At 46.6% G+C, this 60,948-nt stretch overlaps 1 protein-coding gene across 1 annotated transcript; it reads right to left on the reverse strand.

Annotated features, from left to right (window-relative positions):
* Nucleotides 1–46,314: 46,314 nt before the first annotated feature.
* On the reverse strand, nt 46,315–60,660 carry MRO (maestro). Its single transcript, XM_059408068.1, has 7 exons — nt 60,339–60,660; nt 54,012–54,114; nt 52,246–52,392; nt 51,003–51,185; nt 48,136–48,291; nt 46,720–46,827; nt 46,315–46,368 (listed from the first exon to the last, which is right to left on the reverse strand). Exons 2-7 carry the CDS (start codon nt 54,108–54,110, stop codon nt 46,315–46,317), a joined length of 747 nt encoding a protein of 248 aa, XP_059264051.1. The 5' UTR covers nt 54,111–54,114; nt 60,339–60,660.
* Nucleotides 60,661–60,948: the final 288 nt, after the last annotated feature.

The raw sequence follows: 60,948 nt of genomic DNA on the forward strand, positions 1-60,948 counted from the left end.
ACTCTTACATTGGCCTTGAGGCCCAGTTTGAGGTGCTGGTAGGTAGTGGGAAGTGGGGTTTGAGAAGCCCCAAGAGCAAACAGCAACAAAGGAAAGAAAAACTAAGAAAGGAGCGCCTTGAGGTTGACCCTTGAGCATTCCAGCTTTGAGCCGCCCAGGCCCCTTGGACACGGATTTTTTATAGTGCGATACTGTCAATGTAGTTTCTCTTCAGCAATTTTCTTCTAACATTTTCTTTTCTCCAGCTGACTTAAATATTTTAAGACTGTAGCATATAATATGCATAACATACAAAATATGTATTAATCAACTTTATGTTCTGGGTGAGGCTTCTGGCCAACAGTAGGCTCTTAGCAGTTAAGTTTTGGGCAGTCAGTAGTTCAGTATGCAGATTTTCTGCTTTGTGGGAGATCGGTGCCTCCAAGCCCCATGCTCAGGGGTCAACCGTACGTCCATTCACGTATTGTCTGATCCTGTCTCCTATGAAGACGTTTTTCTACTCATAACACTTGTGACACTAATTGTGAGTTTTCCACGCCAGACAGTTCTCCGGTTCTCTGTACTCTGACATTGGACGTGGTGTCCCACCCCTCCAGATAGCTTCTGCCCAGCTTGGGGGCTGATCCGTCCAGTAAGGAAAGTCGGATGGGGCACTGGCTTATTTTCCTTCAGAGGCAAATCGTGAGACAAAAAAAAAATCAAGGGCAAGTCATTCGGGAGTGGGAGGAATGAGCTCAGAAGCTAGAGCGAAGGGGGTATGATGGAGAAGGGAAGGAAGCCGGTCACGGTGCAAGTCACCACTGTGGGAAGGAGGAAGCGTGTGAATGACAAGCCTGTGGCCGAGAGCAAACCTCCTCTTCAACAATTGTTTCCCCTTCCGTCTCCCAGAACTGCTAACACGTGGTTTACATCTTCTCCGCAGTAATTCATGGGCTTGATACTAAGAGTTTTAAATATGACTGAGAAATGCCTTTGCAGAAACAAGGACACCGGGAGCCACGCTGAGTTGGTTCAGGGCGTTGCCATGGTATCAAACATGGTCGTGCGGGTTCCAACAGCCATGACGGCCGGGTCATCACCGTCTCGAATTGGGTCCCTCAAATCAGTCTCTGAGATGGGGGCTTCTCCGCAAGTGATTGTTGGAAGGAAAGCGCTAAGAGGAGGGAGAGGACAGGAAGCAAGGCTGGGGGAAGAACGCTCAGCCAGCTCGAGGTCCCGGTAGAGACCAGCTTCAGCCTGACACCACACAGAGCTCTGGAGAATGAATGGCACCAGGGAGTTGATCCCACGTTGAGGAAAAGAGGCATTTGTGCCCCCATGTCAGCTAGTGACTGGGGACTGTTGGGGTGGAGTGGAGGAAAGAGCCCATTCAGCCAAGGCCAGTTCTCCTAGGAGCCAATTGGCAGCCAAAACCCACAGCAGCTGGGCAATGGGTCCCCTCAGCGCACCTGCTGAACGGGATCTGGGCAGGGCACCACCTGCATTGCAGGACAGTGTGCTGGGCACTGTGGGGGCAAAGAGGTGGAAATGAGAGACCACCAGAGTTGGCCCCCCAGGGAGCCCTCCAGGGCCAGTTCCAGCCCTTTTGTTACTAATTTCCCACTGTTAACAGTCCCCAAAGTCACTTCTCCACCACTGCCCCCCACCACAGAGTCCTCCGCCAAGTAACTGTCCGGAGGGGGGTTCCCAAGACCATCCCCCAGTTTCAATAATTCACTAGAAGGACTCACAGGACGCAGAAAAGCTGTCGCACTCACTCTTATGGTTTATTACAGTGAAAGGATAAAACAGAACAAATCAGCAAAGGGTCAAGGGGGGGCAGCCAAACTCCTGGAGAAACCAAGCACAAGATTTCAGGGGGCCCTCTCCCAAGAAAGTGGCATGGGGACATGCTAATTCTCCCAGCAACAACATGTGACAACCAGTGAGTCTCATCCCAGGCTCGGCACCCAGGATTTTTATTAAGGATCAGTTCAGCTGGGTAGGACCATGGGACTAATGTGAGCTCCTGTGTGCCCAGCACCTCGGCCCAGGTCCAAGTGGGAAAACATGGCCTTGGCCTCAGCTGTATAATAGAGAATCCAAAGGCTCCGGAATCGCTCCCAGGAGCCAGCCAAGGGCCAGTCCTTCTGAAGATAGGCCTGAATGTACAGGGTTTGAGAAACGAGGACCTGGGAAGTGAACCCTCTTCTACAGGGTCTGTTTGTGACACATTGGATGTATTTGTGCCTCCTGCCATTGTAAAGTCACCTGAGAGTCTGTTTTATGTGAACTTTACAGCAAGGCTGAAGCAACAGAGCTTTGTATCCTGGAGATCTTAAGAATATGCAGCATTATTAAAATAATAATAAAAACATGCCTGCTGAGGCCGGTGTCAGGCAATCTAACACCTGAGATCCTTTTTCTTAGTAAATCATGGTCTGCTCGTAAGAGCCAAGCCTGCTGACAGATCAGCAAGCTAGCTAACCACTCATTCTGTCAGTGTGGCGATTACCACTGGGGGAATTACACTGCAAGCATGACAGACTGCTGTAGGAAGCAGGCATTACCAGCTCCCCTGGAGCCGTACTGGAATGCCGAGCTGAGGACACCACGGTTCTGCCGCTGAGAGAGGTCCCTGGCCACATGAAGCAAGAGGCAAGACAAGAAACTGAGGATGTCAAGAGTCAGGCTGAGCCACACCCAGCTTCGAGTCCCCACATATGGGCTCCTACTAGGTAGAATTAGAGGAGATGATGGTTTCTTTTATGCTCCAACCCGATGAGACCAAGGTGTCTGGATATTTGGTCAAATACTATTCTAGATTTTTCTATGAGAGTGTTTTCAGATGAGATTAACATTTCCAAGGTGCCTGGGAGGCTCAGTCAGTTAAGCATCTCTGGCTCAGGTCATGATCTCAGGGTCCTAGGATTGAGCCCCGTGTCAGGCTCTGTGCTCAGTGGGGAGTCTGCTTCTCCCTCTCCCTCTGCCCCACTCCCTGCTCATGTGCTCTCTCTCTCTCTCTCTCTCTCATGAGCTCTCCCTCTAACAAAAAATTAAATCTTAAAAAAAAAAAAAGATGCAGAGATGCCTGTCTGTCTTCACTGTTGCTTGAACTGAGGGCAAGCCAACTTGGGAACTGTGCGGTGACCAGGGTAATCAAGTATTCCTAACCACAGAGGAAGAAGAAGAAGAAAGCAGGAGACAGAAGCTGCCCAAGCACAGGGCAGTTCCCCCCATCCCAGTCCCTTGTAGGGACCTGACGGTACCCCCTGCACCCGGTTCTCATTGGATCCCCCACGGCTTCCCCGAATCTTTTCTGAGTGGACTCTGTTACTGGCCACTGAAAAGAGCTTTGGCTCGCCTGCCTTGTTCTGCCCTGGCCTGGCCCGCAGGAGCCGTGCACGAAACCCCCGTACCTGACCCGTGTGTAGGGCAGCCTTGTCCCCTCAGTATCCATTCACACCAGCATAACATCACAGTGATTTCCTTCAAGCAGTGCTTAGACAAAAAGGAGGGCACTGAGTAGTTTTGTCATGTGAAGGGCTTCGGGAAGGATGTAGATAAAGCCCACATTTAGGCCAGAGTTGGGTGAAAAGAAACTCGAGAGAGCAATGAATGCCCGATGGGAGGGGAGGTCTCCTCTGCTGCCCCAACCTGGGCAGGGCTGATCAAGGTCAATCAAGACCAGGAGAGGTCCCTCTGGCTTAGCACAACACACAGGGTCTGACATTCCTACTGGGAATTGGCATTCAGAGAGACCAAGGACACCAAGATGTTGGTGTAATTAAACTTCCATCAAAATCTGTGAGCAGGAGAGTTTATCCAGCCAACAAATGTGCCCTGACCACAGGAAGAAGAGCCACAGCTGTTTTTTACCAAATGGATCTCATTAAATTAATTATATTACCCCGGACAGCTCATTCAACACCCTCAAACGAGTTTTAATAAAATCAAAAGTGTTGTAGCAGAAAGAGACCATCTAATGAATCTAATTCTTCACCCTGGAGATAAGGTTGTAGGTTCAGAGAGACTAAGTGACAAGGACAGGTCACATAGCAAGCTGGTGGCTCCTGGCTCATAAGGTACTGCTCTTCCTTCTACAGCATGATGCCTGTCTTGGGACCTGAGGCATTCATTATAGTTAGCTATCCAAAAGCTGGTTCCCAAAGCTGGGACCCAGTTCTGGTCAGTGAGAGATGAGGGATGTTTCCTGGGAAGCTTCTCAATACTTGGGTTCAAAGGGCATCTTGAGAAGAAAACCCTTAACCCTCTGCTTCCTACTTTTGAATTTGGATGCAATGCTGGAACTATGGCAGCCATCTTGAACTCATGAGGCAACAAACCAAAGGACAAAAAGTCAAACAGATTGTGGAGGTGAAAACACGGGATCAATCGAGCTCAAGTCTGTGATGATGTCATGTCAGTAAGCTGCAGAACCAGCCCTAGAACTGCCTACATTCAGACTTTTTTTTTTTTTTTTTTTTTTAATACGGGGGTAGAATAGACAGAGGGAGAGGGGGATGCAGATTCCCCACTGAGGAGCGAGCCCAACTTTGGGCTCGATGCCAGGACCCAAGATCATGATCTGAGCCAAAGGCAGACATTTAACCAACTGAGTCACCCAGGCAGCACTACGTTCCGACTTTTTTAGTTAAAAAACAGTAAATATCCTTGTGATTGAGCCAGTTAGTCTTCAGTTAAATTTTCTTTCACTCGTGGTAGTAGGCATCCCAGGGAATACAAGGATTATTTGAAGGTTGCTGATTCCTCCAGGATGCTGTTCTGCCTCGTTCCCATAACAGTGCGGTTTGGGTTCCCGCCACTTGGTAGATCCTTGGTGAAGTGTTATTGTCCCGTTCTCTAAAACCTGCAGTTGGCAAACTTCTTTACACACCTGTGACCACAACGGCTGACCCCAAGGGCATATTTCTACATAGCTTTATGCCTTTTATTGCAAAGAACCTGGCTTTTCCTAGAACATATGAGCAGCAAAAGTTCCAAACCTCGAGTGCTTGGGTAGCTTAATCAGTTAAACACCCCACTCTTGGTTTCAGCTCGGGTCATAATCTCAGGGTTGTGGGATTCAGCCCTGCATTGGGCTCCCGGCTCAACAGGGAGTCTGCTTGTCTCCCTCTCTCTGCCCTGCCTCCCTTCCTTGCCCCCACCTCGCAGTCTCATGCTTTCCCCCTCTAAAATAAATAAATAAATCTTTTCCCAAAAAGCGAGTTGTCCTGTTTAAGAAAAAAAAGAGTTCCAAACCACGGTGAGTGTTTGAGCTCTTTGGTAGACTCAACAAATAGCCAAGTGTTGGCTCTCACCCCAACCTGTCCCGGCGCGGGGAAACCCTCTTGCATTATTTATTGTGTCCTTAATCTACAGTTCTCCAGGCATCCCATGTCTGCTGCCTATTCTTTGAGATCTTTGCTAGATACTTAGCTACATTCCCCCTTTTGAAGTCCTTCTCCCTGGCTTTCCTGTCTGCTCCCATCTCCCACCTTTTGCATTTGCTGAGGATTACGACAGAGACATGGCCATCTGCAAGCCCCATTCCCTCGTGATTTCAGGTCGTATTTCCCGCAGCTCCGGAGAGGGAAGAGCCCAGGAGGCTGGGTTCCCGGTCCAGCCCACAGAGCACCGCCCTCTCCATTCTGTACTCCTGACTGGAGCCCCGCCCCTCTAGAACAGGCGTGGCTTAGAGCTCGGCACTGAACTACATAAAGAACATCCCTTTCTCCGCTCTTATTTCACGGAGGTCTCTGATCCCTCCTTCCCTTCCCATCCAAATGAACTTGCCCTACCCTTTTGAAATTCTGGTTGGTGGACCGTCCCAGCCTGCGCTGTCCAATCTAGTAGCCATGATCACACGTGGCTGCTGAGCCTTTGAGAGGTGACTGGTTGAAGTGGAGATCGGTTGTGTTAAATACACACCAGATTCAAAGACTTGGGACCCCCAAATCGAAAAAAGAATGGAAAATACCCTTATATTTTTTAATTGACTGCCTATTTTTATATTTAATATAATTGCATATTAAAATTGTAAGGTTTGATATCTTGTATTAAATAAAATATATTAGGGCTAACTCTACTTGTCTCTTTTACTTTTTAAATGTGGCTGACTAATACAAACTTTTTAAGATACGTGGGTGTCCTGCATTCTATTACTTTTTTTTTTTCTTCCCCACATTCTGTTGGATAACACAGTTCTAGAATGCTATGGGCTGATGCTGGCCTTCATCCTTTTATAATAGTATTTCACTTCAGGGTTTCCTGGGTGACTCAGTCAGTTAAAGCATCTGCCTTCAGCTCAGATCATGATCCCAGGGTCCGGGGATCAAGCCCGGTGTCAGACTCCTTGCTCAGCGGGAAGCCTGCTTCTCCCTCTGCTGTGCTTGTGCTTGTGCGCTCTCCCTTTCTCTCTCTGACAAATAAATAAATAAAATCTTTTTTTTTTTTAAGGTAGTATTTTGCTTCAGCGAGGGTCACTGAAGGAGTGACCCTCACAGAATTCCAGGCCCCATGCAGCCTTTGTGGGCAGATCACTTTCAGATCAAATCAGAGATGGTTTTCAAACCCACTTAAACGGCCCTAAATGAAAAAAGTCGTGTTTCTTTTTTTTTTTTTTTAAGATTTTATTTATTTACTTGACAGAGAGAGATCACAAGTAGGCAGAGAGGCAGTCAGAGAGAGAGGAGGAAGCAGGCTCCCTGAGATCATGACCTGAGCCAAAGGCAGCGGCTTAACCCACTGAGCCACCCAGGCGCCCCTAAAAGTCATGTTTCTTAAAGAGATACAGTAGTGTCTCTCAAGTTCTGAAGTCAAGAAGCAAAGCGGAGCTCAGGAAGGACTCAGCAGAAGCCCCTGGGGAGCCAGGAGTCACAGTTCCTCTGTTCACCTCCTTTTGCAAAGAGTTTCATGATCTCATCTCTTGGCTCAGCCGCTTTCATTTCACTTGAAGCCCTGCACCTGAATGTCCTTCTGCTTCATCGGAGTTTAGCCAAATCGATCACTGGAGTCACCGGAGCGGAGTGGAGGATCAGGATGGCCCGCTTTCCCGATTATAGGTAATATAGTTATCTCTAGCGGGGCCAGACACTGCATTTTACATCTGGGTCTCCTGGCTCCGAGCTGCGATTTATGTATTAGACTTGACAATGAGACGAGTCTGCCTTGTGCATACAGAAGACATTTCGGCCCGAATCCGAAAGTGGAGATGTTATGCCAAGGCTGGCCACTGCTTTAATAAAGGGCAAGCCCCCCTTCCTCTCCAGGAGCTGAGCTTCTGGCTTGCAGAATCAGGCCGAAGGGGATGGAACACTCTTGTGATCACTCATCATCACAAAGATCCCCATATGAGGAGGATCGTATGAGCAAAACCTCATCCCTTAAAACCTAACGGGACCTGGTGGGATGAAAAAAAGGAGAGAGGCAGGTGCCCCCCAGGTGGAACGAACAAAGCTCCACCCGATAAAAGCCTACCCGCCCTCCCACTCAAGTCCTTCCCAGAGCCCAGACGTCTGTCCCCCACTGCGTCTCACTAGCACCTGCAACCATGTTACCTGGAAGGAACAACACCTTGCCCTAGCCAGAGAGCCTTCACCAGCTTACCTAGCCTGAGAGCACAGCCCGAAGAAAGGCGGGGAGAGCTTCCTGAGGCCGGCTGGGATGCGCTGTAACAGTGTAAGCCGGCCACAGCATGTAACCCAGAACTATGCCGCCCGAAAGACACCTCTTTGCGTGGAAGGCGCTTAGGAAGCAGCAAACATAGGAGAGCGCTCTCTACCTTTCTTCCTTTCTGCCTAAAGGCAGGGTATAACTTTCCCTTTGACTGCAGACAAACTCTTCTCGGTCCACCAGAAGAATCTGCAAACTACTCCATGTGTTTCCTCCCACACAGTCACCCTTCCCACGGTTCACCGCCGTTGGGAGCCCGAGACCCCTCGCCCTCGTCCTGTCGTCTCTTTAGGAAGCAGTGCTCCTTGTTGAAGCTGTAACACTTCGAGTTACTCCTTATTTGAGGTCTCTCCTTCATGATGTCACCCCTGTATTAATAAACGGTGCCCTCTTGGTAAGCTGTCTTTTCGTTTGCGTCCCCACTGAAATCCTAAATGGGTCGAGGTAACATTTTGCCTCCCCTATGAGAACCTCTTTTCCAAGAAAGAGAGATGGAAACCAGGGGGACAGGATCCTGGACCGCTCGGGGAAGGAAAGCATGAAGGGGAGGGGGAGAAGGGCCCACTGGGGAAAGTGTTCTTTCTTCTGGACAGAGAATCTGAAATCCCTCATCGGCAGAGGGAGGGTCAGGTGGATCCTCGCAGGAAGCAGACCCTGTGGGTGGGTAAAGGTGGGGAAGGAGGCGCGTTCTGACGGGAAACCCCAGGCGCTGCGGGGCCCCAGAGCTTGACATACCCTTTTCGGCACCAGGAGCCTTTAGTAGCTCGGATGTTGCCTCCCTGGGTTGGCCTGGTTACAATCTGAAGTCTCACAGTGGATATTTCCTTGGTAGCAAAGCCTGAGTGAATTTCTCCCTCAAAAAATTATGTCACCTCATTTCCCAGGCCCGGTGGCCTCCGAGCTAAGCTGGCCCTGTGCCACAAGCAAAAGGATGGCATTCCTTTGTCCCTAGTCTAGCCTGGTAATGCAGAACTTCTAGCCTTCATCAAATTCTCCACCAATAGGTCCTGTGGTCACCAAGAGGAACACCTGTGTTAGCACCAAAGAAGCCATCTTGGTTCCTGACGCCTACCATGTCCTCCCCCATCAGCTCAGGCTCTGCAAGGCCTGACTGCGGTGGAGGCCTGAGACCTAATGGCCAAGTGACAGCTGCAGGGGCTGTAGTAACTGCAGGAAAGTTATGGGGAAACCTGTACAAAGCCTATTCCGGGGACTGCCAGAGGCACTCATAAATTCTCCAAGTACAGCCATCCTGTCTTTGCTGCCTCTTCCTGTGACAAGGCTCCCTTCCCTTTGACTGAGGGAAGGAGAGGGGCTTGGTCCCCTGAGGCAAACCGACTGCTAGCAGGGCCCTCCCCATCAGCCTCCCCCTCTTCTGGGGCTCAAGCCAGAGTCTCAGCTGTGCAAGGTTACCCCTTGGCTCCTCTTTTCCAGAAAGAAATCCTATTGACTTAAAAGAGGGAGCGGGGGGGGGGGGGAAACCCTGCTAGGGTCATAGGATTAGGCTCTGTGAAGCCGCTATTAAAGTTTTATGGAGCCCAGCCTGGCTGTGAGGGTAGTTAGCCTGCAGCCCACCAGCTGCTCAGCCGCCTGCTCCAGCCTCCCCCCTCCAACCTCCCCCTCCAGCCTCCCCCTCCAGCCTCCCCCTCTGCTTCTGAAAGGCAAAGCAGGATTCTGGCCTCTGTGCCCAGAGCAGTTCCTAGCGGACAACTCTCACTTGTTAACACCTCTGGCGGCTTGCCGGGAAAGCCTCCAGATCGCTTTGTGCAATGTCTGTTTTCCTTTCTCTTTTCACACTCCTCTATGGGGGCCGCGGGCCAAAATTCATCACCTCGGTGTCTCCCCATCACTTACGCCCCCACCTGCTTCAGCCCAGCCCGGGGGAGACATTTTGTTTGCACAAACCAGCAGGATGACAGAATGGCCATTAATATTCATGGCCTGGGATCCCAGGAACTGGGTTTTTTCACAGCAGGGAGGATTTCTTGAGTAGGCTGGGCTGACAGATCCGAATTGGGCTCGGAATGCTCTACCTCAAGTGCAGACTCAGCCCTATCTTCTGTCAAATGGGTCTCAGAGCCGCCGGAAAATCCTGGCTAGTGCTCTGATGTGGCCGCGTCGCCCAAGAGGGCCAGACCTTCCACTGTCTGTAGTAACAAGTCAGCGGCAAGAGAAGGAATCAGAGAGGACTATCACAGAGGTAGAACTCACGTATGCTAAAGGGATTTTCGTTTAAGGGGATTTGTTTAGGAGGAACTAGCCCTGGAATAACCCTGTGAGACCGTTGCACCTGTGGGGCCCCTGATTTGCAATGGAATGTGTCATTCTTGGACCAAAGGCCAGGGTGATGGTAACAGAGGAAAGTCTTCCAGAGACCGCCCACTGCTCCGGCATCTCACCCTCTCCAAGGCCACCACTCACGCCATTACGGCCACTGTGGCGGGATCAGCCCCTGACCTCCCCTGGAGAGCGCCGTACTTCTTTTTAACTGGGATTGTGTGACTTGTAGCACTGTAGAGATTTAACGGAAACCCAACAAGGATGAATTAAAAACCATCAGACTGGGACTTGGTGACAAGCCCTTGCTTTTTGGAGGCCTTGATTGTAATGGCTATCCTTCCAGTTCAGGGACGCTGTGAGAAATAATGAGTGTGAGTAAGGGTTGTCGTGTGAGGCGATTATATAGCAGAAAGTTCTTTAAAAATTGTATATAGATCGACCTCTGTATACCTCTTAAGATGAAGGCTAATATATTCAGTTTGGGGGCTAAGATATTGGGCAAAGGAAGATTATGTTCTTCTTCTTCTTCTTTTTAATTTTATTTATTTATTTTACAGGCAGAGGTCACAATTAGGCAGGGAGGCAGGCAGAGAGAGAGAGGAAGGGAAGCAGGCTCCCCGCTGAGCAGAGAGCCCCATGTGGGGCTCAATCCCAGGACCCGGGATCATGACCCGAGCTGAAGGCAGAGACCTTAACCCACTGAGCCACCCAGGTGCCCCAGACTGTGTTCTTCTAAGTGAAAATCATCAGCAGGTGCCCACAGACCGGGAGTTGCTGCAGACCAAGCATCTGCCAACAGGAGGCAGAAGCCAAGGGACTGGCTGTCACTCTCCATGTCATGACATGCAACGGCTGGGGAGGAAATACTTTTCCTCTCCCCACTTAGGCTCTGTGTCTGGGGTCTGTGAATTAAATTGACAAAAGGCAGATTAACGAGAGGACAAGATTTATTTGTATACACGTGGGAGCTGACAGAAGAAGTAGCTGACTCTTCAAATCTTGAAGCTAGAAGGTTATGCACCAAATTTAGTAGGAGAGAAGGTGGGGGAAGAAAAGGCTTTTAGGAGAAAATAAATGGGTTTTAGGAGAACACTCGAGAGATAATGTTCATGATAGCATCTTTCTAAACAATTATGAGTGAACTTTCTGTTTCTGTCAGGGCCTTAAAACCACCCTGAAGAAGGGACTGGAGTAGATTTTATTCACATTCTCCCTTCTGGGAGTAGGTCTGGCCTGAAGAAGGAATTTATCACAGCCTTATTTCCCAGATTTTATTGCTTTTAGAGTCAGATAAGGGAAGCTCTGAGAAGGTTTCTTTCTGCATCTTTTGATTCTCAATTGCCTTCAGCTCAAAATAATCTTTATGCCCAAGTGGTATATTTTGTGAGAGACATATTCTTATCTCTTTCAAAACTGAGAGGGGGAAGTCTTCAGCAAACCACTGTGGGATGAGGAACCCCCCCCCCCCGCCACCCCAAGCAGTCACTCTAGACTTCCACTGGGAACACCTTGCCCCCACAGAGCACTCACCTGCCCAGAGCATCCTTGACCTTCTAGCAACACTGGCCCCCACCCCCCACCCCAGCTCCCTCTGTCGGAAGAAGAGAGGGCAAAGTGGAAGACACAACGACCACTGTTAAGGGAAACACAGGCTTCTACCTTTGCTGCTGTTTTGTTCCTAGCCAGCCGGGGCTGGGGTAGTGGGGGGGGGGGGGGTGATGATCTATGAAGAAAAGTTGATATCTCAGAAACCTAAGTGGTTGCTGGAAAACAGCCTCAAAATGAGTGTTAAAGGGAAAAGGTGGGGGTGGTGTGAAGGGCAAGACCAGTTCTCAGGCCTGAGCCCCCGAGATGGCCTTGGCCGTGGTGGGAGGGATGTGAGAGCCGGAATAGGAACCCTGGCTGAGACTGAGCGGGGCGCTGGTCCCTGTTCGTGGAATCTGAGCTGCGGGGACAAGGGAAGCAAGGGCTGGTTGAGATGCGCGATCAGATGGAGGGCCAGGCTGAAACCCGAGGGGCTGGTCAGGATAGAGGAAGGAGAGTGGAATCGCTTCCAGGTGAGATGGACTGCAGGGAAGTGGGAATGTGGGGAAGAAGCCTCGGGGCACATGCACGCGTAGTAGCAGGCGGACTACAGGCCAGGAGACAGGAGCTCTGGGTGGTTCCCCGCCTGCCTGCAGCATGGGGAATGGGGACCCTGTCTGTCCACATGGCCCAATAAAGATGGTCCCAGGAGATGACGGGTCCAGAAGGGCAACATACTATGCGGTCTGGTACACACGGAGGGTTGTTTAATGGAAAGCATTACTTTAAAAGGGGGAATTCAGGTGGACACACACCTGGATGGAAGCTCCCTGCAACTTCAAGAGGTTTCTTCGGAGCAAGTCTCTAAGACAACAGGAGCCCCAGATGAGAACGGACATGGTTAATGCAACAACATGCCCCATAAAATGCCCACAGGGCACAGGGCTCGGCACAGTGAGCCAGTGCCCACTGGGGATGCAACATGAACAGAACCGACCCGCTCCTGCCCGGAAGGACCTCGCAGCACGGCGAGGGGAGTGGGAAACGCACCCACCATGGCTATTCCTATGCGTCGAGCATCGCCCGTCTGACTCAGGCGAACGGCCGAGCCAGCTCTTCATTTGGGAACTCGGATGCTTTCCATCTGCCATGTTTGGTGAGCTGTGCACCCCAAATTAGGTCAAATGCTTGGTGATGGAATTACCAGGAAGTACCGGGAGTATTGACTGTGGGTGTGGGGAGAAATTAAGGGGTACACAGCAGGCAGGGGAGGGAGAATTGAGGAGAAAGCAGCCAGCAGCTGCAGCAAAGGAGAGGATAATGAGATCTGACTGGACTGAGCGAAGGCAGAGCGTCCTGTCTGCGTCTGCTGAGCACCTGCTCCAGGCTGGAGGGGGCAGTGAGCAGTCCCATGGGCCACGCGTGGGCCAGACTTGCTTCTGAGCCAAGCTGGCTTTGTCGCTTCCTTTCCCACCTGCCCAAATGCTTCTACTCAGCAGAATTTGGAATTTGCCAGCCTTTAGTTCGGATCTGTAGGATATGATTTCAGGGACTTCAAAATAGGGCCCCCAGAACCCCTCATCCACTCGTAAGGTTGGGAAGGAAGCTCCGCTGTTAGAGACCCCTTCTCCCTTGGGGAGGGGGCTTTGAGATGCTTATCACCTGTCCAAAGACCAATGGGGTGCCCTTGGAAACCAAGGGATTTGGTACCCTATCAGTGGTTTGCCTCTCACTGTCAGTGAGTTTGTCTTAAAGAGCTGGAGAGAGCCTGCCTGGGTCTTATCAGAAGGGCACTGGGGAGGGAGAGAAGATGCCCCCAAGAGAACAAGGAGGGGAGCTGACCCTGAGATGAAAGGAGCAGGGAGAGGGAGGGAGACAGAAAGGGATGATGGGAAGAGGAGAGAAAAGAGAAAAGCGGAGGGCGCCCCTCCCCCCACAGAGGAAAGGGGAGGGCGGGAGGGGCGCCAGAGAGACTCCTGCCCAACAGTGACATCATGTGTTTCCATTTACCTCATCTGGCGCAAGCTGCAAAGGGGCTTGTTTTCCTGTGAATTAGAACGTCACTCAATTTGGGTTTTGTGTGTTTACCCCCACGAGCTATTCGTCCTAATGACTGTCTTTAATGGCACACTCCCTGCCGGCTCCACGCTTCGCGACCTGCCCTTCTGGAGGCCAAGGACGGAGATCTATCCGGACACACGCACAGCACATCCACCAAGCGGGAAAACCGACTTATAAAAAACTGTGGAATGATGTGGGGGGGAGCCCTGCGTGCTGTTGGCCCTGGGCGCCTGCAGGAGAAGTCGGCACCGCTCCTCTGACTCCCAGCACGCTGGTCTCTGCTCTTCCCTGCTCTGGGAGGCCAGAAATGTCCGTTCCGCCTCCTAGACCCTGACTTGCAAACCCAGCACCTGGAGCCAAACCTCCCTCACAATCAGGGAAGAAATTAAATGAGCAGGAACTGATTGAGTTTCGGAGAGAGCAATGCCGGGTTTATAGAGGTGGTGCCCTGCTGCAGCCGGTCCCATCTGATCCTTGGGCCTCGTTGTTCCAACGGACGCGGACAGTAGGAAATGAGGCCATCTGGGGGCGGAGAGGTAATTGGCAATTGGGCCAGTGTTCGTCTGAAAGTTTTCCTGTCCCTGTGAGCTTAGGTCATCCTTCTGTGCCCCTGTTTCTTGACCTGCAAAACCAGGACAATTAAAAATTCCTTCAGGGGCCTTTGGGTGGCTTTGCTGGTTAAGCGTCTGCCTTGAGCTCAGGTCATGATTCTGGGATCCTGGCTTGGAGCCCCAAGAGTTCCCTGCTCAGCTGGGAGTCTGCTTTTCCCTCTCTCTCTGCTCCTGCCCTCCCCTCTCCCTGCTCCTGCTCTTGCTTTCTCGGGAGCTCTCTCTCTCTCTCAAATACATACATACATACATACCTTAATTATTCCTTCAATGAAAAAACATGGGGTGAGGATCTGCTATATCCCAAGGACTGGGGCAAGGGCTGTGATAACATAAGAATGACAATCCTTGAACAACCAAAAGCACACGTCCTCTTTCCCTGTGAGAAGACTTCAGAGCTTGCAGAGAGAGCATCCATGTATGATCTCAGCCCAGACAGGGAGAAAGGCAGGAACATTCCAGATGGGAACACCAAGGAAGCAGAGCTTCCCTGCTCTGGCCATGACCCCACAGCGGGTCTGTGACTGGACTGGGGTATGGAGTCGGGTCCGAGCTTTAGGGGTAGCCTATGTTGGGGGTGTGGGGGGGTAAGTTCCATAGACTGGATGTTTGAGTCCCCCAACATTCATACGTTGATGGTGATGGTGTTAAGAGGTAGGACCTTTGTGAGGTGATTAGGTCCTGAAGATGGGTGCTCGGGTGTGGGATCAGTGCTCTTATAAGAGAGATTCCAGAGAGCTCTTGCACCTTCTGCCATGTGAGGACACAGTGTGAAGACAGCAGTCTATGAGGAATCGTGGTCCCCAGACACTGAATCTGCTGGCTCCTTCATCTTGGACTTCCCGGCCTCCAGAACTGTGAGACATAAATGTTTGTTGTTTATAAGCCACCTTGACTATGATTTCTAGAGCAGCCTGGATGGTCTAAAACAGAAATTGGTCCAGGGAGCCTGGGTGGCTCAGTTGGTTAAGCAACTGTCTTTGGCTCAGGTCACGATCCTGGAGTCCTGGGATCAAGTCCCACATTAGGCTCCCTGCTCAGCAGGGAGTTTGCTTCTCCCCCTGATCTCTCTCCTCTCATGCTCTCTCTCTCTCATTCTCTCTCTGAAATAAATAAATAAAATCTTTAAAAAAAGAAAAGATAAAACAGAAATTGGTCCATGAAGTGGGGGGCTGCCATAATCAATGTCTAAAAATGTGGAAGCAGATTTAGAACTGGGTACTGGGTAGAAGTTGGAAGGGTTTGGGGGTTCCTGCTAGGACGAGCCTACATTGCCATAAAGGGTCTGTCAAAGCCTATGCGGATGCAGGGGGGCCCAGAAGCAACGAGGAGAGCTGAAGAGAACGCCTTTTCACCTGACGTGCTTCTGCTTTGCCTCTCTTCCTCCTCAGACTGGCTTTTTTCTGCTTTCTCAGCTGGTTGAAGCCTCAGGAGGCACCAGTTGCTAGTGGGATCCAAAGCAATGAGGAGAATGCAGAGCCCTTGGATAAAGGGGTACTGGTGAACGGCCCTGTGGAGTCAAAGCCCTCCTGTGGGGGAGAGCGCCCCATTACCTCAGGAAATTCCTGGTAACTAGCTGTGAATAGCCCTTCTTTTGTGACAGACAAAGCCAGGCTGAGCTGTAATGCTTGGAGTAAATTCGTTCATTCATTCATTCATTCATTCATTCATTCAACAACTGTTTGCTGAGCACTTGCTCTGGGTCAAGCACCATGGAGATAGAGTGATGAAGAAAGCAGACAAAGCTCTCATCTGCAAAAAGCGTGTGGTCTAGTGCAGTAGACTCCGACTTTCCCACCTCATGTACACCTAGGAAATGAGAACATACATGTTGCATAGCAGGGTGAACGATGAGGTTTCTCTGGCTAGAGGGGACCACCCCAGATTCTCTAGCTGACCTGGGACCACTGCCCCACCCCTGTGCTGTGAGGATTCGTGTTGCAGTAACCCACTTGCAGTAGCACACTGGCTGGGACACTCCAGGTGGAGGACCACAGGCTGATCTACAGCCAATGGGGCAGTGGGGCTTCATGGAGGACCACGAGTGTCACCTCAGAAGAGTACGACGCTGCCATTTCTTGACACTCCTCCAATGCAGAGGCAGGATCTGCATCCTTCCCCTTGAATCAGAGCAGGCTTGTGACCGCTCTGACCAGAGTGGAAGTTATGCTGTGTGACTTCCAAATCTGGGTCACAAAAGGCCAAGTTGTTTCCATCTTGCTCAATGGAGCCTGTGCTCTTGAAGAACCGAGACTCCACGTGAGAAACTCCACCTCCCAAGATGGCGTCCCAGGAGACCTTATGCACGTGCTCAGGTCAGCAACCCCTACGGAGCTGTCCTTCAGTCATGCCCCTGATGTGTGAGCCAAGAAGCCTTCCCGGGACTCCAGAGTCCAGCTGTTTGAGTATTCCCAGACCGCACGGAGCAGAGACAACCCTATCCTCTGTGCGCCATCTGTATTCTTGACGTACAGAATCAGTGACATAATGACCTGCTGGTGGTTTTACACCGCTAGTTGTCAGGCCGTGGTTCTGCAGCAATGGAGTAACCAGAACCAAGTCAGGGAGGGGGCTGAGGCTGCTAGGCTGGCCCCAAGTGGTGAGGAAGACTCTCCAATGCATGCTGGGAGAACATGGCTGCACCTCTGGTCATTCTAGCAGCAGGAGAGACTGTGGGAGACTTAGATGCTCTGGTCCTCCGAAAGGCGATGCTGGCGGGGGAGGAAGGACGGCTAATAGAACCCTCAGACTTCCTGGCAGTGACCAAATGAGTGCTTCTTGAGGAGGTCAGCCTTGTGGTGGTGGTCTACAGTCCACTCCTCTGACCTTTCATGAATTTGACTAACACCCAACCCTCAGTATTAAGTCCCCTTGTCAGATAACAGCCAGAGTGGCCTCTGACACCTGCAGATGAATCTGCCTAGGACAGAGTCCACACACCTGCTTTGAGTCCCAGGGCTGACTGGATGCCTCTCCATTTCAGAGGCTGGACCTCAGCCTTTTCATTAATTCTCTGAGCTGCCCAGAATCCTTCAGTAGATTCCCTTTGCTTTGCCAAAATTGATTTTCCTTGTTTGCAGTCAAAGAACCCCAAATGATACAAACTTTAAGTTGCAAAATGAATGGCTATCTTATATTTATTCCACTTTTGAAGAACTCACTTTTCGGATGAACAGGATAGATGAAAAAAGATTTCCATAGCACTGGAAGATACAATTATGATTTTTTTTTTTTTAGTCTTTAGGAGCATCTTGTTTGTATAGAAAAGAATATTCAGGAGCTAGTTTGAGATTGAAGGTTAATGTTCAGATCATTCAAAGGTCTAGTTTTCCCTACGTTTTAAAGTTCAATTTAGAGAAAAATTCTATTTATAAATTTCACAAATGTTCACAATAATTTTTAGGGAGACTTCTTTAACTTAATTAAATTCCTTTAAATATTTTAACTGTGTTGATAAATCCAATGCACTCAATTTCCTTTTTGAACTAATTCAATTGTCTGGCAAACCAAACAGCTTTTGCAAGCACTTAAACAATCCTTACAAATCTAATAAGTGAAGTTTATAAAAATGATGGGTAAGCTCCTCTCAGTGTTGCAGTGCTGTTTATAGGCCAAAAATCTCTTGGCACTTTTTAGCTTAAAACCTAAATGAATTAATTGCCCAGTACCCTCATAAGACAAAATCTCCAAGTACTTTCCGATAACTCTCATGCCTTAACCACAGCCTCTCAGCCACACTCAGCCATGACTGCAGCCCACCAGCTCCTCTCAGGAGAGGCTGACAAACCCCCACACCCCACCTCTCTTGCTTCTTGTCCTTGTCTCGGACCCAGAGCAAAGCTCTCCTGGGAGCCACTCTGCATTCCCACACGCACATGGAGAGGAAACCCAGTGGGGAAAAAACACCAGTGCTTCTTTTTTTTTTAGATTTTATTTATTTGGGAGATGGAGAGAATGCGCAGGTGGAGGGCAGAGCAGAGGGGAGAGGGAGAAGCGGACTCCCTGCTGAGCAGGGATTCCCAACGTGAGGCTCGATCCCTGGACTTGGGATCCCGACCTGAGCCAAAGGCAGACACTTAACAACTGAGCGCCCCACCAGGGCTTCTTTCGATGCACTTCTCTACCATTCCTTGGGCAGATCCACGGCGCATTCCAGAATGTTCCTCAGAGGTGCTAGCAGGATGGGGCCTCAGTTACCCACAGGAATGACCAATTCACTGTTGCCCCCAGTTCTATTGTTTTACTTCTATTCCCTGGGATTCCTTGTCAAAATAAACCACCTGTCCCCTAGCCATCATTGTAGCTCTGCTTTCTGGGGGGGGATGCTGGCTAGGACAGATACTGGCTCTACACATTATTCCCAGATTTCACACAATAGTCATACCGTGGGTTTGGTTGGCTTCCTAATCTCTGTTCTCAATTGTGCGTTCTCCTCAAGTTTTAAGGACCCACTAGAGCTGGCATAACGAAGTCCCACAAACTGAGTGGAAATTTATCCTCCCCCATTTCTGGAGGCTAGAAGTCTAGAGTTAAGGTGTTGGCCAGGCTGTCATTCCTCTGAGACTCTGGGTAGAATCTTTCCTGGCCTCTTCCTAACTTCTGGTGGCAGTTAGCAATGCTTGGAGGTCTTTGGCTTATACCTGCCTTCTTCCGTCTTTGCCTTCCCCCTTCACATGGTCTCCCTGTGTCTTCTCATCATCTTCCTTCTGTATGTGTCTGTGTCCAAATTTCCCCTTTTTATAAGCTTACAACTCATATTGGATTAGGGCGCACTAGAATGACCTCATCTTTACCTGGATAAATCTGCAAAGACCCTGATTCCAGATAAGAATATATTCTGAGGTACTAGAAATTTGACCTTGAATTGATCTTTTTTTGGAGGATACAGTTTAATCTATAACATCCACTAAGGGAGCAATGAAGTAATTCTAATCAATGAGAGGATTTCCAAGCAAACTCTGAGGTTTTCTTAAAGCTGGCCATTTTGCAAGTTGGCCAGAGACTGTGGGAAGATACAAGAACAGGGACTGTCATTCTCCAGGACAAGGAGAAACAGAGCCATCTTCTATAATCATGGTGCCAATGTGAGTCTAAGTCCAAGTCCATGCGTTCTGAATAGGATTGTGAAACACATCGTATGCCACAAATTCTTTCACTCAGCTTTGGCTAGAAAATGTGGGAGGCAGCAGAATCTCTAATACCCAGTTAGTTGTTGCTAAAGAAGAATTTTGGAAAAAATGCCGATTGTTGATACAGGTGCTCTGAAAAAAACAAGTCTTGAGGTAACCATTAAATCTTATTAGGTAGAAGAAATAATAGTGAATATTTACACACCTGTGAACAAATAATGTAAGCTAATTCTACCCACTCTTTTTTTTTTTTTTTTTTTTAGATCTTATTTATTTATTTGACAGAGAGAAAGATCACAAACATGCAGGGAGGCAGGCAGAGAGAGGAGGAAGCAGGCTGTCCGCTGAGCAGAGAGCCCAATGTGGGGCTCGATCCCAGGACGCTGGGATCATGACCTGAGCCGAAGGCAGAGGCTTTAACCCACTGAGCCACCCAGGCGCCCCTAATTCTACCCACTTTCTGCATCTTGTCATCAGAGTTAAAATCCTGTCTAGTTTGCTAAAAAGCGCTTAATGTTTTACTCTTATATCTCAAGGATTTTGACTCACACTCTTAAGACTAACATGTGACTACATTTGGGAGAATGTTTATGATAGAAAATGGTGTTTGTTCACTTGGAGTTATAAGCGACATTTGTCACAGGAAGTTGGTATTTCCCAACAATCTTGGTGACAGATTCACTATGACATTATTTGTCTGGCTCAAACTAACTCAAAAAGATTGAACCAGTTTTCTTAACATTAGGAATATAACTAAAGGGATAATTTTTCTTACAACATGCATTTATTTCTGAAGTGGTTCTAACAGATTAATGTTAGTCATAGTCTGACAGGGTGATCTTACTAAGTTGCTTGAGTTCAAGTTGCACATGACCTCATTCTTCAGTTGAACAACTCTGTACCTAAGTCACAGCAACTTGATGGGATTTGACTGTTCACCTGATTCTATTATGAAATCTTTCATAGTCTCCCTATAATCCATGAATCCATTTGAACCTATCAAAATGACATTTGGCTGGATTCTGCAGATCTCTCTGACTGGGTATCTAGCTTACTAGTCATAACCTCTAAGGTCATACAAATGACATGGGAGAGGTTGATTTCTTTCTTTCTTTTTTTAAAGATTTTTAAAAGATTTATTTACTTATTTTAGAGAGAGAGAGAGAGAAAGAGAGAGAGAGAGAGAGTGGAAGGGCAGAGGAAGAGGGAGGAAGGACAGATGGAGGGGAGGAGAGTAGACTCCCCCCTGAGTGCAGAGCCTGATGCGGGGGTTCTATCCTTTAGCCCTGAGATCATGACCTGAGCAGAAATCAAGATTTGGACACTTAACCAAGCCACCCAGGCACCCCGAGGTTGACTTCTTGAAGAAATATTATCAGATGAGCATCTACTTGAATCACAGATGAGCTGAAAAATAAATAATGAACCAAGAGTTTGGATCCTTACAGGGAATAGTTAAAACCTCTTAAAGAAAATCAGTGCAGTGTTGCAAACATTGTGTAGTTGGGTTTTATTTATATTAAAAGGAAAGCATATATTAAATTATATCGGAATAAATTATATTAAAAGCTTCAGAGGGCTCCCTGCCTCTAGAGCACTTTGAACCAAAAGACCCTCTCTCTGGTCTCTGGAAGTAATGAAGCAAAAAACCACACATTAGCTTCTGGCTGAGCAAGGCAAATATTGCTAACATCAACCTGAATTACCTGGGCTGCTCCCCCGATCCCTGCCCCAGGCCGGCTGACCAGCAGAGAAGTCTCCCAGCCTGTGTCTCATTTTTCAACAGTAAAATACCTCTTACTTACTGACAGGAATCTAAACTCTTTGAAAGATCAAGCAGGGGCAAAGTGGCCACTTCCAAGACACAGACAGTTGTGCCACCCAGAAATACATGCCCATGGCTGGATGGAGGGGTGACAACTAAGCAGGTGTCAGTCAAGATGCCTAAACCACCTTGATTTCTTTGGAAACAGCCTCTGAACAAACAAATAGATACAGTGAAGAAAGCACGGGGAGGTTGAGGGCAGCTGATGCCTCCCTCGAAGGTTTTGCTTCCCCTGATAGAGTCATTTCCCTCACCTTCCTCCAGCCTGCCTTCAGCGCATTGGAGCCCAGGGCCCCCCACTGCGAGGGCTGTCTGGAGGTAGTCTGGACTATGAGGCTCCTGGGACTTCAGGCTTGGAGTGGGAACCACATCTTTCAATTTGACAGAGACCACCTGGCAATTTGGTTGATTCTGGAGGCTTCTCAAAGAGTACTTGAGGTTCATCCTCCACCCACCTCCAACCCACCAGAGGCTCTCCTGGCCATTCAAGTCAGATAGCACTCAATTTACCTCCCAGGAGGCAAACCCAGCTCTCAGGCTACCTGAGTGCCCTTACTCCCAAGCCTCCTGCTCCTGGGGGCAGTTCTGGACCCAACAGAACTATCCCCGCCCCTTCCATCACATCCTCATTCTGCCCCCACCTTCCATCACATCCTCATTCTGTAAGGTGCAACTTAGAATTTTTCCTGGTCTTTCCAATCTACTACTGTTGACAGCTGGCAACGGGCTCAAGGCTGACTCATTATCCACTTTCAAGACTGACTCAAGTACTCGTGAGAAACTGTGGGAATTACAAGTCGTCATGCCTTTATAGGAGTCTACTCTTGCTGCTTCTCTTCTGCTTTTCTAGGTTACTACACGCACATTCCTGTGGCTCTCAAGTGTCCGATGTGGGTACAAGAAGGTGACAGTTCACTCCTTGGTTTCAATTCTGCCCAGCAAATGTGATCCCTTGAAGACTCATTCTGCTTGAAAGTCATCTCAAGGTTTTGAAATAGAATAATGGGTGTTCATCCCCTTCAACTTGGGAAACATCTCCAAAGTCATATCCTTGCAAGTTACAACCGAGCCATACCCAGGCATGGAGACAATATGGAGGAGGCCACACCCATCGTTTCTGAACTGTCTGGATCCCTTCCTGCGAACCATGCTTAGTGAATGGGAAGATTATCACAACAGCAACACCACTGACCACTGAGCCACACTAGGACAACCACCAGGAGAGCATGAGCACTAAGGAAGCCACATAGCAGCAGAGATGTGATAAGCCACTTGACAACACTTTCACAACCTCCGCTAATAAAGACAGCTATGTCTTTATTAGAAATGATCATGATTATAGTCAATATTTATTGCCTGTTGACCATGTCTAATATAGTTCCATGGCTTTCTCTGGGTTTAGCAACTTTAAACACTATCTATTGACTTATATATAAAATTTTGAGGGGTACCTGAGTGGCTCAGTGGGTTGAGTGTCTGCCTTTGGCTCAGGTCATGATCTTGGGGTCCTGGGATCAAGCCCTGCATGGAGCTCCCTGCTCAGTAGAAAGTCTGCTTCTCCCTTTCCCTCTGCCCCTCCCTACCTTCCCTGCTCACGTGTATGTGCATGCTCTCTCTCTCTCAAATAAAGACATAAAATCTTTAAAAATAAAATTTAAGACCTCATACCACATCTCTTTCTGCTTCCACCCGTGAAGAACCTGCCCCCAATGAAATTATGATTTTGAATTAAGTCCATATTTAGAATTTATCACTGACAGTGTTTATCACTGAACTAAGTGGTATTCTACAATTACATTTCTTTTCTTATATTTTGTTTTTCTTGGAGTTAATAACTGTCTCTTTTTTAAAATGCAGTCATTTTCTTAAACGTGTGGGTAATTTTTCCTACAAACTCCAACCATTCTGTGTAACAGCTCTCATTCAAAATGTCTATACCTCCAAACCATTTTATCAGATAACGTGTTGGGTCCATTTTCTCCTTGGGGTCCCTCCTGGAGCTCCACATCCTCCTGCTCCACTCTGCACCAACATTCCTGACTCCTCAGCCCGCTGCCTGGCTCTCATCCTCACACATCACCCTTCTCCTCTCTCTGGAGCTGGATCCCCAGACCCGGCGGGGGTGTGGGATTTATCAGACTGGGAATTTGAAACAACTCTGATGAATGTACGAAGGGCTTTAAGGATGAAGTGGACAGCATTTACAAACAGGTGGACAATATGAGCAGAGAGAAGGAAATCCTAGGAAAGAACCCGAAAAGAAATACTAGAGATAAAAAGTATTGTAGTAGAAAAAAGAATGCCTTGGATGGGCTTGTTAGTAGACTGGACCCAACCTGGGAAAGAATTTCTGAGCTTGAGGATATCTCAACAGAAACCTCCAAAAGTAAAAAGCATAGAGAGCAAAGACTGAGAAAAAAAAAAAAAAAAAGAAAGGAAGGAAGGAAGGAGAGAAGGAAGAAAGAAATAAAAAAGGAAAGGAAAGGAAATAAAATAAAATAAGATCCCAGGACTGTGGGACACCTACAGAAGGTGCACTGTTTCACAGCCACCGCAACTAAAGGGGAAAGGGAAGTTCCCAAATGGAGACAGAAATACTAGATGAACAGCACTAACGACATTTTGCAGGAGGTTAATTTTTTAAAAACAATCTGCACAGGGAACCTTGGTGGCTCAGCTGGTTAAGTATCTGCCTTCGGTTCAGGTCATGATCCTAGGGTTCGTTGGGCTCCTTGCTCAGCAGGAAGCCTGCTTCTCCCTCTCCTTCTGTCCTATCCCCTGCTCATGCGCGTGCTCTCTCTCTCTCTCTCTCTCTCTCTCAATCTTGCTCTCTCTGTATCTCAAATAAATAAATAAAATCTTTTTTAAAAAATAAAATAAAAACAATCTGCATGTCCCAAAATGTCTTTCTTGCATTTCATACTCCATCAATAGTGCCTGGGACCAGAACTCCAGATGGGAAACAATTTCCTTCCACAATTTTGAGGAGAAAGTTCTCGAGAATCCTGCAGCTTCGAGCTGTAGGAAAGTCTCAGGCTCGTCTGTGTGGTGACGCTCTGTAGCCGGATTGTTGTTGCTGGATTTTTGTTCTCCTCTCCCTGGTAGTTGATAGGATATTCTTTTATCTCTGCTGTTAGAATATTTCACAGTGGCATGCCTGCATAAGTATTTCCCGCCCATTTATCATCTAGGCTCTTGCTGAACACTTTGGATCTGACACTTACTCACTTCCCTTCTGGTCAATACTGTTGCATTTTTGGCTAAGTCCCTTCCTCCTGTTCTCTTGGATCTTTCTAGAGTGGCTATTAGATGTCAGCCTCCTGGAATGGTCTTTTATTTTCTCTTGACTTCCTCATTGTTCTTTTTGTTGCTGTACTTTCTAGGACACTTTCCAACTTCATCATCTCATCATTTGACATATTTTTAGTTTTATTTCCAAGATTTTTTTCTTAACTGATGCTTCCCATAATGTTGGATTTTGTGCTATTCTGTAGGCAGACTTTTCCTTAGGCTCTCTCTCTTCTTTCTGGCACCTCGCCCTCTGCTGTGTCTTGGTAACTTGTCTCATGACAACGCCATTTTCCCATTGTGCTCCAGAGGAACTGGGTGCCTGGCTACTGGTTACATGCACCATACCTCTGACGGGACAAAGTTCCAGCGTCTCTTCTCACACCTCCTACACCCCATTATCCCACATTTTAGGCTGTTCCGCATTCAAGAGAATTAGAGCCAGAACCCGACTGAGCCAACATTCCTGATCACTGCACTGAGAGCAAAAAGATCAGTCAATCAACCAATCAATATTAAAAAAAAATAATAACAAATACAACTTTTCAAGATGCACATTTTTCCCCCTGTGTGTCTTGTAAAAATTCAGTGTTCCTGGAGCACCTGGCTGGCTCAGCTGGAAGAGCACGCTACACTTGATCTCGGGGTCACCAGTTCAAGCCCCATGTTGAGTGTAGTGATTACTTAAATAAATAAAAGTTAAAAAATTCAATTTTCCTAGTCGTAGAGTAGATTGTTCAAGTATTTATTGAACATCAGGCCCTAATTTGGGTACCCAAGACACAACACTGAAAAAAAGTGACAAAGTCTCTGTCCTGCTTTCTAAAGAGGGGAGATAGACAATCATCAGGGTAATATGCAGAAGATGGCCAATATCAGACACAAATAAAGAAGACAGTGCAGCTCAGAAGTGCTGGCAGATGGAGATGGGTGATGGAAGGTGCTGTTTTATTTTAAGAAGCCTGTCTTCCTAATCAGGTCATCTTGAGAAAGAGAAGACACAGCTCTGTGGGCAGGTAGGGCACAACATTCCAGGCCAAGGGGACAGCAAGTACAAAAGCCCAAGGTGACAGTGTGCTAAGCATTCAAGGACATGCGGTGTGTCTATAAGCCCTGTGATGTGCTCCAGTGTCTGGAAAGCCAGGCCAAATCATTTGTTACCGGAAGGGACCAGGTTCTAGTTGTAATAGTCATGGACACTTTCAGCCTCTAAAAGATGGTGCAAGATATTTCTTTGTGACTCCCATTAACTCACCTCACAGTCCAAAGGGATAGTCTTAGACAGAGGAAGGGGGAAGATGGAGAAAAAGGGGAGTGGGGGACTGCTAGGGTAGTGCCTTGCCATGGTCTTTATGAAGACTAGATTATAAAGAATTGGAGGAACCACTGTGAAAGCAAGGCTGTGAGACATTTGGTGATGAGTGGCACCTGTTCTCACCTATCCCCAACAATCAAGGTGAGAGCTCCACCCCTCAGCCAAGGGCCCTCACTCAGACCCCCACTAGCCGTTCTCAATTAAAGTAGAGCCTGAATAGGGACACCTGGGTGGCTCAGTTGGCTAAGCATCCAACTCTTGGTTTTGGCTCAGGTGATGACCTCAGGGTCCTGGGATTGAGCCCTATGGGCTCTGTACTCAGCAAGCAACCTGCTTGAGATGTTCTCCCCTTCCCTCTGCCCATCCCCCCACTCATGCTCACACTCTAAATAAAAATAGGACCTACATCTCTAGAAAGAGCAAATCTCACTTCTCTGTAATGGAGTTCTAACCAAACCCCTGACCTCTTGGGCCCTGTATGGCCCTGCCTGCTTCAGCTTCAACTTCCTTAGATTTACCTGTTACCTATAAAACCACTTACATTGCCCTTCCAGCTTTGTAAGTTTTCTGAAATCCTGGAATTTCCTCCCAGAACTGTGGTAGCAACCAGACCTCTTGTGCCAATGAGGATGCTTTTTGTTGCAAATAACTGAAAATGCAATGCACATTCCCTTAAACTCTAGGAGAATTTATAAGCTTCTATAACAAGAACACCCCAAGGTAGAAGGATTTCAGGCATGGTTTGATCAGGAGTAGGCTCTAGTTATCTGTTATTCTCTTAGCCATGTTCCTCTTGATGTGTCAGTTTCTTTCTTTCTTTTTTTTTAAGATTTTATTTATTTATTTGAGAGAGAGATCACAAGTAGGAAGAGAGGCAGGCAGAGGAGGCGGGGGGGTGGTGGGGGGAGAAGGCTGCCCACTGAGCAGAGAGTTTGATGAAGGGCTTGATCCCAGGACCCTGAGATCATGACCTGAGCCGCAGGACAAGGCTTAACCCACTGAGCCACCCAGGCGCCCCTGATATGTCAGTTTCATTGCAGACTGGCTTCTTTCATGAAAACAAGAGGGCAGCCACCATTTTAGGCATCATATCTGTATACCACATTTTGGAAAGCAAAAAAGATCATTGAAGTCCAGACTCTCCACGGACGACCTGAGAAGCATTCTGATTAGAGCGACGTAGCCAGTCAAAACCAATTCCTCTGGCCAGTGGGAAAGAAGGTTCAGAAGAGCTTAGCCCAGAGGATCCTCAGTGGAAATTGAGACTATTGGGAAGAGTGAAGCAGGACCTAGAAGCCAGAGAGACAGCCAGAAAGTTTCCAATGGAGCTCACTCCTTGGCTCCCTGATCTCCATTTATGTCCTTCTTCTCATAAGCCACACTTTCTGATAAGCTCAGGTCATATACTGTATGCTCAGCTCCTCCCCAAAAGAATGAGTCAGTTGCTTCATCCACCTCCAAATGCAGGATCTCTGAGAGATAAGCAATCCTCTGAGAGACCTTGGTGGAGCAGGTCAATGACCAAAGGCTAAAGAATAAGCCATCTACCCAGGCATGGCCAAAACCCAGTGGTGAATGAGAACAGGATAACTGCCATCCACACTCCCTTGAGGAAAAGGGAGAAAGAACATGGGGACCGCCGGAACAGAAGTAGCAGGGGCTCCCTGCATGGGTATCAGCCCAGTCTGGCTGCCCTCACTTCTGCTCCTGATCTAGAATTGGGCCTGGAGTGGACCTGGATGTTCTGTTCATCCCCCTGGACCTAGGTTTAAAGAAAGCCCACTTTTCCAAACAAATGTAACACTGTGTGTCAACTATAGTTCAATACAAACAAATAAATGATAAAAACTAAGGCTGCCCACTTTTGTAAGTCAAACCTGCAAACTGGGGGGGCACCTGCGTGGCTCAGTGGGTTGGGGCCTCTGCCTTCGGCTTGGGTCATGATCTCAGGGTCCTGGGATCGAGTCCCGCATCAGGCTCTCTGCTCAGCGGGAGCCTGCTTCCTCCTCTCTCTCTCTGCCTGCCTCTCTGCCTACTTGTGATCTGTCTCTGTCAAATAAATAAATAAAATATTAAAAAAACAAACAAACCTGCAAACTGGGGTGACCAGACTAGGAAATTAAAATTCTTCCCTCCTGCTTGCTCCCGAGCTTACATTTTCACAATAAAGGAGACTTTACCCTTTGTCCAGTGGAAGACCGTTAACAGGGGTTGCCTATATGAAGTTCACGGAATCAGCATAAATAAGTCTCTATTTTAGAAAGAGGAGTAAAAAATCAGGCACTTGGGTATCTTGAAAACAGGATAAGCTTCTCATTAAAAGAGAAATGTGAAACACATCATTTGGATCTGAAAGTACTTTGTTATTTCGTGTAATAAGTCCCTTCTGAATCAACATCATTAGCCATCAGGGAAACACAAATCAAAACCACAATGTGATTCACATTCCCCACATTCCCCCATTAGAATGACAAAAATTAACAAAATAGGAAACAACAAATGTTGACAAAGATGTGGAGAAAGGGGAACCCTCTTACACTGTTATACTGTTGATGGGAATGCAAGCTGGTGCCACCACTCTGGAAAATAGTATAGAGGTTCCTCAAGATGTTAAGAATAGAGCTACCCTAGGACCCAGCAACCGCACTACTAGGTATTTACTCCAAAGAAACAGATCTAGTGAAAAGAAGGGGTACATGCACCCCAATGTTCATAGCAGCAATGTCCACCATAGCCAAACTGTGGAAGGAGTCCAGATGTCCTTCAGCAGAGGAATGGATAAAGAAGATGTGGTCCATAGAAACAATGGAATATTACTCAGCCATCAGAAAAGATGAATACCCACCATTTGTATCGACATGGATGGAACTGGAGGGGATTATGCTAAGTGAAGTAAGTCAAATAGAGAAAGACAATTATCATATGATTTCACTCATATGTGGAACATAAGGAATAGCAGGGAGGACATTAGAAGAAAGAAGGGAAAACTGAAGGGGGGAAATCAAAGCAGAGATGAACCATGAGCTACTATGGACTATGGGAAGCAAACTGAGGCTTTCAGAGGGGAGGGGAGTAGAGGGATGGGTGAGCCCATTAAGGAGGGCACGTATTGCATGGAGCACTGGGCGTTATATGCAAACAATGAATCATGGAACACTACATCAAAAACTAATGATGCACTGTATGGTGACTAATGTAACATACATGCACACACACACACACATATATATATACATAAATACACACATGCACACATGCATACACACACACACACACACACACACATAAATCCCTTCTGGAAAAAGGAGTTTGAAGATAGAGAATATTTACCGCCTAGGGAGCCAGAAGAAAAAACAATTTGCTTGCAAATCAGATTGACACAAGGTCTCAAGAAAGACAATTGAATTATGCTCTGTTCAAATGACACACATTTCTTTTCTTGTTTTCCTGCAATTCAAAACAAAAAGAAAAGAACTCTGGCTAGCGAACTGTTTTATTCCAGGATCATTGTTTACCCATCTGAAACAGAAGTCTAACATTTGCATCAATGTCAGTATTTGTAAAACACAATTTAAATAATTACAGAGGGGTGCGTGGGTGGCTCAGTGGGTTAAGCCACTGCCTTTGGCTCAGGTCATGATCTCAGGGTCCTGAGATTGAATCCCACATCGGGCTCTCTGCTCAGCAGGGAGTCTGCTTCCTCCTCTCTCTCTCTCTCTGCCTGCCTTTCTGCCTACTTGTGATCTCTCTCTGTCAAATAAATAAATAAAATCCTTTTAAAATAAATAAATAATTATAGGGGATCAAAATATGGCTCATGCAAGGTATAGGTAGTGCTAATAGTATTCTATAGCTGCATAACAATATGCCAAAACTTAAAAACTTAGAACATCACCCATTTATTACCTCCCCATTTCTGGGGGTCACGTGTCCAGACACAGCTTAGTGGGATCCTCTGCTTGGGATCACAAGGCTGAGATCAATGCATTAACCGGGCTGCATTCTCATAGAGGTTCAACTGGGGAAGAATTTGTTTCCATGCTCATTCTACTGTTGAGCTATATGACTGAAGACCCAGATTTTTGCTTGCTGTCCACTGAAGGTCACCCTTACCGTGTAGAGGCCTTCTGCAATTCTTTGCCTCTGCAATATGACCACACACTTCATCAAGCCAGCAATGAGAGCTCCTCTAACACCTTTGCCACAATCCATTGGCTAAAAGCAAATCACAAGTCCTGTCCACACTCAAGGAAAGCACATATTAGCTTGAAAGACTATGGAGCATTAGGAGTTAGGAAAACCAGATGTGAAGCCTAGCCATTCCACTTTCTAGCTCTGTGTTCTTGGACAAGTAGCTGAATCTCTCCTGACCTCAGTTTACTATGTAACAATTAATACATGAATTAGGATGTTCTCAACTATAGGCAAGTGAAAACTAATTAAAAGTGATACACAATGATTTATTTTCTTACAAGAAGTCTGGAGGGGGCGCCTGGGTGGCTCAGTGGGTTAAGCCTCTGCCTTCGGCTCAGGTCATGGTCCCAGGTCCTGGGATCGAGCCCTGCATCGGGCTCTCTGCTCAGCAGGGAGCCTGCTTGCTCCTCTCTCTCTGCCTGCTTCTCTGCCTACTTGTGATCTCTGTCTGTCAAATAAATAAATAAATCTTAAAAACAAAAAAAAAGAACTCTGGAGATGAGGCAATTACATGCTTAGTCTTACCTTTCAACATCTTCAAACATTTTTTTTCCTGTTGAGATTTTTTTTTTAATTATTTTTTAAGCAGGCTCCCTGCCCAGCATGGAGCAAGCACGAGGCTTAAACACAGCCCTGAGATCAAGACCTGAGCTGAAATCAAGAGTCTGATGCTTAACCAGCTGAGCCACCAGGTGCCCTGGTGTTGAGATTTCAAATTTTTTTTTTTTTTTAAGATTTTATTTATTTATTTGAAGGACAGACATCACAAGTAGGCAGAGAGGCAGGCAGAGAGAGAGAGAGAGAGAGGGAAGCAGGCTTCCCGCGGAGCAGGGATCCCGACGCGGGGCTCGATCCCAGGACACTGAGATCATGACCCGAGCCGAAGGCAGCAGCCCAAACCACTGAGCCACCCAGGCGCCCCGAGATTTCAAATTTTTTTAATTGAACTCTTTCTTAGAGCAGTTTTAAGTTTACAAAGAACTGAAGTTCTCACATACTGCCTTCTCTCCCCTTCAGACTGTCCCATTATTAACCTCTTACATTACTGTGGCACTTTGGTTAAAGCCGATGAACAAATATTGACAAATTAGTAACTGAAATCCATAATTTACATTAGATCCATTCTTTGTTTTGTACCATTCTCTGGGTTTTGACAAATGTGTAATGACATGAATCCATGTCATTACACGTTACATTACACATTACACCAGCCATTACAGTCTTGTACAGAATCCCTCCATGACCCTGAAAATCCTCCCTGCTCCCCCTAGTGCTCCCTCCCATCCTCCCCTCAAGTTTCTGATCCATCGTTTTGCCTTTTCCAGAACCTCATATATTTGGAATCATGCAGGATGTGGCTTTTCAGACTGCCTGCTTTAACTTAGTAATATGCATTTAGGATTCCTTTGTCTGCCTTTCTGTGGCTTGATAGCTTGTTTCTTTTTATTGCTGAATAATATTCTATTGTCTGAAGGCAACACTGTTTATTCACCTATTAAAGGACATCTTGGTTCTTTCCAATTTTTGGCAATCATGAGTAAAACTTCTATAAACATTTCTGTGCATGTTTTTGTGGGGACATAAGTTTTCAACTTATTTGGATAAATACCAAAGAGGGTGATTGATGGGTCATATGATAAGACTATGTTTAGTTTTGTAAGAAACTGACACTGTCTTCCAAAGTGGTTGAACCATTTTGCACTTTGATCATCAATGAATGAAAGTTCTTTTTTTTTTGATATTTTATTTATTTATTTGATAGAGAGAATGAACACAGGCAGATAGAGTGGCAGGCAGAGGCAGAGGGAGAAGCAGGCTCCCTGCTGAGCAAGGAGCCCAATGTGGGGCTCGATCCCAGGAGGCTGGGATCATGACCTGAGCCGAAGGCAGCTGCCTAACGGACTGAGCCACCCAGGCATCCCAATGAATGAAAGTTCTTATTGCCCTACAGCCTCATTGGCATTTGGTGTTTTCGGTGTTTGGGATTTTAATCTTTCTCATAGGTGTGTAGTGGTGTCTCACTGTTTTAATTTATAGTTCTCTAATAAATACCAGGTAGTGGTTGGAGTCTGGGATGTCTGAAACTATGGTCATGGAGAGTGGAGTTATTGGTGAGTACAAGGACAAGGGAACAGCAGTGGAAGCTAGTGGCTGTGGTAGGGTTGGGGAAGAGTACTGCAAGAAAGGAGGCTTGAGAACTGGGAGATCAGGTCAGAAAAGGAATTCTCTACACAAATAATTATATTGCAGAATCTTGGGCTAAGGTTTGGAAGGAATCACATCGTGAATGAAAAGAAAACATTGGGAGTAGTAAGTAAGAAGAGTGCCAAGGGGTTGGAGAATAAAAGAAAAGCACCTTATTCTCAAATAGTCCAGGCAGGCTTAAAAACAAAGAGAATGGGATAGAATTAGAAGTCTAAAAACCATACAGCAACGGTCAACTGATTTTCAATGAGGATACCAAACCATTCTATGGGGGAAAGGACAGTCTTTTCAGCAGATGGTGCTGTGAGAACTGGATACCACACGCAAAAGAATAAGGTTGGACCCTTGTCTCACACCATATAGAAAAATTAACTTGAAATGGATCAAAAGCACAAATATTGAATCATCACATTATATCTCAAATTAACATAATTTACATGTCAATGATACCTCAATTTTAAAAACCCACAAGGATGACACTTCTGTTTTGTTTAATTAATTTATACTTTAAAGAGAGAGGGAGAGAGAGCACACACAAGTGCAAGGGTTGGGGGCAGGGGGAGGGAAGCAGAGGGAGTAGAAGAGAGAGAATCTTAAGCAGGCACCACACCCAACATGGGACTGGATCTCACAACACTGAGATCATGACCCAAGCTGAAATTAAGAGTCGGATGCTTAACTGACTGAGCCACCCAGGTGCTCCTGGATAATGCTTTTAAAAAATGGATCAAAGGCCTGACTATAATTATTAAAACTATAAAACTGTTAGAAGAAAACATAAGGGCTAATTTTTCATTACCTTGAATTTAGCAATGGTTTCTTAGATGGGACACCAAATAGCAGCAACAAAAGAAAAAAATAAATTGGGTATCACCAAAATTTTAAAAACTTTAATGCAGCTTTCAATGAAGTGAAAAGACAACACGCAGAACAGGAGAAAATTTGTATAAGTCATACATCTAATAAGGTTCTACTATCTAGAATATATAAATAACTCTTAAACTTCAACAGCAAAAACACAACCAACCCTATAATTTAAAAATGGGCAAAGGACTTAACCAGACAGTTTTCTAAAGACGATAAACAAATAAAACCAGCAGATGAAATAACGCTCTCCATCAGTCATCATTAAGGAAGTGTAATCAAAGCCACAAAAGCATGCCCCTTCACCCCCCACTAGGACAGATATAGTAATAATGTTACTGATTAACAATAACACAAAAAGGACAAACGTTAATGAAGATGTGGAGAAATTGGGACTCTCATGCATTGTTGGTAAGAATGTAAAATGGTGAGCCACTATGGAAAACAGTTGGGCAGTTCCTCAGAAAGTTAAACAGAGAGTTACTGGTTAACTCAGCAACGGCACTCCTAGGCGTATACCCAAAAGATTGAAAGCAGGGACTCAGCTACTTGTACACCAATGTTCGTCACATTATTCATAATGGTCCAAAGATGGAAACAACATTCATCAAGAGAATGAATGGGTAAGCCAACTATGGTACGCCCATGCAATGGAATACTATCCAGCCCTAAAAAGGAATGAAGACCTCCTACATGAATGTCAAGAGTTTAGCTAAACTACGTCATGGTATTGTGGCCTTGGCATACATTTTGTTTGGTCGGGCATCCTTTGGGGACCTCAAACCCACACTAGCCCCTCCGTGCAAGCCCATGACCTGATAGAAGCCCACAGAGTTTTGAGTTTCTTGAGAACATGAAAGCTCCCAATAGGATTTCTGCAACAGCCATTGGGATCAGCAGTCACTCCTGCCTCCCAGTGCCTGTTTGACTTTTATAGCTCTTAGATGAGATCCCCGTGGGGCTACCAAAACCATGCTTTGGAGGGTTCAACTGAGCAATCCAGCCCCAGCTCAGGAACCCCAAAGCACTCCACCTATAGACCCTCATAGAGGTCTGCGGCTCAGTTTGTGCCCTTCTCTGCACTCTGCCTTGACCTCCTCGTGTGGCCCCTGGAGGTGTGCTTTGTCCTTCCTCCAGGACCTGAGAGTCACCAATGGCTCCAGTTCAATTCCTCATATGGTCTGTCGAATCAGGGCTCCCCATGGGTACCCTGGGCTCCACTTAACAGAGGTTAACTTCACAAAGTCATAACAATGCTATGTTGATGAACCTCAAAAATACTATGCTGAGCAGAAACCAGACACAAGAGACCATATGTGTGTGTATACATATGGCACGATTCTATTTATATAAAATGTCCAGAATAGGTGATTCCATAGAGACAAAATGTAGATTAGTGGTTGCCCAGGGCTGAGAGGGAAGGGAAGTGAGAGCGGCTTAAAAGGGTAGAAAGCTCTCCATCACTGGGAAGAACGTTCTGGAGCTAGATTCTGGTGATCCTATAACGTGGAGCATGTAGTGAATGCACTGGATTGTACACTTTGAAATTATCTCAGTGGTGAGTTCCACATTATATGAATATAACCACCAAAAAACCAACAAACAACAGGGAAGGGGCTCTGCAGAGGGAGGGAGGAGCCAGCCCCAGAACAGGAAGAGGTGGTTTCTGTGGGACAGCCCAGATCTGGGGGTAGTGGGTGGGGTTGAGGCACAGGGCAGGGGTACCTCATAGGTCCAGAGGTTCACCCGTGGCTTTCACATAACAAGGCAGAGTGACCCACAGACAGTTACTAGCCAAGCACGTCAAAGGGCTTCAAAAAAATTCTTGAAAGTCTGGAGACATGAAAGACGTTTTCTGCTAGCCGCTCTGAAGAGTGATACCTTCCCCCGCCCCTGCCTGCAGGGGGACAACAAAACCCTTTAAATGGCCTGGAAATCCTAAACTAAGCTTTGCCCTGACCAAAGAATTGCTCCTACAGGGTCAAAGACAGGACGTTGTCGCCCTCCTCTGGTCACCGAGCAGCTTTGGTTTACTCCCTCTAAGGGGAGAGGAACAGCCAGCTAGAGCGGGCTGGGCAGTCTTGCCTTGCTGGGTGTGCAGAGCTGGGTCCTGAGATGTCTGGGAGCTGAACTACCAGGGGTTATGAAGTTAGCACCCTCCTGGTCGTCCTCGCTCGGCTTCACACACACACCGGCGTTCCTGGGCCCTCCATCCGCCCAGGAAGCAGGCTCCTGGGTCTCAGCCTGCACACTTCTCCCATATGACCCCACAGACAGCCACGTTCCTCTACTCACTGCTTGAAAGACAAGTTCATGCCCTTTTCCATGTGTATTGCTAACCTCTACAGAGAACCTGGAAAGATATAATGCTCCCAGTTTATGGTACCTGGCTTCCCCCTTTATAAGCTGGGTGGGTGGAACCCCAGCTTTTGGTTCTGAGGAAGGAACTCTCCAACACCCTGTCACCCTCTCCTATAATCCTCCCAGGGCCAGATGGACTCTTCACCAAGAAGGTCCCTCTCCCCCAGGCCGGTGATAAAGATCGGACTGGGCAAAATGTGTCCCTTTGACTCAGGTGGTCTAATTTCCTCCATGGAGATCTAACGGGGTGTGCTGTCCAGTTCACCAGAATGTCCATCCTCCCTCTGCATTCGAGACGGCCTGGACTTCATGTAGCTAAAGAGATGCGGGCTCGGGGTGCCTGCAGAGATCTTCACTATCTTGCCCACCCAAAGATAGTTCCCTTACCAGCTGACCACTTCACCTCGATGAGTCCATCAGAATGATGTTCCGACTCACAACTAAGAGAAATGCAAAATAAAACTGCTCGGAGATGTCATTTTTCACTACGAGACTGGAGCAGATCCAACGTCTGATAATTCCTCATGTCAGCGAGCAAGTGGATAAACACGGGCACTTCCCTTTCCGTTGCACATGAAGGTGCCCATTGGTACAGCCTCTATAAAGAGTAAGTCGGCGCTATCTGTCAAAATTTTAAATACGTGTTCCAGCAATTCAGGTTCTGAGTATTTATTCTACAGTGCACTTGTACATGGATCCAAAGACAAGGCTGTGTATTGCAACACAGTTTGTAGTAACAGAAGAAGAGGGAAATCCTTGACTTTCATCGTTAGGAGACGGTCAAATAAATCACACCACAACCACCCACAGAACATCATGAATTTCTTTTGGTAACGAGGCTCTTTACTATGTTCTCATGGGAAAATGTCTTCCAGGTTTATTGTTGGGTGAAAAAGGTAGTGGGTCATACAGTGTAATGTTTCCATTTGAACAGGAAGTATATAGATTTATGAAGATATATATTTATATGTGTTTATAGATGCACAGAATATGCCTGGAAGGAAACTCAATAAACTGATGATATGATTTTTATGGGAAAGAGAATGAGGGGATAAGGAAGAGAAAGTCACATTTTACTCAATATTTCCTTTTCTAAATTGTAGTGAAATGCATATAATATAAAATTTACCATTTTAACCATTTTTAAGCCTATGCTTCAGTGGCGTTAAGCGCATTCACATTGCTGAGCAATATCACCACCATCCATCTCCAGGACTTTTCCATCTTCCCAAACTGAAGTTCTCTCCCCATTAAACACTGGCTCTCCATCCCCGCCCCCCAGACCCAGCTGACCCTTATGAAACTGACTACTCTAGGTCCCTCATGTAAGTGCAGTGATACAGTTATTTGTGGTTTTGTTTCTGGTTTATTTCACTTTGTATAATGTCTTCATCAATACATTTTTCTATCTTTAAAAGCACCAGAAGAGCTTTTTAAGAAACACTGATGCCCCGGTCTTCCCCCTAGGAAGCCTGACTTCAAGGTCACCTGGTTTTTCAGATGCTCCAGGGGATTCTAATGTTTGGCCCGACTGCGCATGCTCCCAGATCAGACTCACCTGAGATGCTCCCAGACACCCCAGGTCCCACCTCTGACTGACTTATTCAGAATTTTCAGGAATATGCCGTTTTAACCAACACTCTGAGTGACTCCCAGCAGACATCCTGGAGCTGAGAAGCCTCTGGGAAGCATTCTCCCACATCACACTCCGCCTGGGGAGTGTGGGAACTCAGCATGCTGCCTGGACCCGCATCAGGGATTGACGTGCATGGGGGCTGTCCCGCCTGGGTACTGTGGAAACAGAATGGGGAAAATAGACTATTTATGGAGAGAAAGCTGAGAGAAGTTCCTACTTTTTTTTTATAGTGAGAATGATCATTTTCACAGTTCCTGTGATAGACTCGATTCTGAAATGATCCGATTTGGGGAGGGAGGTTTTAGGAGCAGACATTCTGTTTCTTGTATCCTCCTCAGAGTGGGATCGAAGCAGCCCTGGTGTCAACCTCCAGCTGCCTGAGGGCAGAGAGAGGAGTGGGAATAAATACACTGTCCAGAACACCAACCCATACAATCTCTCCCCATTCCTGTGTCCCTCCCCAGGGACAGTTGCTGCTCCAGGGGAAGCTGAGGGAAGGCGCCAGGGAGTGGTGGTCTCATCCGCCCACGTCCTCACTCCCCCACTCACCACCTCCCATGCACCGCCCACCCTCCCCCACACTGGCCAGTTAGTAGCTATTTAACTTTCTAGTCCCAGCTGAGCTCTCTGAGGCAGGGTGACCCTGATTGTCCCAGGTTAACCCTGAAGGTCCTCTGACCCAGGAAACCCCTTTATCCCAGGCAGACTGGGGTGATCAGTCACTCTGGGGGACACCACTAAGGTGGCGAACTTGTGACGGGTAAGAGAATAGTGGGTGCAGGACGAGAGGGGGTCCTGTATTAACACCTCCCCTGAGTCCAGATCTGCGAAATGAGCCCCAGTGACTCGTCCAAAGTCACAGAGCTGTTGTCAGGGGCAGTGATGTCCCAGCCTGGCTCTTCACCACCCAGCGGCCAAAATGACTTAGTTGGTATTTCCCAGAGGCAGAGGGACAAATTGAGTTTGGCTTCCCAGCCCTGGCTCCTAGTCAAGGAGGACCACCATGAGCCTCGACTACAACCATCTTCTCCAGCTTCGGGAACTGGTGCCCCTACCAATGGCTTACTTCCCTCTGTCCCTCCCTCCCCCCTTGCCGACCGCACAGGTTATGATACAGAGACTGCTGCATTAACCCAAACACACTCAACCCCCATCAGAGCAACCTTGCTCTTAGAGAGCGCAGGTGACTGTCCCCAAAATCTGCTTGGGGGGAATCCCTGGCTCAAAACCATCTCCTGGCCTGCCTGACTTTGAAAGTGTCTATTAGGGCAGTTCCGTCCGGGAGAAAGGGAAGGTGAGCCACATACACAAACCCCAGAGATGACTTTCAACCTCCGAGCAGCCATACGGAGAGACGGTAAAAAGAAACAAATGAAATTAATTTTGAAAAGTATCTTGTATTTAACTCAAGATAGCTAAAATATTGTCATTGAAGGTGTGATCAGTAGAAAACATTATTGAGATGAGATAGTTTACATTCTTTTTTTCATACGAGGTGTTTGAAATCCAGTGTGTCTTCCACGTGCAGCACATCTTGATTCAGATGAATCACGTTTATTTACTTATTTTTAAGATTTTATTTATGTGAGAGAGAGAGAGAGAGAAAGAGAGCCAAGGACAGTGATCCTGGCTGACCTCACTTGCCCTCTTTGCAGATTCTGGGCCCTGATGATACCAGCCACACTTCTGGATAGTTTTAGAAAGGGCAGGGCAGCAGGAGGGACCCAGCGAGCCTCCAGTGAAAGGGCCGCATTCAGAAGAACAAGGGAGTGTGCCTGGTGGGGCCCTAGGGGAGGCTGTGTTCGTCCTGCGGAGGGAGGAGTTAAGCTTTGAGGCCAGAAATAACTTCCCTCACCTCACAGCACGTACCCAGCAGGAAAATCCCACAGTCGCCAACCCCTGCCTTAACAGTAAGCTGCACGTGACTCCTTGCCCACTGTGTTTTTCTACAAGATACCACACCTCGCTAAGCTGCACGTATTCCCTCAGCGCAGCCGGGGAAGGGCCAGAAGGAGAGTGGGTGTGTGAGCCGGAAATGAGGCAAGGGGGCTGTCCGTTGGTGTTTTTTTTTGTTTGGTTGGTTGGTTGTTTTCTGCCCAGCCATGAAAAAAAATGTTTTCCTGACTGTTGCTCTCATTAGTTGAGAGAGATCACCATTAATGATCTCTTACTAAAGAACTCTGAGGGGGAAGGACATCCGGAAGCTGAGCTCTCTGCCTTCAGCTGCCTCCCACAGGCTACACCGAAGGCTCCAGCTCTAGGAACACTTAGAAGCAGAGAGGGTGAGATCTGGATGCCCCTGAGAGAGAACATAAACCATCCTCCCCCTCAGACTCCTCCCCATTCTAGTCAGAAGAGAAGGGCTTTCCTTGAAGCCAGGTGGGGACCCTCCTGAGCCAACACTGGGGAAACCGAAAGATACCAGGCTTTTGATTTCTTAGGCTGACTTCATTTATTGACATACATGTTTAAATCAGATTTAAGAAAAAGTCATGTGAAATCCAAAATGCTAGGCCAGCCTTTCCTTTTCTTGGGAAAGGTAAGAGCAAGGAGGTCAACCAAGAGTTATGTTGAAGTGTAAACACAGATCTAGGTAGGTCAAAGGGCCTTTAAGTTTAAACAGACTTGGGGGCACCTGGGTGGCTCAGTGGGTTTTGGCTCAGGTCATGATCTCAGGGTCCTGGGATCAAGCTCTGCATCGGGCTCTCTGCTCAGCGGGGAGCCTGCTTAGCCCTGTCTCTCAGCCTACTTGTAATGTCTCTCATTCTGTCAAATAAATAAATAAATAAATAAAATCTTTAAAAAAAAAAAAAAGAAGAAAAAGATTAAACAGACTTAACTGTGCATATTCTAGTATCTTCATGATAAAATCCTTTCTTTGTTTACTGAGAGTTAATGAGAAGCAACACTTACAAATAAGAGAGGTTAACCATCTAAACAAGTAACCCCTGTTTAATACAGGACATTGGGGTTGCTCTCTTAAGTCATACAATATTTGTTTATGAAATTGAATCTGCTCACTAAAGTCAGAAAATAAGCTCATTTGCTTTGAGTTCATTTAATCCAGGACTCTGCACATTGTCTAGATTTTCTTACTGGTCAGGAAAATCGCAGATCCCTGGGTTTAGTCTCCTCAGGCTTGTAAAGGGTTAGTAAATAAACTGTCACTCTGAGAGTTTTAAATCCAAACAGATCAAGATTTTCATTTTTCCCTAACAGAGTCCTAAGTATCTTGAATCGAATTTGACCCCAATATTAGAATAGTCCAAAGAAAGAGTTGCCAAGGTTTCCACAATTTTTGAATGTTAGTCATTATTTCTTATCCATAAAGTTTGGGTGTAACAAAATTATATAAAATAGATACATGTTAAACTTGTAAACGATCCTAATTCACATTGTGACAGGGGTACTTATTATCTGGAGAAGCACCCTGATATATAGAACAATGTATTATACTCAGTTTTACTGTTTTTATATTTTTAAGATTTTTAATATTGCATATTACTTTTAAATCAGGGTCTCTGTTAGTGCTGTCTTTCCTTCTTCCCACAAATTCCCTTGTATTAAAGGCTCCATTGATCAGTGGCTACCGTGCCCACAAGCACAGCTCACCATGGGCTAACACCGTACCATTTCCACCCACTGTCTCATTTTACCATCACGGGACCTTGGGTGGTAGCTTCTTCCTCCCATTTCACAGATGAAAACCCTGAGGTGCTGAGTGGTTACGTGACTTGATGAAGGTACCTGGCGTGTCAGGTTTCCTGACACCAGCTCATGGGTCCTTCCAGCACACGTGATGTCACCTTTGGGACTGAGCTGCTTTCTTTCTCCAAGGAGACCATGCCTGCTGATGTAGTCAGTCCATGCAAGCATGTCGAAAGGCCCTGAATTTCCTATCGCATTTTCGCCCGGGCAGAGGCACGTGCCTCTAGCCGCATGGCTTAGGAAATGACATTTTAACTCTCTGATCTACGTTTCTGAAAAACATTTTCTTCTTGCAGGGAGACATGTGGGCCATTACCTGGTTAACATTTGCAAAGTGCTGCTGGAAATTCATTAGCTTGAAAGGAACATGATTACAGTAATCACACTCAGAAACAGAAGGTGGAGTGTTAATTATTAACAAGAGATCGCCCAAAAGATACAACACAGAATTATTAACGGAGCCACCGGGGCCATTCAGACAGAATGAAAAGAACCTATTGAAGCTGGCTCTGGAGCATAAAAAGCCACTGCTCTTGCTCTGAACACACCCAGACAAGAGCCCAGTGGGAGAAAATGACTAGCTCTTCTCGTTCAGTTACGATTCTCATTCTTATGGAAATATATTGGGCCATTCTAAAGCCAACTGCGAGGTGCTAGTTTCATGCTCAGGCAAGACACCAGTATTAGCAACTCCACAAATTCAATATTCTTTATTGAGCCCCCCTGGTGGGCAAGGCTCAATGCTACAGTCCTCAGCACAGGGGGAGGAGAAAGAGGCAGAGCTGACTCTAGGACTATAATCTCTCATTGGGGAGGATCAAGATGACATTCCGATCCCACACTGAAAGCCAGGATGGGCCTCGCTGGAGACGTGGGCAGCATCGAGAAAAGAAGGAACGGGGACTGGAGAGCTGGTTGGAGGTCAGGAGCAAAATTAACCAACATGTCCTGAGCATCTTCTATGTGTCAAGCACTATGCAAAGTGTTTGATGTTGTACAATTGAATCTTTGTAGCATGCCACCACTATGGGTAGGATTATTATGTCCATTTCACTGATCAGCAAACTGAGGCTTGGAAGGCTGCCTTACCCAAGTTTATACCAGTAAATGGCAAAGCCGGAATCACAATGAGGAGGGCCTGATCAGGACCCATCTTCCCGTCTTCCTAAGGGCTCCGCTCTACCTCTGAAAAAGAAGGACACTCGGAATGGTCTATGCACCCAGTGAATGGTGGATAGAAACAAACAAATGGAGGGTGAAGCATTCCAGGTAGGAGGAATTTAGGAAGAGCCTAGGGAAATCATAAGTTGGTGTCCGTTATGAAGAATCTTCCATGTCAGGCTTGGAAGTCTGCTTAACTCGATAATTTAAAGGGGCCTTTGCAATATCAAACTCTCTCTCTTCAGTAAACTGGGATGCACTGAGTTTCTCTAGAACCCGAGGTTTTTCTAAGAGTGTTTAGCACATAAATAAAAACAGGAACAAAAGACTTATTCTCCTATGGTCATACCAAAAGAATGTAAAGTCAGTAACATAAATACACTGACAATCAACCATAAGTCACTTTATTTGTCATCAGTAGGCTAAAACGACAATGTCACAAAAGGACAAAGGCAAACACATACTACTGAGAGTGAGCGAAAACCATCCCAGGCTCTCCGAAGCATGCCGCCTTACACACCAATAAGCAGCACGCCCCTGACACACCAATACAGAGTCCATTTTTATTTTAAAGAGAATTTTTGCATGTGTTCTATGATTGCAAAAGTAATACATGCTTATTGCTGAAAACCTGGAAAATGCAGAAAAGCACAAATACATATTTGCCTTATTTCTAGCACTATCTGCTAGCTGTCCACACAGCTACTATTTCTCTCCTTGTAAAACACACTCGTGCTTTTTATAACTCAACATTACGGACCAGAATTCCACTGGGTTCTGTTCACAGTGAGTTCCAGTACTGATTACTTGTTCGATTTTCTACTTCCTTCTTTGTCTTTCTCTCCTTTCTCCTTCCCTTTAAGAAAGGTCCATCATGTGGGCAACGGGAAAGTAGGGACCATGTTTTATGTGGATCTGTACCCTGAGCTCATAGCATGGTAGCACCTGAATATTCCTGTTTCTTTCTTTAATTCACTCAACTGTTGCATATCTAGTGTTTAAAAGTAAAAAAAAAAAAAAAAAAAAAAAAGTCAAAGCCTTACCTTTAGATTAGCAAATTAACAGGCATCTTACATGGAAAGGGTTACTTAAGTACACAAGCATAAAAGTCACCTGCAGATGGGTTATAAGGAGAGAAATGATGGTCCTCATTTCACAAAATGGGCTTCTCCCAAGGGGGAGTAGCTTCAGATGACTTTCGGACTTTTTCCTCCCCAATCCACATGTATTTACTAAGCATTTACTGAGTACCTTTGAGGTCACGTGACAGAGCTACACAGGGTAGGATCCCTCCTTCAGCAGCTTCTCTTGAACCAGGGGAAAAAAAGACATGGAGGTAAAAAAAACTTTCAAAGAGATCAAACATGTCAAGCAGCATAAAACTGCTAGAATGTTCTGGGAATTCAGAAATGCGAGCTCTTTCCTGATTGAGGGGATCAGGCAATGATCAGTCTTTTTTTTTTTTTTTTAAAGATTTTTCTATTTATTAATTTGACAGAGATCACAAGTAGGCAGAGAAGCAGGCAGAGAGAGAGGGAGAAGCAGGCTCCCCACTGAGCAGAGAGCCCGATGCGGGGCTCGATCCCAGGACCCGAGGATCATGACCTGAGCTGAAGGCAGAGGCTTTAACCCACTGAGCCACCCAGGCGCCCCTGATCAGTCTTAAAGTACAGAGAAGATATACACCTGAGATGTGTGTGGGGGTGTGCCTGGAGTATGCATGGCTGGGGGGAGGGAATTCAAAGCAAAAGGAGGAGAGACTGAACAAAGGCAAAGGAGCATAAGAGACCAAGAAGGGTTTAAAGAGAGAGGAGCCAAACTTGGCTAAAGCAAAAAGAGTAACAGAAGAAAAAGCTGGAAAGGAAGAGTGTGAGCCCCTGGCTAAGATCCCAGAGTAGCAAACTACTTTGGACGCTGTTCCCGCTACAATTTGCAACTATTTAGTCACTGAGCAAATGTTTCTGGATCAGCTGCTGCGCGCTGGGCGCTGTGATGCACAGGGTGAGCTAGAAAAAGGAGAACAAGGCATCCAAAGGTCCAAGAACGTCCAAAAAAGGCATCCCTTGCTCTCACCGCAGAATTCCATCATAATACAACTTTCTAGAAATATAGTTTAAACTCAAAGAGGACTTATTAAGAGCAAAACAAAACTGGCCAAATGATAAAATTAGTGATTAGGAACCTCTTTTGGTTACTTATTGCCGAGTGACAAACTATCCCAGAAGTTAGCAATTTAAAACAGCAATCACTTGATTCCCTTGCTTACAATTTTGCAATTTGGGATGGGCTTCATGGAGACAGCTGGTGTTAGCTGGGTCACGTGGATAGCCGGCGTCTGGCTGGAACCGCCAACGTGCGTCATGCGCCTGGACCTCAGACTTCACTGTGGATTGGGTTCCTCAGCTCTCCACGTGGCATCCCACGCAGTTAGCCTGGTCTTTCCTCCAAAACGGTGATCTCAGACATTCTTCTTCGTTCCTGGTAATCTGGCTTCTTACATGGCGGCTGGCTTCACCTGGAGCACAAAAAAGGAAGCTGCCAGGGCTCTTACAGAGTAGCCTGAAATTGGCATACTGGTATTTTCAGCACATTCTCATGGTTAAAGTGAGCCACAAAGCCAGCCCAGATGCAACGGGAAGGGTCTACAGAGGGCACGAGTGTTAGGAGACATGATTCATTGGGGGCCACCCAAGTGAACAGTCCACCACAGATCTTAAAGCCAATTCAATAGCATCTTCCGCAATTTTATTCAGCTCAGGGGCATTAAGTACATGGATGTTTCTGCTCTAGTGCATATAACCTGCCTGCCCCATTCCACCTCCAGCTTTGTCCGAATGCTGGCCAGATGCAATTGTTTCTCAGGCCACTCACTGATCGCTTAGCAGAAAGCATCAGATTCTACTGGGACCTTGCAACATAGTTTCAAACAGGCCAACATCTGGGAAGGGAGAAGGCTCTCAGCTCAGAAGCATCCCACCTGCTCTGGAGTCTTTGCCATTCCCGAGTCCCTGGTTCAGGTACCCCAACCTCAAAATAGGAAGGAAGAAAATCCATTCATGCCTCTGGTTCCTGCTTCCCCTTCTGCCATCTGCCACATTCTTGTGTCCCCTAGGAGACACCCCTCATCTGTGTTATACAGTCCCGTCCCCGGAAAGCTAGAGTTCCCAATTTTCAGAACAATATTAAGATCCCTCTGCAGCACTTATGACCTTCTTGTGTTTTCCATTTCCCAAACTGGACACAGTCGTCCCGTATGGCCTGAATGCCAAGTTTGGTGATAATATCAGGATTTCTACAGGAAAAGCTTGGGAGGTAAACTGGTTGGAGGGAAAGTAGGAGAGGCTGAGGTTTTTCTTGAAACTTTTTATATGAGCCATGTGATCCCTCCTAGAATTAGAATTGACTGCCCCCCAAAATTGACATAATTAGCCAAGAGGTGACAAGTAAAACTATATACTTAGACCACCAATTAAATTAATAGAGATGTGTACTTAGTACATATAAAAGCAAAAGTTAACTGAGTTAAATAGAGCAGAAGCTGAGTGTATTTTTTTTAATTTGTTCTTTTTGTTTTTGTTGTTGTTGTGTGGTTTTTGTTTTTTAGTTTTTTGTTTTTTTACGTTTCTAACCATCTGTCAATTATTCCACATTGAGGCAGAATCATATGGTGATTGAATATGGGCTCCAGAAGTCAGACTGTCCGGGCTTAAATTCCAGCCCCGTCTCTCACCAGGTCATCTGGGGCAAGCTACTTAATTTCCCTGTGCCTTAGTTTTTCTCACCTGGAAAATGAGGATAACAATAGTACCTTTCTCATAGGGTGTTGTAAGTATGAAATAATACTTGCAAAGCGCTTAGTGTCCAATAAACATTTTCTATAAATGTTACTTATTATTGCATACATTACTGTTAGCCTGAGGTTTTTCAATACACTTTCTAGATTCTTTTTTCTCTTTATTAATTTGTGTTAGGGATGATCTTGGAGGCAATGACTGTTGAAGATTATGAGAAGCTAAAGGTAGTCTCCAAACCCCCTTCTTGGGCCTTTCACCAACTTTAAATGGATCCTGCCAATAAAGTCATCCATAACAAATTGCAAAGTATCAATGACCGATTAAAAAAAAATCACTTGAGGTAATATTCTCCTAAACCTCAGAAATTAAAAATAAAATAAAAAATACAAGATAGGTGACAGAGACGAACTTAAGAAGCAAAAAGAACAATAAGCACCGAATCTATGTAAGCTTTCAATGTTTTCAACAAAGCAGGTACCTTCTCATCAAATTTGCATGGGGAGGAAACGAGATACATAAAAGCAATTGAGAATTTACTTCGGATAGAATCATACAATTCCATGCAATTGCCATCAATTGTTCTCCCAGCATCCCGTTTTCTAGTACAATCCCAAGAGGCAAGCAGAAGCATCCGAAGAGTTAAAAGAGGGGGGACTATCAGCTCCCCAGCAAGGTGCTCACTGGAACAATTTCCCTGTGGCTCTGTGTTTACAGAATCTTATTTGCATAGAAGAACTGCAGGAGCTCGGGATGATAGTGGCTCTGAAAGAAATCAGCAAAAGCGCTCGTGAGGGACGGGTTCAACACAGCTCCTTGACTCTACGACGAGTAGGCCGTTGTCAAAGGCAGAGCGTGAGGACCATCAGTCTTCAGACTCTCAGATAATGGCCTGTGTTCATCTAATAGTCTACGCTAGGAGTGCCAATAGATTTTGTGTGTAATCCTCTGGGCGTTTTGTCATTTACATTGCGTGACGGGTTAGTTACAAGGGAAACACAATTGGCCTGAGTTCTTTTATGGGGAGGAACCCCCAAGTGTGGCTGCCCAGCCTCTGGGTTGACACCAGGAGGGGGGGACCTCTGGGAGAATTCTCTCCCCGCCTCTCTCACTCACCAGCTGCCGGCAGAGTTTAGGGTTCCTTTGATCTTCTTCAGTCTGGAAGCCGGTTTCCTTTCTTTCTTTCAGATATGGAGAACAGGCTCGAAATGTTGTTTTGCAAGCCTGAGAAAAATAATATTACCATCTTATTGTCAAAAACATTAGAGAGTTCTAGAATCCAACTGAGGAAGAGCACTGCACCAGATGTGTGGTCTGGGGGCTACTGAGGGTATGAAAGTAACTTCCAGAAAGTCTGAAGACGTCAGCCTTCAAGGATTTTTCTTCTAAAATGACCGTGTCTAGAAGTTGGGACTGGTGAGGAGAGTAACACTTTATAGTTTACCACCGGTTATCATCCCATCAAAAGTAGTTCTGGATTCCTAAATTCCCAAATTCTCTCTCTTTGTCTCTCTTGTGTACACTAAATTCTTTATTTTTTTAACTTTTTTTTAAAGATTTTATTTATTTGATAGACAGTGATCACAAGTAGGCAGAGAGGCAGGCAGAGAGGGAGGAGGAAGCAGGCTCCCCGCTGAGCAGAGAGCCCGATGCGGGGCTCGATCCTAGGATGCTGGGATCATGATCTGAGCCAAAGGATGAGGCTTTAACCCACTGAGCCACCCAGGTGCCCCCTCGTGTGCACTAATTTAAAAAAGACAAGTGGTTTAGTGGAACCTTTCACACTTGGTGGTTTTTGAAAACCTACATAGATCCAACCCTGTTAGGACATGTTTTCTCTAAGAATAAAACAAAAGCTCTAGAGGGGATTGAGAAGCCAGGGGTGGGGAACATACGCACTGTCAGAAGCTAGCTGGCATGAGCTCATGTCCTCGTCATGTGGGCTACTGCCCCACAAATTAGACCCAAGTTAGGGCCCCTCTGCCCCCAACACTCCAGTAACCTGAGTTTATCTACCTCTGGCAGGCACTGGATCAGGCCCATGGGGCAGGAGCAGATGGAAAAGAGCCCGCTGGCTCAGAGAGAGATGAGTCCCTGGGCAGGGACCTTTCCAAGGATTCACTACTTCTTCTTCCTTCTTCCTTCTTCCTTCTTCCTTCTTCCTTCTTCCTTCTTCCTTCTTTCTTCTTCTTCTTCTTCTTCTTTTTTTAAGGTTTTATTTATTTATTTGATAGACAGAGATCACAAGGAGGCAGAGAGGCAGGCAGAGAGAGAGGAAGGGAAGCAGGCTCCCTGCTGAGCAGAGAGCCCCATGCCGGGCTCCATCCCAGGACCCTGGGATCATGACCTGAGCCGAAGATAGAGCTTTAACGCACTGAGCCACCCAGGCACCCCACGTGGATACACTTCTGAGTGTCCCTAACGGAACCGGCAGGAAGAAGTCTAGTGGCTCAGCGCAACAGGGCACCACCGCAGCCCCTTTCAGGAATGGCCTGAGCTTTAGCGAAGCGGATGGGACTCTCACAGACTTACCTTGGCAACCTGGGGATTTCTGTCCTGTAAATGGATCAGGAGGGAATCTTGAGTCTGCTTGACCTGGCTGGTGAAAAATGTCTTCCATTTCCTCCCAGCAAAGGACGCCAATTGGCCAAACAAGACGAAGGCTGAGTATCTCATGTTGTCATTCTCCTGCAGATTCCCGGCGAACAAAACAGAACCCGGGTCATGACCATAAGGCCACTGCATCAGAGGACATCACAGTCATTGTACTTTGTTGCATGGGTGGGTGTGGATGACAAGATCCCATCTAAAGCACTTAGCTGGCTTGAACGACAATCTTGACCGACTGTCTTCTCCAGAGGACAAGACAAGCAGACTGGGGGAATCACTGTGCTAATCCAAGCTTCCCAACTCTGCTCTTTATTACTCAAAGTTTTGGAGATAGAATACATTTGTATGGTTCAAAATTCAAAATAATCAATTCATTTTATTAACAAAAGTAAGTCTCCTTCTTACCCCTTTCTGCCTACGACTCAATTTCCCTCCCATGAATGAACAAAGTTAGAAATTTTGTGCATATCCCTCCAAAAAATTAAGAAGAAAAAGAATAAAATATGTATCATATAGTCCTTTCTCACATTTTTAGGCAAACAGAAGCACACCATCCCATTGTCATGTACTTTGATTTTTCATCAAATGATCTATCTGGGAGCTCATCCCATGTCACTACCTAAAGGAATTTAGGGTAGCTGCAATTTTCATTCATTTGACCCATCTCCTTTTGATTATTCCCAGTGCTTCTACTAGGGCATCTCCTTCACTTCTGGTCTGAATTTCTCGCTTCTGTGATAGAAATAACAATTGTTTCTTTCCTGACACCTTGCCAACTTTCCCTGCTTTTAGTTAGCAGAATGGTCTCTGAGGGTGTCTCGGGGGTGCAGTCCTTTCTTGTTCTCCAAAGTGAGAGGTCTGGTCCAAGTATCTCCCTTTCCTGATGAGTAGATCAAGGCTCAGGGCATTTCAGTGACTTGTGGAAGTCTCACTGTTGGGTGACAAAGAACCGGGGTAGCACCCAGTCTCCTGACTGTTGGCGAAGGGATTTTATATCAGTGTTTATATCAGTGTTTCCTGGTCCCATGAAATCTCCAGGCAAACCAGGAGGAACTGAGCTGGGCTGAGCCTCTTCAGGGGCAAGGAGCACCTAGAACTGTGGGGTCACAGACACTCAGCAAGACCAAAGACCACTGACCATTTCATAAAGAACTGAAAAATATTTTTTAGCACATGGGACACTTCCACAAATTGCTTTAGTGGTGCACTTTCTTCGCTGTTTTACCAGTGCGTGTATGTGTGTATGTGTATGTGCATAATTCATTTCATTGCTACCCTTCCACTCTAAGAGATACAAGACACATAAGATGGGTGCCTGGCCTGCTTGGGGCCTGATAATCATATGACAGGGAACACATGCATGAGAGAGCACAGGGTGAGATGGGCAGTCAAGAAGGCTCCACTAGATATACACTGTCAGGAAACAACTCTCCACAAATATCTCCAGGTTACTATACACCCAGGGCTTTCTGGTCAAAAATTATAGTTCATCTGGGTATAAAAAAAGTGATTGCATGCAAACAAGCCCTGGAAATTAAGATAGGCCCTGCAGAGGGACGCCTGGGTGGCTCAGTTGGTTAAGCGGCTGCCTTCGGCTCAGGTCATGATCCCAGCGTCCTGGGATCGAGTCCCACATCGGGCTCCTTGCTTGGCAGGGAGCCTGCTTCTCCCTCTGCCTCTGCCTGCCACTCTGTCTGCCTGTGCTTGCTCTCGCTTCTCTCTCTATGACAAATAAATAAAATAAAATCTTTAAAAAAAAAAAAAAAGATAGGCCCTGCAGAGAGATTTAGACAATTCTCTGGAGATATTTGTTTACATTCCAGGGAGGTAGAGGGCTTCCTCTCCTTGCTACCCACAGAGATGACTGGTTTGCATTCCAGAGCAAAGGTCTCTTCTGTCTCTCTGAGCAGGAGGAGAGGCAAACGGGGCAAAAGTTCCTATATAAACTCTGAGTTTCATAATTTCAAGATTTCTGTTCCTCTCATGTGGCTCGGGTCCATCCAGAGAATTCAGTGGGGGAACTCACTCAAGGTGCTTTGTGAGTAAATAAAAGGTCTGTAGGTCTGTTTCCTATTCTACAGGTATTATCTCTCTGTTAGGGTATGTGTGTGTGTGTGTGTGTGTGTGTGTGTGTGTGTCTGCAGCAGGCTAACTGGTCAGATTGAAAGGAAGGTATCTCAGAGTCTCCACAGTTTCAGAGCAAACAATGTATCAGTGCACTTTCTACTTAGCCGACCTTGTCCCGTGGCAGTAAAAAGCCCAGGTCCTGTAGTCAGAAAGTCTGGGGTCATATCTGCTCACTGGTTCTGTGAGTCTTGGGCAAATCACCTAACCTCTCTGTGCTTTGGTTTCTTCTCATTTATAAAGTGGAGATAAATAATAGTGCCTACCTCACTGGGTTATTGAGAAGATTCTATGGGATAACCCATGAGAACTGCCTAGCACTGTGCCTGGCACACAGTACTGGCTCGCTAAATGCTAACTAGTGTTATCGTCACACCTTAACAGAGCACTCAATACATGTCAGCACTGTTACCATCACCTTGACCATCATCTTCATCACCGTATTCATCGGTGTGTATATATTCACTTCTCCAGAACAACAAAAACTCCTCCTTCTTTATGTCTTCCATAACTGCCAGTATGATACTAGTCTCTCAATGATTTCTTAATAAAGAAGTGAATAATACAGACCATGGTCTCTGAGCAACACACCAGCCAGGGCTTATATATTTCTCATCCTACCTCAACTTTAATAATCCAGAATTCTTCCAAATTGTCTCACTTACATCATCTAATAAAGTCCTGGTCTGGAGAGTGATGTCTACGAAGAAAGAGCCTAGACTTTTCCCCTGGATCTTGCCCAAAATGATGGTCAGTGTCTTCAAGCTCTCGTGGATGACTTCAGCACTCACAGGGTCATACAATCCATGCACCAGCAGGTCTAGGACAATTTTCTTATACTTTCTCACCTGTTAACAAGTTTGAAGAGTATGAGTAGTCCAGAAATTGCTCCCTGCGAGTTGAAAAGCAATCCTACTTCTAATCCTCCAGTAACCTAGGACTTGGTCTGAGAGCACAGCTTCTTCGGGTACTACGGCAACAACACTCATTGAAATACAAATGCTTTCCATTAACCTGACCCAAGATCCAGCTCAATCTTGGAAGAACAACAGGAAGAGCAGTCTGGAGCTTGGCCTATGAGCAGATGAGGGCGGGAAGGGAGCATCAAGGAGTGCGGTGGGCTGGATGATCTAGGCCTCTGGGGCACAGCAGATACTTTTATCGGGGGTGAGATGAAATGATCACTGAAGTTGACAGTTGCTAAAAGAGGTAGGTAAAACATCTTTTACTACACAGGCATAAATTACTCAAAAATAAATTAAATTCACCCAAGAGGGTGATGTCCAGGTGTGTGTTAATCCCATCTGCCACTCTGTTTCCCATGGCTGATATTACTGAGGTGTGAAGATCCCCCAAATAACCCCAAATGAGTCACACCCTTGTCTACTCTTCTTCTCCTGAATGTGGAAGGAAGCAGTGACTTTTCTTCTAGCCTCTTGAATATGACAACAAGGATGGGATATCATTCCCATGGTTGTATCACACTACGTAAGAGTTCCTCTGAGCAGGCATGAGCGGTTGAAGCTTTTGGGCTGGCCTTGAAGAAGAAAGCTCACATGCTGTGAGAGAAGAGCTTCAATGAGTTGAGGTAGCCAGTCAGCAAGAGAGCAGGGACCTTGGTCCTACACCTGGAAGGAGCTGCATTCTTCCAACGGCCACAGAGGCTTGAAAGAAGAGCGCAGGCTTCAGAAAGGAACGCAGTCTGACCCACACCTGGTGGTAGCCTTGTGAGATGCTGGGCAGAGAACCCAGCTATGCTGTACCTAAACTCCTGACTTAAGGGAACTACAAGAGGATGAATGCTAGGTCTGTCGCACAGCAGCGGATAACTGGTACATGGAGCACCATCTCCCTGTCCTGGGGACTCCAGGCCATGAGGGCCAGTTGGGTGCCACCTTCCTCTCCTACCTTGTCAGGGGTCTCACAGGCCATGGTTCCCAGGCCTCTCATTGCCATGTGGCGCTTTTTAGCATTGGGGTCCTGGGCTCTTTCTGCCAAGATGGAAAATACATTCTTCAGAGACTCCCGCTTCTGGAACCTCAGTGTCCAAGAGACCTGTGTAGTAAGTAAAAAATGTATTGATCTGGGGAGTGTTCAGAGTCATACCTATTCCAACCCCAATCCCTCCCTCTAAATAAAATCCTGCGTGGCCTGCTCAACTCAGCCCTTCTTTCTTCACCTAAAGACACCTGATCTGGGGCACCTGGGTGGCTCAGTCATTAATCAACTGCCTTCAGCTCAGGTCATGATTCCAGGGTCCTGGGATCGAGCCCTGCATTGGGCTCCCTGCTCAGGGGGAGGCTGCTTCTCCCTCTCTCACTCTCCCTGCTTGTGTTCCCTCTCTTGCTGTGTCTCTCTGTCAAATAAATAAATAAAATCTTTTTTTAAAAAATCACCTGATTATTCCTGGAAATACATTAGTTTGATCTACATAGTGAAGAATTTTGGTGGATGAGGAACTAGGTAGAGACAAATAATGCAGAGCTGGTGTTGAGAAAGGTTGGGGGAAATATGGGGACAGGTGCTCTAGGATCACTGAGGGTGTGCTAGAGCTCAGAAGAAAAAGGGCTTCAGGGGCACCTTCAGTCAGTTAAGTGTCTGCCTTGGGTTCAGGTCATGGTCCCCAGGTCCTGGGATCAAGTCTCACATTGGGTTCCCCGCCCACCATTTGTGCTCTCTTTTGCGATCTCTCTCTCTCTCTCTGTGTCAAATGAATAAAGAAAATCATTAACAAAAAAATAAATAAATAAAGGGGGCTTTAGAGAGTTGGTGTGAGCTGAGACCAGGGATCCTTCACAGGATGAGAAATGCTGGGCGGCTTCCATCTCGAAGAAAAGCGTTTTCCCAACCCTTCGTCCTCCTCCAGCTCTTCCCCACTTTCCTGCTCTACCTTGAAAGATGTGTCTAGACTTGTTTTCTCCAATTCCTCTCTCCTTTATCTCTTGAACCTTCTGCAGTCAGATTGATGCCCCCCACCCCCACCTCCACACAACTACATCCAAGGGTTAATTCTCAGTGCTCGTCTTCCTCAACCTCTTAACAGCATTTGGCCCGACTAGCAAAGCACACCTACAAACATTTCAGGACACCTAAAGGCTGTCCCACCCCAGAACGCATATATCTGAGCAACTAAGATTAGGAACAGATATGCATAAGTAAAGCAAATGGGAAACACCGTGTGACTAGCACAGGAAGCCACATCAGGGACTAACTGTCACTGCAGGGCAAGAACCGGGTCCCCTCTGTGGTGAGCCTATGAGACCAGGCAGGGCGCAGTGTTCTGTGCCTCATATAACACAGCAACATATGCTGATGTCAGAACAAAGACAATCCAGACAAGATCCAGGAAAAGCCATCTCCTTACTATCGTGGGGCACAAGGGGCTGCAGACTGGACCCACAGTCCTATTTGGTATTTGGGTGATTACCAGATCTCATCATTATTTCTCAGCATGCGTTGTAGCTCTTTCTATACTTTTATGATTAAGTTTGCAGTAAGCTAAATTCCTCCCTGCTTATCTCGTTACCCTATGAACCTGCGGTCTGTGTTATGAGAAGCGTCATCAAGCTTTTTCCAGAAGCACCTCAGTGGAGCGACCACAGCCAATGCAGACCAGGCGCTGTTACAGGTGATTGTTGGGGAGGGACCTCTGTTCATAATATTTTGTGACAGACCTTGGAAAAGAAAGACATCACTGACGTCCTTTTCTTCTTGGGCTGGGTGGTGGGGACCGGCCCGGGCTGGCCCAGGATTCCTCTCTGTGTTTGATCCATGGATCTAGAAGAAAACAGAATCGTCATATGAGCCACAAACACTCTTCCAAGATTTGTCATCGACAAGCAGTGTCATACAAAACACGGTGCCAGGGTAAGAACACAAAGAAGCAACATCCCTGAGGCCTGTCCTTTAGGACCCCGTCCCCTTGGTGAGGTGACGCAGCTGTCCCAGCAATAGATAAACAGCAGGAGGAAATGCAGCAGGAGCACCCAGACCGTCCGTCCCATGGCTCCCATTCTATCCCGGAGCCTTCTTGTATCGGAATCACCAAGGAAATAAAACAAAGATTCAGGGCCCCACTCAGATTCTCATGAGTTAAAGTAAAAAGTAGCCTGAAACGCTGTGTTTTCAAAAGTTCCCCAAGAATGTAAATTGGTACTGCGTTTTAGAGGCGATCTTGATATCATCAACTATAATTCTGAAATGTACCTATCTTTCAGCCACTCTGGGACCCCACAGAGACAACGGCACATCATTTACTCAGACACAGACATATACTATAGACACTGCCACTTTGTAATGCGAACAATCTATAATGTCCTTTGATAGTTGTGACTAATTATTTAATATAAATAAGTTAGAACTATATATTACAACTACACAACTACAGATGACCACAATGCTTTCATTGAGAAGAATACCGGGAGGGAAAACCCACTGAAAACATACTTGAAAAAAAGAAAAATCCATATGGATAACATGTTAATAAACATAATTTTTTGGAAGGAAAAAAAGAATATTGGGCAGGCCCACCTATGCTTAAATGATCTCCAAAACATGCTGTTGAGTGAAAATCAGTATGCTACTGTTAGTATGAGAAAGGGAAACATATTTGTACCTATATGCTTGCATGTGCATAGAACAGGGAAGAATGCCCAAACAGTTTTAACAAAAATTGCCTGTGGGGTAGAAATCTGAGCAACCATGCTTCTTATTTTATATCTACAGTTTTGTAATTTCACTGCCAGTATATATTGTTTAAAATATATATTATAAGTAAATACAGCTCACAAAGTATTTCTGATCTACCGTGTAAGTTGAGGTACACTAGTGTAAACTAGTCTGAACTAGGATAATAGAATCCATTGCCAGATCCAAAGTCATGAAGAATCCCCCTATGTTTTTTTCCAAAATTTTTTAGAGTTTAGCTCTTATATTTACATTGTTGATCCATTTTGAGTCCATTTTTGTATGTGGTATGTGGTAGGAGTCTCGCTTCATCAGAACCACTGACTTTTGTTTTGGTTAAAAAAAAAAATTAGTGGGAGAAATGACACGCAAGGAGCTGCAGGGGTTGTCGGTTGCTAGCCACAATAAAGTCCCCTGAGGAACTTTCCATCTCCCAGATGTCCTGGTGGTGCCTGGGAGGAAGTCTATCACCATCTCTGGAGGTGAGCCCCGCCATCCCTAATCTTAAAGCTCACCCAGTAATTCCATTGGGCAGTCACTGAACGAGGGTGAGTGCCGACCATTCACCTCAGTTTGCCCCGCAGTATGGTGACTTATAATAAATATATACTTGGTCTCTGTCCCTGTTTCTGGCACAGGGCTCCTAAACCCGTTAGAATTTCCCAACTGATTACAGCGATCAGGAAATCTTTGTCATGTTAATGAGGTGACTTTCTGAAAACCTTTTCTTACCAGCGGGTGACGCTGGTTGCCAGGGGGACGAACCCCGTGACTGGAGGGTTGGAAACTTCAGTCCCCTCCCCTCCTGTTGCGAGGCGGGAGGGGCTGGAGACAACCCACGGGCAATGATTGAATCAACTGTGCACAGGTAAAATGAAGCCTCGACAAAACCCCGAAAGGTTGGGGTTCAGAGAGCTTCCGAACTGTTGAACACGTGGCGATCTGGGGAGAGTCGCACACTCAGGGTGCAGCAGCTCTATACCCTTTCCCCATACGTCACCCTATGCATCTCCCACCTGGCTTTTGCTGAATTACATCCTTTAATAATAAACCGGTGACTCGGTAAGTAAAGTGTATCTCTGATTTCTGTGAGCCGTTCTGGCAAATTCCTCAAACCCAAGGAGAGACCTGAGGGAACGTCCAGTCTAGCTGGTTGGTCGTTGGTCACCTGCCGGTGTCAGAAATGAACTGAATTATGAGACGCCCCGTAGGTATCTGCTGAGAATTGGAGACTTGACTGGTGGTGTGGGAGAGAAACCTGAAGCCTGGCTCCGGAGAGGGGGCGCGGTTCCTGGGATGTGGGATTTTGCGTGCTAAGACCAGGGAGGTGTCAGGCAAACCTGGACATGTTGGCCACCCTACTTACTGTACTTGAATTGCTAACTTATTTAAGCACAGGCCGCTGACAAAACCCAGCCCCGTTAAACAGCTTGGAACATTTGACTCTGACCTGGAGGTTCAAGGAGATTGGTTCCTCCACTCTCTTTGCCCCTCCCCCTCTGCAGGTTCCGGTGATGCTTGATGCTCTCTTGGTCAGAAGACACTGGAGAGGTCCGTGAAAACACCTCTTCCTTCCCACCTCTTGGGCTCTTTTTCTTCTTCATCTCTGGTCAGCAGAGCTGCCCTCACTACCACAATGGGGATCTCAAACAAAAGCCCAGAAAAAAAAAAAAAAATTGCCCCCCATCAGCAATATTTTCTTTGTTTGCATAAAGGCATTCCCCTAAGTTCTACATTCCATTAAATGCCGGCGGTTCTCACACCTGAACATGGGCTAGAATCACCCAGAGAACTTGTTCTTTTTTTTTTTTTTTTTAAAGATTTTATTTATTTCGGAGGACTTGTTCTAACAGATTCCCAGCCCTGATCCCCAGAGTTTCTGATCCCGTGCGTCTGAAGCAGGGCCCCAGATCCACATCTCTAACAAGCTCCCGGGGAATACCTGCGTGCTGCTGGTCTGGGGACCGCACTTCGAAAACCACTGCATTAAGAGAAAGAAACGACACTATTCCTATGCCAGTCTTCTCCAAAATGAAGGGATTTTAAAATTCACACTGATGCCAGACAGGCTTGGCTGTTTCTTTTGGGGCTCTTCTCCACACAACCTTCTGTTTCCGCAGAATCCCGCCCCTCACGGGGTTGAATGTTCCTGATCAGAGCTGACAAGCACCTGGCTGTGGGTAGGGGAGCTGAAAATGGTCGAGCTGGGGGCTGCTCACTAAGGAGGCCTCCTTATAAGACAGCTGGTATCTCCGTTCTGATGCATGAAAATCACACCTGAGACTTCTCTCCGTGGAGAAGGAAAGCAGAGCCGGTTCCCTGTTCGTTACGCTGGACTTCTCCTGTCGGATTAGCAGAGCAGGGAAGGGGTTTAGCCATCCAAACCGTCTGCTCCAGGGTTCAGAGGCCAAGCCTCCAGCCCCATCACTTCTTCGTAGTCAGGTCGAAATTTAAGGCGCTGGGAGGCTCTCACGCAGTGCTAAGTCCATGAGGGCTTAGTGCTATTCTTGGTCGGTATGAGGTTAGGAAAACGCCCGAGGCTCTGTGTCTAGCTCACCACCTCTGCCAGCAAGCCCTTCCTACCGCCCTGCCTTCTCATTACAAGATGAGAACTGTGAGCTAGTTCGGTCACACAGCTTGTCAGGGCTCATCTCCATTTCTGGAGCAGGAAAAACAAAGCTGTTTCTCACCGCATCAGCCCAGCCTCCGACATTAGAATCCCCCACAGTGCTGGGTATTGACCCCAGGCCTACCTCACTGTTACTGGATCGGAATCTCAGAGGGCACAGGACCCGACCCCAGCACTGCCTTTTCTTTCTTTCTTTCATTTTTTTTTTTTTTTCCCTCCTGCCTCTACAGTGGAACTTAAATAACTCCAGAACTGACATACCCCACACCTCGGGAGAGACCCCAGAAGTCAGAGGAGCAGCTGGGGCCAAGGGGATAAGAGAGGAGAGAGTGTCGGGGTCTTTGCAGAGGACACGGTATTGACATCCTGTGTTCATGAAGCTCCTTGAATTTCTTTCACAATAAAAATGACATTGAGCTGTCCAGGCTACAATTTGTACCCTTTTCTTGGACACTATTCCCAAATAAAAAGCTCCCTTAAAAGCGAAAAGAAACATAAAAGTTAGCTTGGGGTCCCAGAGCCCCTCACCTGGAGTTTTGTGGCTTGTGAACTTGCTGCTCCCCGTCCGTCCTGCCTGCGGTGTCCCTTAGACCCAAAGCAACCAAACAAAGGACAATATCCGTCTGTTGTCACGCAGGATCTCGGGGAGGAGGATTTTAAACGCCGGCCTATGGAGTCAAAGATTTCTTAAGTGTTCTAACTGGAGCTGCAAAGCCCACTCACTCCCACACTTTGCTTTGAGGCATTAGGTTTTTCTGGTGGGTTGCTAGGGTCATCCCAGGTGCCCAGGTGGGTGTGATGGAGTCTGGGAGGCCACCTGGCCACAATGAAGCCAAAGGCATGGCTCTGCTTATAGTTTCGTTCATCCCCATGCGCATTCTTCCTCCAGGAAGTCCTCCCTGGGTGTGTTAAGACCTTGCGCTCTGGTTTTCACTATTTCTGAGAGCCTGGAGCTTGTCTTCATCACTATGGTGTGATTTTTCCTGGTCTTCCTGAACAAACATGGATTTAGGGTAACCTAGAAAACTGCTTTGTGCTTTAGGCTGACTCCCAAATGCCTCTGTAATTTTAAATCCTTCTGACTCAAAATATTAGGTTTATGGTCAATAATCCTTTTTATTCAGTGAAGCCAAAAGGTATATTATGAAGGCCAACATTATAAAACACTTTGATCATTTCTGTAAAACAAGGGGAAGAAACTGTTAGATTTCTGTTTTTTCTTTTTTAGGAGGGGAAGGGAGGGGATGGGGCAGATGAAGAGAAAGAATCTCCAGCAGGTTCCATGCCTAGTGCTGAGCCTGACGCAGGGCTTCATCTCAGGACCGACTCATGACCTGAGCCGAAATCAAGAGTTGTGTGCTTAACTGACTGAGCCACCCAGGTGCCCCCAAACTGGTAGATTTCTAAAAACCCTCCCAATACTGACCTTATTAATCATCATAAAAATATTAACATCTACCACATACTGGGCACTGTGTATGCTAGGTACCACATTTAGCGCTTTGTACACACTGCAGGGAAAACCGTTTCAGCTGACCTCTGCTGAGCCAACTTGCCAAGGGAACCGTATTTTCCATACCCTCATGACTTGCACCAACCAGTGAGTGTGGCTGATGGTGCCCACTCCTCACTTCTCCTTTTATGCTGACCAAGAACCAGTTTCTGACACCTGTACTTCTTATCATAACTGTGGCATTTAAGCATTCAAGAAATTGATGAAAAATGAATACACAGAGAAAGGAAGTTGTTTCTATGAATCAAAATGGAATGTTTTGGAAAGATCCAACAATGAGAAGGATCTTGCTGTCTACTTAGAAACAGTGTGGACAGTAAGCACTGGGGAAGAGTCTTCATGGAACCATGACTGGGATCTGAATGACCGTGTGGAAGCGACTTTATACGGGTCTCCCCTGGTGCCTTTCAGATCTCATTCCACTGAATGAAACCCAAACCAGAACTCACAGATGATGTGTGTGCCTCAAAAGCCATCAGCTCGTGGATCCACATTGAAAGAAAAGACCACGGCTCTACATTAAAGACCAGGGAAGTCTATATTTTAAGGTAAACTATGTGAGGCGTGTATTGCCTTCTGATTCTCTGCTTTAAGGACCCTCTTCCATTAGCTCTCTCCAAGCCAGTCCCAGTCTCCCAAATGAGGGGCTTTTCTTGCACTTGATTTAATCTTTGAAGTAATCTTGAGAGGTCAGTTTAATTATGTGAATTTTAGAAAAGAGGGAAATGATGCTTAAAGTAAGGTCAACAACTCAGGTCAAATCGCTAGTAAGGACACAGCAGAAACCATGACCTGTACTTCCGCGTGCAGGGTGTCACTGTGTGTAAGGCGGATGTCCGGTCCCCAGACAGCGCCCTGGACATGCTATGTCCACATGTTGGCACTAACATCTCCCCTTCAGTGCCCCTCCCGCTTCCTAAAGCTCTTTGATGACTTGATATAATGACCTATAATCTACCTGTTGGACAGAGGTGGACTGACACAGTTTGCGAACAGAAGAAAGATTGATTGGCTTTATGGCCAACATTGCCCACTTCAGTTTTACAAAGACAATGTCAACTGCCCCTGATGTTAGTGACGCGAGTGACATTCCAAAACCGCCCGGGAAATCCCGATTGACCTTGGCCTCCTCTGGGCGCTGGGAGGGTTGCCCGGAGCCCCGCGGGCCCTTACCTGGCGGCGGTCACGTGGTCAGCGGCTGCAGGTGCGGCTGGAGCCCGGGTCGGATCCGCTGTGGTCGCCAGGTGGGGTGACTAGGCTCAATTTTCCCAGCCCTGACTTCCTAACGTGGAAGAAGGGGAATGAGAAGGTGAAAGATCTTTTCGGGATAACGGGTCAGCACAGAGTGTTGGAAAGTGAGGATCCCAGGGCGGGGAAACAAAGTTTAGATGACCGCATTGCGGTGGGGGAGGGAATTGCGCTCGAATACCGACGAGATTGTTCTTAGTGGTTGCAAGCATCACTTGTGTCCTTTACTTTCCCAGACGGTGCTGAGGTGTCGTTCCCCCTTCCCCTTGCTGTCTTTTCCCCCTTATTCTTCCCTCCGTTCGGGTCTCACCCACACTTTGTAAGGAAAGGACCGCAATTCCGAGGCTCTGCCCTGCACCAAAGGAAGGGCTCTGCGCAGAGCAGTTCCCCGATGACACCACTAGATGGCAGCATCACTCAATGGACGGGTTCCAGGCTCCGCGCACAGCTGCAAAACCTCCTTCCCTAATCCAGTTCCAGCAGCATTAATCTAGGGATGGGACACTGTGTTCCAGGCGGAGCAGCTTCTCTGTGA

The sequence above is a fragment of the Mustela nigripes genome, chromosome 8 (assembly GCF_022355385.1).
Source record: "Mustela nigripes isolate SB6536 chromosome 8, MUSNIG.SB6536, whole genome shotgun sequence".
NCBI classification, from domain to species: domain Eukaryota; kingdom Metazoa; phylum Chordata; class Mammalia; order Carnivora; family Mustelidae; genus Mustela; species Mustela nigripes.

Excerpts from the sequence above, each read along its gene's own strand:
- MRO (XM_059408068.1), bottom strand. The coding sequence starts at position 54,110 with ATGGATCAAACACAGAGAGGAATCCTGGGCCAGCCCGGGCCGGTCCCC. Across the intron at positions 51,186-52,245 it reads CCTGTGAGACCCCTGACAAG|GTGAGAAAGTATAAGAAAAT; the intron begins GTAGGAGAGGAA and ends ACTTGTTAACAG. Across the intron at positions 48,292-51,002 it reads CCAGGACTTTATTAGATGAT|GAGAATGACAACATGAGATA; the intron begins GTAAGTGAGACA and ends GGGAATCTGCAG.